The following is a 72089-nucleotide window of genomic DNA, read 5'->3' on the forward strand; positions in this document are numbered from 1 at the left end:
AGCTGTGGAACAGTTTCCTGCCATTTCACTAAGGCTACCAACCCAGAGCAGTGAGTCCCTGACTAGAGGGCAGGCCTCAAGGTCCCCGCCAGGGAAAGCGGGCCCCTGCTGCTGGGGCTGCAGTCTCTGCTGTGATCTGCTGGACCTGCTCTGCCTGCGCCCTACTTCCCTTAGTCCCTGGCTCATTGGGGCATCCAGGAGTTCCTGTGTAGGTGCCAAGAAGTTTCATCGGGACGGGTGAGTGTGTGCTATCCTGGGGCGGACTGTCCCAGTAGAGAGCACAAACACCCCTCCCCCAGCTCCTGCGGCAGGGCTTGCTCTCCTACACCCCCGCCCCCACCCCCACCCCCAAACCTGCCTTGTCTGCAAGGTCCTTAGCTGTGGAACAGTTTCCTGCCATTTCACTAAGGCTACCAACCCAGAGCAGTGAGTCCCTGACCAGAGGGCAGGCCTCAAGGTCCCCGCCAGGGAAAGCGCGCCCCTGCTGCTGGGGCTGCAGTCTCTGCTGTGATCTGCTGGACCTGCTCTGCCTGCGCCCTACTTCCCTTAGTCCCTAACTCATTGGGGCATCCAGGAGTTCCTGTGTAGGTGCCGAGAAGTTTCATCGGGACGGGTGAGTGTGTGCTATCCTGGGGCGGACTGTCCCGGTAGAGAGCACAAACACCCCTCCCCCAGCTCCTGCGGCAGGTCTTGCTCTCCTACACACCCGCCCCCACCCCCACCCCCAAACCTGCCTTGTCTGCAAGGTCCTTAGCTGTGGAACAGTTTCCTGCCATTTCACTAAGGCTACCAACCCAGAGCAGTGAGTCCCTGACCAGAGGGCAGGCCTCAAGGTCCCCGCCAGGGAAAGCGGGCCCTTGCTGCTGGGGCTGCAGTCTCTACTGTGATCTGCTGGACCTGCTCTGCTGGCGCCCTACTTCCCTTAGTCCCTGGCTCATTGGGGCATCCAGGAGTTCCTGTGTAGCTGCCAAGAAGTTTCATCGGGACGGGTGAGTGTCCAGGTAGAGAGCACAAACACCCCTCCCCCAGCTCCTGCTGCAGGGCTTGCTCTCCTACACACCCGCCCCCACCCCCACCCCCAAACCTGCCTTGTCTGCAAGGTCCTTAGCTGTGGAACAGTTTCCTGCCATTTCACTAAGGCTACCAACCCAGAGCAGTGAGTCCCTGACCAGAGGGCAGGCCTCAAGGTCCCCGCCAGGGAAAGCGGGCCCTTGCTGCTGGGGCTGTAGTCTCTGCTGTGATCTGCTGGACCTGCTCTGCCTCCGCCCTACTTCCCTTAGTCCCTGGCTCATTGGGGCATCCAGGAGTTCCTGTGTAGCTGCCGAGAAGTTTCATCGGGACGGGTGAGTGTCCAGGTAGAGAGCACAAACACCCCTCCCCCAGCTCCTGCTGCAGGGCTTGCTCTCCTACACACCCGCCCCCACCCCCACCCCCAAACCTGCCTTGTCTGCAAGGTCCTTAGCTGTGGAACAGTTTCCTGCCATTTCACTAAGGCTACCAACCCAGAGCAGTGAGTCCCTGACTAGAGGGCAGGCCTCAAGGTCCCCGCCAGGGAAAGCGGGCCCCTGCTGCTGGGGCTGCAGTCTCTGCTGTGATCTGCTGGACCTGCTCTGCCTGCGCCCTACTTCCATTAGTCCCTGGCTCATTGGGGCATCCAGGAGTTCCTGTGTAGGTGCCAAGAAGTTTCATCGGGACGGGTGAGTGTGTACTATCCTGGGGCGGACGGTCCAGGTAGAGAGCACAAACGCCCCTACACTAAGGCTACCCAACCAGAGCAGCGGGCAGGCCTCAGCAACCCCCCGAAAGGGAGTGCAGGCACCTCCAGCTTGTACTGCAGTGTCGCCTGTGTTCTACTGGACCCCGCCCGACCCCTTGCATTCGGCCTTCTTTACGCGGGTCATTGGAATACCACGCATCCATGTTTTGGTGTTGAGGAGTTCACCTGGAAGGGAACGGTTCCTGCCCCTACACTGAGGAGATACACCTAGAGAGTTAGTCACAGCAAAGACTGGTCCAAAACATCAGGCCTCTCCTGGCTCCATTTGAAGGAAAAGATGGGCAGGCGCCAATGCAAGAATTCCCCCAACAACTTGAAAGGCAACGTGACATCACCAGGATCCAGGAATCCCGAAATGAGAAGTCTAAACCCTAATACAGAAGAATTAGAAGAATTCGACTCAAAAGTGAATTTTATGAAAATAATAGAGGACCTTAAACAGGAGGTGAAAAACTGCCACAACCAATTAGAGATTACAAACAAAAAGGTAGAGGAAATGAATAAATATCTCAAAGATACCCAAGAAAACCAAGAGAAACAAGAAAAAGTAATCAAACAGGTAAGGGAAACGGTTCAAGACTTGAAGAACGAAGTGGAAGTAATAAAGAAAACACAAACCGAGGGAAGGATGGAGATGGAAAATTTGAATAAACGAACAGGAACTACAGAGACAAGTACCACCAACAGATTACAAGAGATAGAAGAAAGAATCTCAGACACTGAAGATACCATAGAGAAAATAAACACTCTCATCAAAGAAAACAGCATAACCAACAAATTCTCATCACAAAACATTCAGGAAATCTGGGACACAATAAAAAGACCAAACCTAAGAATAATAGGGATAGAAGAAGGAGAAGAAGTACAGCTCAATGGTCCAGAAAATATATTTAATAAAATTATAGAAGAAAACTTTCCCAACCTTAAGAAAGATATTCCTTTGAAGGTCCAAGAAGCATACAGAACACCAAATCGACTGGATCAAAAAAAAACATCTCCTCGTCATATAATAATCAAAACACAAAACATACAGAATAAAGAAAGAATATTAAGAGCTGCAAAGGAAAAAGGTCAAGTTACCTATAAAGGTAAACCTATCAGACTTACACCTGATTTCTCTATGGAAACCATGAAAGCCAGAAGGTCCTGGATAGATATACTGCAGAAACTACGAGACCATGGATGCAAGCCCAGACTACTATACCCAGCCAAGCTTTCGTTCACTATAAATGGAGAAAACAAAGTTTTCCAGGATAAAAACAAATTTAAACAATACGTAGCCACAAATCCAGCCCTTCAGAAAGTAATAGAAGGAAAATCACAAACCAAGGAGTCCAACAATGCCCACAATAACTCAGACATCTAAAGACCCTTCACCAGCACAACTTGAAGAAGGGAAACACACAAACTCTACTACCAAAGGAAAGAAAGAAAGAAAGGAAAAATGACCGGAGTTAACAACCACTGGTCATTAATATCACTTAATATCAATGGACTCAACTCACCTATAAAGAGGCACAGGCTAAGAGATTGGATACGAAAACAGGATCCAACATTCTGCTGCTTACAAGAAACACACCTCAACCACAAAGACAGACATCTACTCAGAGTAAAGGGCTGGGAAAAGGTTTATCAAGCAAACGGACCTAAGAAACAAGCAGGTGTGGCCATACTAATTTCTAAGAAAGTTGACTTCAAACTAAAATCAATCAAAAGAGATGGAGATGGACATTTTTTACTCATAACAGGAACAATTCACCAGGATGAAATCTCAATCCTGAATATATATGCCCCTAATATAAAAGCACCCACTTATGTAAAAGAAACGTTACTAAAACTCAAGGCAGTCATCAAACCACACACACTAATAGTAGGAGATTTCAACACTCCTCTCTCACCAATGGACAGGTCAATCAAACAGAAACCTAACAGAGAAATAAGAGGATTAAGGGAGGTAATGAATCAAATGGACTTAACAGACATCTATAGAACATTCCACCCAAATAGGAAAGAATATACCTTCTTCTCTGCAGCTCATGGAACCTTCTCGAAAATAGACCACATACTCGGTAACAAAGCAAACTTACACAGTTACAAAAAAATATCGGTAACCACCTGTGTCTTATCAGATCACCATGGATTAAAGTTAGAATTCAACAACAATGCTATCCCCAGAAAGCCTATGAACTCATGGAAACTGGACAGTCAACTACTGAACCTCACCTGGATCAAGGAAGAAATAAAGAAAGAAATTAAAGTCTTTCTTGAATTCAATGAAAACGAAGACTCAACATACTCAAACCTATGGGACACTATGAAAGCAGTGCTAAGAGGAAAATTCATAGCATTAAGTGCCCACTTAAAGAAAACGGAGAAAGCACACATTGGAGACTTAATAGCCCACCTGAAAGCTTTAGAAAAAAAAGAAGCAGACTCACCTAGGAGAAGTAGAAGACTGGAAATAATCAAATTGAGGGCTGAAATCAACAAAATAGAAACACAGAAAACAATCCAAAGAATCAATGAAACAAAAAGCTGGTTCATGGAGAAAATCAATAAGATTGATAAACCCCTATCCAAACTAATCAAACGGCGGAGAGAGAATACGCAAATTAACAAAATCAGAAACGAAAAGGGAGACATAACCACAGACTCAGAGGAAATTCAGAGAATCATTAGATCTTACTACAAAAATCTGTATGCCACAAAATTGGAAAATGTTATAGAAATGGACACTTTTTTAGATAAGTACCATATACCAAAGTTAAACCAGGACCAGGTGAACAATCTAAATAGACCTGTTAGTCGCGAAGAATTAGAAGTTGTTATAAAAAACCTCCCCACCAAAAAAAGCCCAGGTCCAGATGGCTTCAGTGCAGAATTCTACCAGAACTTCCAAGAAGACCTAATACCTATACTCCTTAATGTATTTCACAATATTGAAACAGAGAAGTCATTGCCAAATTCCTTTTATGAAGCTGAAGTTACTCTGATACCAAAACCACACAAAGACACAACCAAGAAAGAGAACTACAGGCCAATCTCACTCATGAACATCGACGCAAAAATACTCAATAAAATACTGGCAAACCGAATCCAAGAACACATCAGAAAAATTATCCATTATGATCAAGTAGGCTTCATCCCAGAGATGCAGGGCTGGTTCAACATACGAAAATCTATCAATGTAATCCATCATATAAATAAACTGAAAAAAAAAACCATATGATCATTTCATTAGATGCTGAAAAAGCATTTGACAGAATTCAACATCCCTTTATGATAAAGGTCTTAGAGAGATTAGGAATACAAGGGTCGTTCCTAACTATAATAAAAGCTATTTATAGCAAGCCGTCAGCTAACATCAAATTAAATGGAGAGAAACTCAAAGCTATTCCACTAAAATCAGGAACACGACAAGGTTGTCCACTCTCTCCATACCTCTTTAATATAGTGCTTGAAATTCTAGCAATAGCAATAAGACAACATAAGGGGATCAAAGGGATTCAAATCGGAAAGGAAGAAGTTAAACTTTCATTATTTGCAGACAATATGATAGTGTACATAAGCGACCCCAAAAACTCCAGCAAAGAACTCCTTCAGCTGATAAACACCTTTAGTAGCGTTGCAGGATACAAGATCAATTCCAAAAAATCAGTTGCCCTCCTATACACAAAGGATAAGGAAGCAGAGATGGAAATCAGAGAAGCATCACCCTTCACGATAGCCACAAATAGCATAAAATATCTTGGGGTAACCCTAACCAAGGAAGTAAAGGATCTATTTGACAAGAACTTTAAGTCAATGAAGAAAGAAATTGAGGAGGATACCAGAAAATGGAAGGATCTCCCTTGCTCTTGGATAGGGAGGATCAACATAGTAAAAATGGCAATTCTACCAAGGGCAATTTATAGATTCAATGCAATCCCCATTAAAATCCCATCAAAATTCTTCACAGATCTTGAGAGGACAATAATCAACTTTATATGGAGAAACAAAAAACCCAGGATAGCCAAAACAATCTTATATAATAAAGGATCGTCTGGAGGCATTACCATCCCTGACCTCAAACTCTATTACAGAGCCTCAGTATTGAAAACAGTTTGGTATTGGCATAAAAACAGAGAAGTCGACCAATGGAACCGAGTAGAAGACCCTGATTTTAACCCACAAACTTATGAACACCTAATTTTTGATAAAGGAGCTAAAAGTATTCAATGGAAAAAAGAGAGCATCTTCAACAAATGGTGCTGGCAGAACTGGTTGTCAACGTGTAGAAGAATGAAAATAGATCCATATCTATCACCATGCACAAAACTCAAGTCCAAATGGATTAAAGACCTCAATATTAGTCTGAACACACTGAACCTGATAGAAGAAAAAGTTGGAAGTACTCTACAACATATGGGTACAGGAGATCACTTCCTACGTTTATCCCCAGCAGCACAGACATTAAGGGCAACATTGAATAAATGGGACCTCCTGAAACTGAGTAGCTTCTGTAAAGCAAAGGACACTGTCACTAAGACAAAAAGGCAACCCACTGACTGGGAGAAGATCTTCACCAACCCTGCAACAGACAAAGGTCTGATCACCAAAATATATAAAGAACTCAAGAAACTAAACTTTAAAATGCTAATGAACCCAATAAAAAAATGGGGCACTGATCTGAACAGAGAATTCTCAACAGAAGAAATTCAAATGGCCAAAAGACACCTAAGGTCATGCTCAACCTCCTTAGCGATAAGGGAAATGCAAATTAAAACAACTTTGAGATACCATCTTACACCTGTCAGAATGGCTAAAATCAAGAACACCAATGATAGCCTTTGCTGGAGAGGTTGTGGAGAAAGAGGCACACTCATTCATTGCTGGTGGGAATGCAAACTTGTGCAACCACTTTGGAAATCAGTGTGGCGATTTCTCAGGAAATTTGGGATCAACCTACCCCAAGATCCAGTAATACCAATATTGGGAATATACCCAAGAGATGCCACATCAAATGACAAAAGTATCTGTTCAACTATGTTCATAGCAGCATTGTTTGTAATAGCCAAAACCTGGAAACAACCTAGATGCCCTTCAATGGAGGAATGGATGAAGAAAGTGTGGAATATATACATATTAGAGTACTACTCAGCAGTAAAAAACAATGACTTCTCGAATTTTGCGTGCAAATGGATGGAAATAGAAAACACTATCCTGAGTGAGGTATCCCAGACTCAAAAAGAGGAACATGGGATGTACTCACTCATAATCGGTTTCTAGCCATAAAATAAAAGACATTAAGCATATAATGTGTGATCCTATAGAAGCTAAATAAGAAAGTGAACCCAAAGAAAATCATATAGTCATCCGCATGGAGAGGGGGAAGTAGACAAGATTCCAGGGCAAAAACTGGGAACTTGCGGGTGAGGTGGCATGGGGCAAAGGGGAAATGGGATGAGAAATATGAGAAGGGGAGGATGGGAGGAGCTCGGAGGATTGGGATGGTTGGGATATAGGAAGGATGGATACGGGAGCAGCGAAGTATATATCCTATCTAAGGGAGCCATCTTAGGGTTGGCAAGAGACTTGACTCTTGAGGGGTTCGCAGGTGTCCAGGAATATGTCCCCAGCTGGTACCTTGGGCAACTAAGGAGAGGGAACCTGAAATGACCCTATCCTATACTGATGAATATCTTGCATATCACCTTAGAACCTTCATCTGGCGATGGATCGAGGTAGAGACAGAGTCTCAATTTGGAGCAACGGTCTGAGCTCTTAAGGTCCAAATGAGGAGCAGAAGGAGGGAGAACATGAGCAAAAAATCAGGACCACGAGGGATGCACCCACCCACTGTGACAGTGGAACTGATTTATTGGGAGCCCACCAAGGCCAGCTGGTCTGGGACTGAATAAGCATGGGTTGATTCCGGACTCTCTGAGCATGGCGGTCAATGAAGACTGATGAGAAGCCAAGGACAATGGCACTAGGTTTCGATCCTAATACATGAACTGGCTTTGTGGGAGCTTAGCCTGTTTGGACGCTCACCTTTCTGGACGTAGATAGAAGGACCTTGGTCTTCCCGCAGGGCAGGGAATTTGGACTGCTCTTCAGTAATGAGAGGGAGGGGGAATGGAGTGGGGGGATGAGAAGAGGAGTGGGGATAGGGGGAGGGAAGTGGGGGGAGGGCAATATTTGGGAGGAGGGGAGGGAAATGGGAAATGGGGAGCAGGTGGAAATTTTAATTAAAAAAGAATAAAAATAAATAAATAAGTAAAAAAAAAAAAGAAACACATGTGCATTTTTTACCAAATCATTCCTTGAAATTAAGAAACTTTCCAAATATCATGATTATCTTCCAAGTAAAGCATGTACAGAGAAACAAACACTTATTTCAGTTCTAACAATACATTGACACGTACCAAACTACTGCTTGTCTTGACAAAGGAACATATGAGCATTTCTTACTAAAACCTTCCTTGAAATTAATACAGTTTCAAAAGAACATGATTATCTTTCAAAGTAAAGCTCTTGGAGGGAAAAGGAACACTGATCTCAGTTCTAACAAGCATTAACATTTACCACAGAACTGCATTCCATTTCAGAGAAACAAATGTGCGTTTCTCACTGAGCTTTTCATGATATTAATAAATTTCTGAAGAACATGATTATCTTTCAAAGTAAAGGTTGTACAGAGAAAAAGAACACTGCTCTCTGTTCTAACAATACTTTGACACGTACCAAACTACTGCTTGTTTTTACAAAGAAACACATGTGCCTTTCTTAATAAGCTTTCCATGAAATTAATAAACTTTCAAAATAACGTAATTATATTTCAAATAAAGCATGTACAGAGAAAAGGAACACTCATTTCAGTTCTACCAATGCTTTCACATTTACCACAACTGCGTCTCTTTACAAAGAAACACATGTGCGTTTCTCACAAAAGCTTTTCATGAAACTAATACAGTTTCAAGAGAACGTGATTATCTTTCAAAGTAAAGTTTGTACAGAGAAAAGGAACACTGATCTCAGTTCTAACAATGCTTTCACATTTACCACAGAACTGCGTCTCTTCTGAGAGAAACAGATGTGCATTTCTCACTAAAGCTTTTAATGAAATATATAGAGTTTCAAAAGAATGTGATTATCTTTCAAAGAAAAGCTTGTACAGAGAAAAGGAACACAGATTTCAGTTCTAACAATACTTTGACACATAGCAAAACACTGCTTGCCTTTACAAAGAAACACATGTGTGTTTCTTACTAAAGCTTTCCTTGAAATTAAAAAACTTTCAAAAGAAACTTATTTTCTTTCAAATTAAAGCATGTAGAGAGAAAAGGAACACTTATTTCATTTCTAAAAATGCTTTCACATTTACTACAGAACTGCGTCGCTTTAAAAAGAAACACATGTGCGTTTCTCACAAAAGCTTTTCAGGAAATTCATACAGTTTCAAAAGAATGTGATTATCTTTCAAAGTGAAGCTTGTCCAGAGAAAGGAACATTCATCTAAATTCTGACAATACTTTGACACCTACCAAACTACTGCTTGTCTATACTAAGAAACACATGTGCATTTCTTACCAAAGCTTTCCTTTAAATGAATAAACTTTCAAAAGATCATGATCATCTTTCAAAGTAAAGTATGTACAGAGAAACAGAACACTTATTTCAGTTCTTACAATACTTTGACACTAACCAAAATACTGCTTGTCTTTACAAAGAAACACATGTGTGCCTCTTACAAAGCTTTCATTGAAATTAATAAACTTTCAAAAGAATCTGATTATCTTCCAAATTAAAGCACGTACAGAGAAAAGGAACACTTATTTCAGTTCTTAAAATACTTTGACACTTACCAAACTACTGCTTGTCTTTACAAAGAAACGCATGTGCGTTTCTTATGAAAGCTCTCCTTGAAATTAATAAACTTTCAAAAGAAAGTGATTATCTTTCAAAGTAAAGCTTGTACAGAGAAAAGGAACACTGATATCACTTCTAAAAATGCTTTTCCACGTACCACAGAACTGTGTCTCTTTACAAAGAAACACATGTGCATTTCTCACAAAAGATTTTCGTGAAATTAATACAGTTTCAAAACAACGTGATTATCATTCAAATTAAAGTTTGTACAGGGAAAAGGAAAACTGATCTCAGTTCTAACAAGCTTTCACATTTACCACAGAACTGCATCACTTTTCAGGTACACAAATGTGTGTTTCTCACTAGAACTTTTCATGATATTAATACAGTTTCTTAAGAAGGTGATTATCTTTCAAAGTAAAGGAAGTACAGAGATAAGGAACACCGATCTCTGTTCTAACAATACTTTGACACGTACCAAACTACTGCTTGTTTTTACAAAGTAACACATGTGCATTTCTTAATAAAGATTTCCTTGAAATTAATATACTTTCAAAAGAACTTCGTTATCGTTCATATAAAGCATGTACAGAGGAAAGGAACACTTATTTCATTTCTAACAATGCATTTACCACAAGGGCGTCTCTTTACAAAGAAACACATGTGCGTTTTTCACAAAAGCTTTTCATGAAATTAATACAGTTTCAAAAGAACGTGATTATTTTTCAAAGTAAAGTTTGTATAGAGAAAAGGAACATTGATCTCAGTTCTACCAATATTTTGACATGTCACAAACTACTGTTTGTTGTAGAAAAAAACACATACGCGTATTTTGCTAAAGCTTTCCTTGAAATTAATAAACTTTGAAAAGAAAATGATTGTCTCTCAAAGTAAAGCTTGTACATAGAAAAGGAACACTGATCTCACTTCTACAAATGCTTTCACACATACCATATAACTGTGTGTCTGTACAAAGAAACACATGTGCGTTTCTTGCAAAATCTTTTCATGAAATTAAAACAGTTTCAAAAGCACATGATTGTCTTTCAAAGTAAAGCTTGTGCAGATAAAAGGAACACTGATCTCAGTTCTAAATGTGCTTTCACATGTACCACAGAACTGCGTGTCTTTACAAAGAAACACATGTGCGTTTCTCCCAAAAGATTTTCATGAAATTAATACAGTTTCAAATGAACGTGATTATTTTTTAAAGGGAAGCTTTTTCAGAGAAAAGGAACACTGATCTCAGTTCTAACGGAGCTTTCAAATACAAAACAAAACTGCGTCTCTTTTAAGAGAAACACAGGTGCGTTTCTCACTAAAGCTTTTAATGAAATTAATACAGTTTCAAAAGAACGTGATTATCTTTCAAAGTAAAGCTTGTACAGAGAAAAGGAACACTGATGACATTTTTAACAATGCTTTCACATGTACCATAGAATTGCATCTCTTTATAAAGAAACACATGTGCGTTTCACACAAAAGCTTTTCATGAAATTAATACAGTTTCAAAAGAACATGATTATCTTTCAAAGGAAAGCTAGTATAGAGAAAAGGGACACTGATTTCAGTTCTAACAATGCTTTGACACGTACCAAACTACTGCTTGTCTTTACAAAGAAACACATGTGCGTTTCTTACTAAAGCTTTCCTTGAAATTAATAAACTTTCAAAAGAACATGATTATCTTTCAAAATAAAGCTTGAATAGAGAAAGGGAACACTGATATCACTTCTAACAATGCTTTCACACGTACCACAGAACTGCGTCTCTTTATAAAGAAACACATGTGCATTACGTACAAAAGCTTTTTGTGAAATTAATACAGTTTCAAAAGAACGTGATTATCTTTCAAAGTAAAGCTTGTACAGAAAAAAGGAACACTGATCTCAGTTCTAACAATATTTTGACATGTCACAAACTACTGCTTGTTGTAGAAAGAAACACATAAGTTTATTTTACTAAAGCTTTCCTTGAAATTAATAAACTTTCAAAGGAACATGATTGTCTTTCAAAGTAAAGCTTGTACATAGAAAAGGAACACTGATCTCACTTCTAACAATGAGTTCACACGTACCATATAACTGTGTGTCTTTACTAAGAAACACATGTGCGTTTCTTACAAAGGCTTTGCATGAAAATAATACAGTTTCAAAAGAACGTGATAATCTTTCAAAGTAAAGCTTGTACAGAGAAAAGGAACACTGATCTTAGTTCTAACAATATTTTGACACGTACCAAACTACTGCTTGTCTTTACAAAGAAACACATGTGCGTTTCTCACAAAAGATTTTCATGAAATTAATACAGTTTCAAAAGAACAAAATGATCTTTCAAAATAAAGCTTGTACCGAGAAAAGGAACCCTGATATCAGTTCTACCAATGCTTTCACATTTACCACAGAACTGCATGTCTATTCAGAGAAACACATGTGCATTCCTCAAAAAGCTTTTCATGAAATTAATACAGTTTCAAAAGAACGTGATTACTTTTTAAAGGATTGCTTTTACAGAGAAAAGAAACACTGATCTCAGTTCTAAGAATACTTTGACATATACCAAACTACTGCTTGTTTTACATAGAAACTCATGTGCATTTCTTACTAAAGCTTTCCTTGTAATTAATAAAGTTTCAAAAGAACGTGATTATCTTTCAAAGTAAAGCTTGTACAGAGAAAAGAAACACTGATATTAGTTCTAACAATGCTTTCACACATACTACAGAACTGTGTCTCCTTACAAAGAAACACATGTGCGTTTCTCCCAAAAGCTTTACATGAAATTAATATTGTTTTAAAGAACGTGATTGTCTTACAAAGTAAAGCTTGTACAGATAACAGGAACACTGATCTCAGTTCTAACAATGCTTTCACATGTACCACAGAACTGTGTGTCTTTACAAAGAAACACACGTGCGTTTCTCCCAAAAGCTTTTCATGAAATTAATACAGTTTCAAATGAACGTGATTATCTTGTAAAGGGAAGCTTTTTGAGAGAAAAGGAACACTGATCTCAGTTCTAACAGTGCTTTCACATATACAACAGAACTGCGTCTCTTTTCAGAGAAACACATGTGCGTTTCTTACTAAAACTTTCCTTGAAATTAATAAACTTTCAAAAGAACATGATTATCTTGCAAAATAAAGCTTGAACTGAGAAAAAGGAACACTGATCTCAGTACTAACAATGCTTTGACAGGTACCAAACAACTGCTTGTCTTTACAAAGAAACACAAGTGCGTTTCTTACTAAAGCTTTCGTTAAATTAATAAACTTTCAAAAGAACGTGATTACCTTTCAAAGTAAAGCTTGTACAGAGAAAAGGAACACTGATCTCACTTCCTTTTTTTAAATTATTTTTATTCTTCTTTAATTAAAATTTCCACCTGTCCCCGTTTCCCATTTCCCTCCCCCTCCTCCCAAATATTGCCCCTCACCCCACTCCCCTTTCCCTATCCTCACTCCTCTTCTCCTCCCCCCACACCATTCCCCCTCCCTCTCGATACTGAAAAGCAGTACAAACCCTTCCCTGCGGGAAGACCAAGGTCCTCCCACTTCCATCTAGGTCCAGGAAGATGATCGTCCAAACAGGCTAAGCTCCCACAAAGCCAGTTCATGTATTAGGATCGAAACCTAGTGCCATTGTCCTTGGCTTCTCATCAGCATTCATTGTCTGCCATGTTCAGAGAGTCCAGTTTCAACCCATGCTTATTCAGTCCCAGTCCCGCTGGCCTTGGTTGGCTCCCAAAAAATCAGTTCCAATGTCACAGTGGGTGGGTGCACCCCTCGTGGTCCTGACTTCCTTGCTCATGTTCTCCCACCTTCTGCTCCTCATTTGGACCTTAAGAGCTCAGACCGTTGCTCCAAATTGAGTCTCTGTCTCTATCTCAAAAAATGGCAATTCTACCAAGGGCAATTTATAGATTCAATGCAATCCCCACTAAAATCCCATCAAAATTCTTCACAGATCTTGAGAGGACATTAATCAACTTTATATGGAAAAACAAAAAACCCAGGATAGCCAAAACAATCTTATGTAATAAAGGATCATCTGGAGGCATTACCATCCCTGACTTCAAACTCTATTACAGAGCTTCAGTATTGAAAACATCTTGGTATTAGCATAAAAACAGAGAAGTCGATCAATGGAACTGAGTAGAAGACCCTGATTTAAACCCACAAACATATGAACACCTGATTTTTGATAAAGGAGCTAAAAGTATTAAATGGAAAAAAGAGAGCATCTTCAACAAATGGTGCTGGCAGAACTGGTTGTCAACATGTAGAAGAATGAAAATAGATCCATAACTATCACCATGCACAAAACTCAAGTCCAAATGGATTAAAGACCTCAATATCAGTCTGAACACACTGAACCTGATAGAAAAAAAGTTGGAAGTACTCTACAACATATGGGTACAGGAGATCACTTCCTACGTTTATGCCCAGCAGCACAGACATTAAGGACAACACTGAATAAATGGGACCTCCTGAAAATGAGTAGCTTCTGTAAAGCAAAGGACACTGTCACTAAGACAAAAAGGCAACCCACTGACTGGGAGAAGGTCTTCACCAACCCTGCAACAGACAAAGGTCTGATCTCCAAAATATATAAAGAACTCAAGAAACTAGACTTTAAAATGCTAATTAACCCAATTAAAAAATGGGGCACTGAACTGAACAGAGAATTCTCAACAAAAGAAATTCAAATGGCCAAAAGACACTTAAGGTCATGCTCACTTCTAACAATGCTTTCAAACGTACCACAGACCTTCGTCTCTTTACAAAGAAACACATGTGCGTTTCCCACAATAGCTTTTCATTAAATTAATACAGTTTCAAAAGAACGTGATTATCACTCAAAGTAAAGATTGTACAGGGAAAAGGAACAGTGATCTCAGTTCTAACAAGCTTTCACATTTACCAAATAACTGCGTCACTTTTCAGGCAAACAAATGTGCCTTTCTCATTAGAGCTTTTCATGATATTAAAACAGTTTCTGAAGAACGTGATTATCTTTCAAAATAGAGGTAGTCCAGAGAAAAGAAACACTGATCTATCTCTGTTCTAACAATACTTTGACACGACCAAACAACTGCTTGTCTTTACAAAGAAACACATCTGCGTTTCTTACTAAGGCATTCTTTGAAATGAATAAACTTTCAAAAAATGTGATTATCTTTCAAATTAAAGCATGTCCAGAGAAAATGAACATTTATTTCAGTTCTAACAATTCTTTCACATATACCACAATTGCGTCTCTTTACAAAGAAACACATGTTGGTTTCTCAGAAAAGCTTTTCATGAAATTAATGCAGTTCAAAGAACATGATTATCTTTCAAAATAAAGCTTCTACAGAGAAATAGAACACTTATTTTAGTTCTAACAATACTTTGACACGTACCAAAATACTGCTTGTCTTTACAAAGAAACACATGCGCGTTTCTTACTAAAGCTTTCCTTGAAATTAATAAACTTTCAAAAGAACATCTTTCAAAATAAAGCTTGAACAGAGAAAGGGAACACTGATCTCACTTCTAACAATGCTTTCACACACAAACCACAGAACTGCGTCTCCTTACGAAGAAACACATGTGCGTTTCTCACAAAAGCTTTTCATGAATTTAATACAGTTCAAAAGAACGTGATTATCTTTCAAAGTAAAGCTTGTACAGAGAAGGGAACACTGATCTCAGTTTTAGCAATGCTTTCACATTTACCAGACAACTGTGTCTCTTCTTAGAGAAACACATGTGCTTTTCTCACTAAAGCTTTTCATGAAATTAATACAGTTTCAAAAGAACATGATTATCTTTCAAAGTAAAGCTTGTACAGAGAAAAGGAACACTGATCCCAGTTCTAACAATACTTTGATACGTATCAAACTACTGCTTGTCATGACAAAGAAACACATGTATGTTTCTCAGAAAAGCTTATCATTAAATTAATACAGTTTCAAAAGAATGTGATTATCTTTCAAAGTAAAGCTTATACAGAGAAAAGGAACACTGATCTCAGTGCTAAAAATACATTGACACATACCAACCTACTGCTTGTCTTTAGAAAGAAACTGATGTGCGTTTCTTACTATACCTTCCCTTGAAATTAACAAACTTTCAAAAGAACCTGATTATCATTCAAAGTACAGCATGTGCAGAGAAGAGGAACAATTATTTGAGTTCTTACAATACTTTGACACGACCCAATCTACTGCTTGTCTTTACAAATATCACATATGTGTTCTTACTAAAGCTTTCCTTTAAATTAATAAACTTTCAAAAGAACATGATTATCTTTCAAAGTAAAGCTTCCACTGAGAAAAGAAACACTGATCTCAGTACAAACAATGATCTGAAACGTAGCACACAACTGCTTGTCTTTAAAAAGAAACACATGTGCATTTCATACTAAAGCTTTCATTAAATTAATAAACTTTAAAAGAACGTGATTATCTTTCAAAGTAAAGCTTGTACAGAAAAAGGAACACTGATCTCACTTCTAACAATGAGTTCACACATACCATATAACTGTGTGTCTTTACAAAGAAACACATGTGTGTTTCTCACAAAAGCTTTTCATCAAATTGACACAGTTTCAAAAGAGCGTAATGATCTTTCAAAGTAAAGCTTGTACAGAGAAAATGAACACTGATCCCAGTTCTAACAATGCTTTTACATTTACCAGACAACTGTGTCTCTTCTTAGAGAAACGCATGTGCGTTTCTCACTAAAGCTTTTCATGAAATTAATACAGTTTCAAAAGAACATGATTATCTTTCAAAGTAAAGCTTGTACAGAGAAAAGGAACACTGATCCCAGTTCTAACAATACTTTGACACGTACCAAACAACTGCTTGTCTTGACAAAGAAACACGTGTGTTTCTTACTGAAACTTTTCTTGAAATTAATACAGTTTCAAAAGAACGTGATTATCTTTCAATGTAAAGCTCTAAGAGGGAAAAGGAACACTGATCTCAGTTCTAACAATGCTTTCACATTTAAAACAGTACCGTGTCACTTTTCAGAGAAACACATGTGCGTTTCTCACTAAAGCTTTTCATGATATTAATACAGTTTCTGAAGAACGTGATTATCTTTCAAAGTAAAGGTTGTACAGACAAAAGGAACACTGATCTCAGTTATAACAATAGCAAAAAATCAGGACCACGAGGGATGCACCCACCCACTGTGACAGTGGAACTGATTTATTGGGAGCCCACCAAGGCCAGCTGGTCTGGGACTGAATAAGCATGGGTTGATTCCGGACTCTCTGAGCATGGCGGTCAATGAAGACTGATGAGAAGCCAAGGACAATGGCACTAGGTTTCGATCCTAATACATGAACTGGCTTTGTGGGAGCTTAGCCTGTTTGGACGCTCACCTTTCTGGACGTAGATAGAAGGACCTTGGTCTTCCCGCAGGGCAGGGAATTTGGACTGCTCTTCAGTATCGAGAGGGAGGGGGAATGGAGTGGGGGGAGGAGAAGAGGAGTGGGGATAGGGGGAGGCAAGTGGGGGGAGGGCAATATTTGGGAGGAGGGGAGGGAAATGGGAAATGGGGAGCAGGTGGAAATTTTAATTAAAAAAGAATAAAAATAAATAAATAAGTAAAAAAAAAAAGAAATGGAATCTCTACGAGTTTATGTAATTAATATTTGCTTGCTATTGAGTTTAAGTTTTAGTACATTGTCATCAGATAGTATGGAATGAGTTAATTAAAACTCTCTGAAGTTGTTAAGATTTGTTTTGCGTTTATTTGGTTTATTTAATCGGTACTATAGATGCTTCAGTGAACTTTTACGTACAATATATATTCTTTGGTCTTTGAGTAGAACATTCTGTAGCCATTTGAAACGTTTGACTTATTTGAAATATTATGTAATTCTGATGTTTCTCTTTACTTTTTTGTTAAAAGGTTTGTCTATTAGAGAAAATTTATATTTAGATTACCTACTATTATTAAATTGGGTTTATCCTTGTCTTTAAAAAAAAAAAAAAAAAACAATACTTTGAAATGTACCAATCTACTGCTTCTCTTTAAAAAGAAAAACATGTGTGTTACTTACTAAAGCTTTCATTGAAATTAATAAACTTTCAAAAGAACCTGATTATCTTTCAAATTGAAGCATGTACAGAGAAAAGGAACACCTATTTCTGTTCTAACAATACTTTGACACGTACCAAACTACGGCTTGTCTTTACTAAGAAACACATGTGCGTTTCTCACAAAAGCGTTTCATGAAATTAATACAGTTTCAAAAGAATGTAATTACTTTTCAAAATAAAGCATGTACAGAGAAAAGGAACACTGATCTCAGTTCTAAGAATACTTTGTACGTACCAAACTACTGCTTGTCTTCACAAAGAAGCACATGTGAGTTTCTTACTAAAGCTTAACTTGAAATTAATTAACTTTCAAAAGAACCTGATTATCTTTCAATTTAAAGCATGTACAGAGAAAAAAACACTTTTTTCAGTTCTAACAATACTTTGACAAATACCAAATTACTGCTTGTCTTTACAAAGAAACACATGTGCATTTCTTACCAGAGCTTTCCTTGAAATTAATAAACTTCAAAAAGTACGGGATTATCCTTCAAAGTAAAGCTTGTACAGAGAAAAGGAACACTGATCTCAGTTCTAACAATGCTTTCAAATGTACCAAGAACTACATCTCTTTACAAAAACACATGTGCGTTTCTCACAAAAGCTTTTCACGAAATTAATAAACTTTCAAAAGAACATGATTATCTTTCAAAGTAAAGCTTGTACAAGAAAAGGAACAATGACCTCAGTTCTAACAATGCTTTCTTTCTTTTTTTTTTTTTTTTTTGGTTTTTTCAAGACAGAGTTTCTCTGTGGCTTTGGAGCCTGTCCTGGAACTAGCTCTGCAGACCAGGCTGCGAACTCACAGAGATCCGCCTGCCTCTGCCTCCCGAGTGCTGGGATTAAAGGCGTGCAACACCATTGCCCGGCCTAACAATGCTTTCACACGTACCACAGAACTGCATCTCTTTACAAAAACACATGTGAGTTACCAACAAAAGATTTTCCTGAAATTTATACAGTTTCAAAAGAACGTGATTATCTTTCAAAGGAAAGCTTGTACAGAGAAAAGGGACACTGATCTCAGTTCTAAAAATGCTTTGACACGTAGCAAACAACTGCTCATCTTTACAAAAAAAATGTGCGTTTCTTACGAAAGCTTTCCTTGAAATTAATAAACATTCAAAAAAGTGATTATCTTTCAAAGTAAACTTGTACAGAGAAAAGGAACAATGATCTCAGTTCTAAAAATGCTTTCACACCTACCACAGAACTGTATCTCTTTACAAAAACACAGGTGCGATACTCTGAAAAGATTTTCATGAAATTAGTACAGTTTCAAAAGAACGTGATTATCTCCCAACGTAAACCCTGTACAGAGAAAAGGAACACTGATATCAGTTTTAACAATGCTTTCACCTTTACCACAGAACTGAGTGTCATTTCAGATAAAGGCATGTGCGTTTCTCACTAAAGATTTTCTTGAAATTAATACAGTTTCAAAAGAACGTGGTTATCTTTCAAAGTAAAGATTGTACAGAGAAAAGGAACACTATTTCAGTTCTAACAATACTTTGACACGTATCAATCTGCAGCTTCTCTTTACTAAGAAACATGTGCGTTTCTTACCAAAGCTTTCCTTGATTAATAAACTTTCAAAAGAACGTCATTATCTTTCAAAGTAAAGCTTGTACAGAGAAAAGGAACAATGAACTCGGTTCTAACAATGCTTTCACATGAACCACATAACTGCATCTCATTACATAAACACATGTGAATATCCAACAAAAGATTTTCAAGAAATTAATACAGTTTCAAAAGAACATGATTATCTTTCAAAGTAAAGCTTGTACAGAGAAAAGGAACACTGATCTCAGTTCTAACAATGCTTTCACATTTACCAGAGAACTGCGTCTCTTTACAAGGAAACACATGATCATTTCTTACTAAAACTTTTCATGAAATTAATACAGTTTCAAAAGGTGCTGATTCTCTTTCAAAGTAAAGCATGTACAGAGAAAAGGAACACTTATTTCAGTTCTAACAATACTTTGACATGTACCAAACTACTGCTTGTCTTTACTAAGAAACGTGTGTTTCTTACCAAAGCTTTCCTTGAAATTAAAAGACTTTCAAAAGAACGTGATTATCTTTCAAAGTAAAGTCTGTACAGAGAAAAGGAACACTGATCTCAGTTCTAACAATGCTTTCACACGTACCACAGAACTGTATCTCTTTACAAAAACACATGTGCGTTACTCAGAAAAGATTTTCATGAAATTAATACAGTTTCAAAAAATGTGATTATCTCCCAATGTAAACCCTGTACAGAGAAAAGGAACACTGATAGCAGTTTTAACAATGTTTTCACCTTTACCACAGAAATGCGTCTCTTTTCAGAGAAAGACATGTGCATTTCTCACTAAACATTTCTTGAAATTAATACAGTTTCAAAAGAACGTGATTATCTTTCAAAGTAAAGCTTGTACAGAGAAACAGAACACTGATCTCAGTTCTAACAATGCTTTCAAATGAACCACAGAACTGTGTCTCTTTACAAAGAAACACATGTGCGTTTCTCACAAAAGCTTTTAATGAAATTAATACAGTTTCAAAAGAACATGATTATATTTCAATGTAAAGCTTGTACAGAGTAAAGGAAAACCGATATCAGTTCTAAAAATATTTTCACATTTATTACAGCACGGCGTCTCTTTTCAGAGAAACACATGTGCGTTTCTCATTAAAGCTTTTCATGAAATTAATATGTTTCAAAAGTACGTGATTATCTTTAAAAGTAAAGTTTGTACAGAAAAAAGGAACACTGATTTCTGTTCTAACAATACTTTGACACGTACCAAACAACTGCTTGTCTTTACAAAGAAACAGATGTACGTTTCTTATTAAAGCTTTCCTTGAAATTAATAAACTTTCAAAAGACCCTTATTATCTTTCAAATAAAGCTTCTACAAAGAAAAGGAACACAGATCTCATTTCTAACAATGCTTTCACATTTACCACAAACTGCATCTCTTTTTAGAGAAACACATGTGCGTTTCTCACTAAAGCTTTTCATGAAATTAATACAGTTTCAAAAGGACCTGATTATCTTTCAAAGTAAAGCTTGTACAGAGAAAAGGAACACTCATCTCAGTTCTCAGAATACTTTGACACGTACCAAACTACTGCTTGTCTTTACTAAGAAACACATGTGAGTTTCTTACCAAAGCTTTCCTTGAAATTAATAAACTTTCAAAAGATCAAGATTATCTTTCAAATACAGCATGTACAGAGAAAAGTAACACTTATTTCAGTTCTAACAATACTTTGACACGTACTAAACTACTGCTTTTCTTACTAAGAAACACATGTGTGTTTCTTATCAAACCTTTCCTTGAAATTAATAAACTTTAAAAAGAACCTGATTATCTTTCAAAGTAAAGCTTCTACAAAGAAAAGGAACACTGTTCTCACTTCTGAAAATACTTTGACATGTCTCAAAAAACTGCTTCTCATTACAGAGAAACACATGTGCGGTTTTTACTAAAGCTTTTCATGAATGAATACACTTTCTAAAGACTGTGATTATCTTTCAAGAAAAGCTTGAACAAAGGAATACTGATCTCACTTCTAACAATACTTAGACATGTTGCAAATATCTGCTTCTCTTTACAGAGAAACACTTGTGTGTTTCTTACTAAAGCTTTTTATGAAATGAACACTCTTTCAAAGCAACATGATTATCTTTCAAAGTAAAGCTTGTACAGAGAAAAGGAACACTGATCTCTAATAACACTTTGATATATCGCAAACAACTGCTTCTCTTTACAGAGAAACACATGTGCGTTTCTAACTAAAGCTTTTCAAGAAATGAATACACTTTCTAAACACCATGATTATCTTTCAAAGTAAAGCTTGTATGGAGAAGAGGAATACTGATCTCACTTCTAACAATACTTTGACATGTCGTGAACAACTGCTTCTTTTTACCAAGAAACAAATGTACGTTTCTAACTAAAGATTTTCAAGAAATGAATACAGTTTCAAAAGAACGTGATTATCATTCAAACTAAAGCTTGTACATAGAAAAGGAACACTGATCTCACTTCAAACAGTACTTTGACAAGTCGCAAACAATGGCTTCTCTTTACCAGAAACACATGTGTGTTCTAACTAAAGCTTTTCAAGAAATGAATACATGTTCTAAACACCATGATTATCTTTCAAAATAAAGCTTGTACAGAGAAAAGGAATACTGATCTCACTTCTAACAATACTTTGACATGTCGCGAACAAATGCTTCTCTTTACAAAGAAAACATCTGCGTTTCTTACCAAGCTTTTCATAAAATGAATACACTTTCAAAAGCACGTGGTTGTCTTTCAAATTAAAGCTTGTACAGAAAAAAGGAACACTGATCTCACTTCTAACAATGCTTTGACATGTCGCAAACAACTGCTACTCTTTACAGAGAAACACATGTGTGTTTCTAACTAAAGCTTTTCTAGAAATGAGTACACTTTCAAAAGACTGTGATTATCTTTCAACGTAAAGCCTGTACAGGTAAAAGGAACACTGATCTCACTTCTAACAATACTTTGACATGTCACAAACAACTACTTTTCTTTACAAGAAAAACATGTTTGTTTCTAACTAAATCTTTTCATGAAATGTTTACACTTTCAAAAGAACATGATTATCTTTCAACTTAAGGTTTGTACAGAGAAAAGGAACACTGATCTCACTTCTCACAATGCTTTGACATGTTGCAAACAACTGCTTCTCTTTACAGAGAAACACATGTGTGTTTCTTACTAAAGATTTTCATGAACTGAAACGCTTTCAAAAGAACGTGATTATCTTTCAAAGTAAAGCTTCTACAGAGAAAAGGAACACTGATCTCACTTCTAACAATACTTTGACATGTTGGAAACAACTTCTTCTCTTTACCAAGAAACACATGTGCATTTGTAACTAAAGCTTTTCAAGAAATGAATACACTTTCTAAACACCATGATCATCTTTCAAAGTAAAGCTTGTACAGAGAAGAGGAATAATGATCTCACTTCTAACAATACTTTGACATGTCGTGAACAACTGTTTCTCTTTACCAAGAAACACATGTGCCTTTCTAAACAAAGGTTTCAAGAAATGAATACACTTTCAAAAGAACGTGATTATCTTTTAAAGTAAAACTTGTACAGAAAAAAAGGAACACTGATCTCACTTCTGAAAATACTTTGACATGTCTCAAAAAATTGCTTCTCTTTACAAAGAAACACATGTGCGTTTTTTACTAAAGCTTTTCATGAATGAATACACTTTCTAAAGACCGTGATTATCTTTCAAGAAAAGCTTGTACAAAGGAACACTGATCTCACTTCTAATAACACTTTGACATATCGCAAATAACTGCTTCTCTTTACCAAGAAACACATGTGTGTTTCTAACTAAAACTTTTCAAGAAATGAATACACTTTCAAAAGAAAGTGATTATCTTTCAAAGTAAAGCTTTTACAGATAGAAGGAACACTGTTCTCACTTACAACAATACTTTGACATTTCGCAAACAACTGCTTCTCTTAACCAAAAAACACATGTGCGTTTCTAACTAAAGCTTTTCAAGAAATGAATACACTTTCTAAACACCATGATTATCTTTCAAAATAAAGGTTGTACAGAGAAAAGGAATACTGATCTCACTTCTAACAATACTTTGACATGTCGCGAACAAATGCTTCTTTTTACAAAGAAAACATCTGCATTTCTTACCAAAGCTTTTCATAAAATGAATACACTTTCAAAAGCACGTGGTTGTCTTTCAAATTAAAGCTTGTACAGAAAAAAGGAACACTGATCTCACTTCTAATAATGCTTTGACTTGTCACAAACAACTGCTACTCTTTACAGAGAAACACATGTGCGTTTCTAACTAAAGCTTTTCAAGATATGAGTACACTTTCAAAAGACCATGATTATCTTTCAACGTAAAGCTTGAACAGATAAAAGGAACACTGATCTCACTTCTAACAATACTTTGACATGTCGTGAACAACTGCTTCTTTTTACCAAGAAACACATGTATGTTTCTAACTAAAGATTTTCAAGAAATGAATACAGTTTCAAAAGAACGTGATTATCATTCAAACTAAAGCTTGTACAGAGAAAAGGAATACTGATCTCACTTCAAACAGTACTTTGACAAGTCGCAAACAACGGCTTCTCTTTACCAGAAACACATGAATGTTCTAACTAAAGCTTTTCAAGAAATGAATACATGTTCTAAACACCATGATTATCTTTCAAAATAAAGCTTGTACAGAGAAAAGGAATACTGATCTCACTTCTAACAATACTTTGACATGTCGCGAACAAATGCTTCTCTTTACAAAGAAAACATCTGCGTTTCTTACCAAGCTTCTCATAAAATGAATACACTTTCAAAAGCACGTGGTTGTCTTTCAAATTAAAGCTTGTACAGAAAAAAGGAACACTGATCTCACTTCTAACAATGCTTTGACTTGTCACAAACAACTGCTACTCTTTACAGAGAAACACATGTGTGTTTCTAACTAAAGCTTTTCAAGAAATGAGTACACTTTCAAAAGACCGTGATTATCTTTCAACGTAAAGCTTGTACAGATAAAAGGAACAATGATCTCACTTCTAACAATACTTTGCTTGTCGCAAACAACTATTTCTCTTTACCAAGAAACACATGTGCTTTTCTAAATAAAGGTTTCAAGAAATGAATACACTTTCAAAAGAACGTGATTATCTTTCAAAGTAAAACTTGCACAGTAAAAAGGAACGCTGTTCTCACTTCTGAAAGTACCTTAACATGTCTCAAACAACTGCTTCTCTTTACAAAGAAAGACATGTGCGTTTCTTACTAAAGCTTTTCAAGAAATGGATACACTTTCTAAACACCATGATTATCTTTCAAAATAAAGCTTGTACATAGAAAAGAAATACTGATGTCACTACTAACAATACTTTGACATGTCACAAACAACTGCTGGCATTACAGAGAAACACATGTGTGTTTCTAACTAAAGCTTTTCAAGAAATGAATACACTTTAAAAGACCGTGATTATCATTCAAAGTAAAGCTTGTACAGATAAAAGGATCACTGATCTCACTTCTAACAATACTTTGACATGTCACAAACAACTACTTTTCTTTACAAGAAAAACATGTTTGTTTCTAACTAAATCTTTTCATGAAATGTTTACACTTTCAAAAGAACATGATTATCTTTCAACTTAAGGTTTGTACAGAGAAAAGGAACACTGATCTCACTTCTAACAATACTTTGACATGTTGTAAACAACTGCTTCTCTTTACAGAGAAACACATGTGTGTTTCTTACTAAAGATTTTCATGAAATGAAACACTTTCAAAATAACGTAATTATCTTTCAAAGTAAAGCTTCTACAGAGAAAAGGAACACTGATCTCACTTCTAACAATACTTTGACATGTTGCAAACAACTTCTTCTCTTTACCAAGAAACACATGTGCATTTGTAACTAAAGCTTTTCAAGAAATGAATACATTTTCTAAACACCATGATTATCTTTCAAAGTAAAGCTTGTACAGAGAAGAGGAATAATGATCTCACTTCTAACAATGCTTTGACATGTCGTGAACAACTGATTCTCTTTACCAAGAAACACATGTGCGTTTCTAAATAAAGGTTTCAAGAAATGAATACACTTTCAAAAGAACGTGATTATCTTTTAAAGTAAAACTTGTACAGAAAAAAGGAACACTGATCTCACTTCTGAAAATACTTTGACATGTCTCAAAAAACGGCTTCTCTTTACAGAGAAACACATGTGCATTTTTACTAAAGCTTTTCATGAATGAATACACTTTCTAAAGACCGTGATTATCTTTCAAGAAAAGCTTGTACAGAGGAATACTGATCTCACTTCTAACAATACTTAGACATGTTGCAAACATCTGCTTCTCTTTACAGAGAAACACTTGTGTGTTTCTTACTAAAGCTTTTTATGAAATGAACACTCTTTCAAATCAAGATGATTATCTTTGAAAGTAAAGCTTGTACAGAGAAAAGGAACACTGTTCTCACTTATAACAATACTTTGACATTTCGCAAACAACTGCTTCTCTTTACCAAGAAACACATGTGTGCTTCTAACTAAAGCTTTTCAAGAAATGAATACACTTTCTAAACACCATGATTATCTTTCATAATAAAGCTTGTACATAGAATAGTAATACTGATATCACTTCTAACAATACTTTGACATGTCGCGAACAAATGCTTCTTTTTACAAAGAAAACATCTACGTTTCTTACCAAAGCTATTCATAAAATGACTACACTTTCAAAAGCACGTGATTGTCTTTAAATTAAAGCTTGTACAGAAAAAAGGAACACTGATCTCACTTCTAACAATGCTTTGACATGTCACAAACAACTGCTGCTCATTACAGAGAAATACATGTGTGTTTCTAACTAAAGCTTTTCAAGAAATGAATACACTTTAAAAAGACCATGATTATCATTCAAAGTAAAGCTTGTACAGATAAAAGGAACACTGATCTCACTTCTAACAATACTTTGACATGTCACAAACAACTACTTTTCTTTACAAGAAAAACATGTTTGTTTCTAACTAAATCTTTTCATGAAATGAATACACTTTCAAAAGAACATGATTATCTTTCAACTTAAGGTTTGTACAGAGAAAAGGAACACTGATCTCACTTCTAACAATACTTTGACATGTTGCAAACAACTGCTTCTCTTTACAGAGAAACACATGTGTTTCTTACTAAAGATTTTCATGAAATGAAACGCTTTCAAAAGAACGTGATTATCTTTCAAATTATAGCTTCTACAGAGAAAAGGAACACTGATCTCACTTCTAACAATACTTTGACATGTTGCAAACAACTTCTTCTCTTTACCAAGAAACACATGTGCATTTCTAACTAAAGCTTTTCAAGAAATGAATACACTTTCTAAACACCATGATTATCTTTCAAAATAAAGCTTGTACAGAGAAGAGGAATGATGATCTCACTTCTAACAATACTTTGTCATGTCGTGAACAACTGTTTCTCTTTACCAAGAAACACATGTGCATTTCTAAATAAAGGTTTCAAGAAATGAATACACTTTCAAAAAAACGTGATTATCTTTTAAAGTAAAACTTGTACAGAAAAAAGGAACACTGATCTCACTTCTGAAAATACTTTGACATGTCTCAAAAAACTGCTTCTCTTTATAGAGAAACACATGTGTGTTTTTTACTAAAGCTTTTCATGAATGAATACACTTTCTATAGACTGTGATTATCTTTCAAGGAAAGCTTGTACGAAGGAATACTGATCTCACTTCTAACAATACTTAGACATGTTGCAAACATCTGCTTCTCTTTACAGAGAAACACTTGTGTGTTTCTTACTAAAGCTTTTTATGAAATGAACACTCTGTCAAATCAACATGATTAATTTTCAAAGTAAAGCTTGTACAGAGAAAAGCAACACTGATCTCACTTCTAATAACACTTTGACATATCGCAAATAACTGCTTCTCTTTACCAAGAAACACATGAGTGTTTCTAACTAAAACTTTTCAAGAAATGAATACACTTTTAAAAGAACGTGATTATCTTTCAAAGTAAAGCTTGTACAAATAGAAGGAACACTGTTCTCACTTATAACAATACTTTGACATTTCGCAAAAAACTGCTTCTCTTTACAGAGAAACACATGTGAGTTTCTCTCTACAGCATTACATGAAATGAATACGTTTTCAAAAGACCATGATTATCTTTCAAATAAAGCTTCTACAGAAAAATGGAACATGGATCTCTCTTCTCACAAGACTTTGACATGTTGCAAACAGCTGCTTCTCTTTACAGAGAAACACATGTGTGTTTCTTACTAAAGCATTTCAGGAAATAAGTACACTTTCAAAAGATTGTGATTATCTTTCAAAGTAAAGCTTGTACAGAGAAAAAGATCACTGATCACACTTCTAAAAATACTTTTTTATGTCTCAAACAACTGCTTCTCTTTACCAAGAAAAACATGTACATTTCTAACTAAAGCTTTTCAAGAAATGAATACACTTTCAAAAGAATGTGAATATCTATCAAAGTAAACCCTCTACAGAGAAAAGGAACACTTATCTCACTTCTAACAAGACTTTGACATGTCGCAAACAACTGTGTCTTTTTACAGAGAAACACAAGTGTGTTTCTTACTAAAGCATTTCATTAAATAAATACACTTTCAAAAGAACGTGATTATCTTTCAAAATAAAGCTTGGACAGAGAAAAGAGGCACTGATGTCACTTCTAACAAGATTTTGACATGTTGCAAACAACTGCTTCTCCCTACAAAGAAACACATGTGCCTGTCTTACTAAAGCATTTTAAGAAATAAATACACTTTCAAAGAACGTGAATAATTTTCAAATTAAAGCTTGTACAGAGACAAGGAACACTGATCCCACTTCTAACAATATTTTGACATGACGCAAACAACTGCCTCTCTTTACCAAGAAACACATGTGCATTTCTAACGAAAGCTTTTCAAAAAATGAGTACACTTTCAAAAGAACTTGATTATTTTGCAAAGTAAATCTTCTACAGAAAAAAGGAATATCTCACTTATAACAAGACTTCCTCATATCGCAAACAACTGCATCTCTTTACAGAGAAAAACATGTGCGTTTCTTACTTCTAAAAATACTTTGACATGACGCAAAAAACTTTACAGAGAAACACATGTGCGTATCTTACTAAAGATTTTCAGGAAATGAATACACTTTCAAAAGAACATGATTATCTTTAAGTAAAGCTTGTATAGAGAAAAGAAACACTGATCTCATTTATAACAAGACTTGACATGTTGCAAAAGAGTGCTTCTCTTTACAGAGAAACACATGTGCATTTCTTACTATGGCTTTTCATGAAATGAATGCACTTTCAAAAGACCATGATTATCTTTCAAATTAAAGCTTGTACAGAGAAAAGGAACACTGATCTCACTTCTAACAAGACTTTGACATATAGCAAACAACTGCTTATCTTTTCAGAGAAACACATGTGCATTTCTTACTAAACCTTTATAAGAAATGAATACATTTTCAAAAGAATGTGATTATCTTTGAAAGTAAAGCTTGTACAGAAAAAAGGAACACTGATCTCACTTCTAACAATACTTTGACATGTTGCAAACAACTGCCTCTAATTGCAGAGAAACACATGTGCATTTCTTACTAAAGATTTTTATGAAATGAATACACTTTCAAAGAACATGATTATCTTTCAAAGTAAAGCTTCTACAGAGAAAAGGAACACTGATCTCACTTCTAACAATACTTTGACATGTCGCAAACAACTGTTTCTCTTTACCAAGAAATACATGTGTGTTTCTAACTAAAGCTTTTCAAGAAATGAATACACTTACAAAAGACCATGATTATCTTTCAAATAAAGCTTTTACAGGGAAAAGGAACACTGATCTCACTTCTAACAAGACTTTAGCATGTCGCAAACAACTGCTTGTCTTTACCAAGTAACACATGTGTGTTTCTAACTAAAGCTTTTCAAGAAAAGAATACACTTTCATAGGAAAGTGATTACCGTTCAAAGTAAAGCTTATACAAAGGTACACTGATCTCACTTCTCAAAATACTTAGACATGTGGCAAACAACTGCTTCTCTTTACAGAGAAACACTTGTGTGTTTCTTACTAAAGTTTTTATGAAAAGAATACTCTTTCAAAACAATGTGATTATCTTTCAAAGTAAAGCTTGTACAGTCAACAGGAACAGTGATCTCATTTCTAACAAGACTTTGACATTTCGCAAAAAACTGTTTGTATTTACGAAGGAACACATGTGTGTTTCTTTCTAAATCTATTCAAGAAATAAATAAAGTTCCAAAACAATATGATTATCTTTCAAAGTAATACTTATACAGAGAAAAGGAACACGGTTCTCACTTATAACAATACTTTAACATGTCGCAAACAACTGCTTCTCTTTACAGAGAAACACTTGGGCGTTTCCTACTAAAGCATTTCTTGAAATGAATACAGTTTCTAAAGACCGTGATTATCTTTCAAAATAAAGCTTATACAGAGAAAAGGAGTACTGATCTCACTTCTAACAATACTTTGACATGTCGCAAACAACTGTTTCTCTTTACCAAGAAACACATGTGCGTTTCTAACTAAAGCTTTTCAAGAAATGAATACACCTCTAAAAGATTGTGATTATCTTTCAAATAAAGCTTTTACAGAGAAAAAGAACACTGATCTCACTTCTAACAAGACTTTGACATGTTGCAAACAACTGCTTTTCTTTACTAAGAAACACATGTGCATTTCTAACTAAAGCATTTCAAGCAATGAATACACTTTCAAATGAACGTGATTATCTTTAAATTAAACCTTCTACAGAGAAAAGAAACACTGATCTTTTTTTTTAATTGAAAAAAAAAATTTTCTGCCTCCTCCCCGCCTCCCATTTCCCTCCCCCTCCTCCTGCCCCTCTCCGCCTCCCCGCACTCCTCTTCTCCTCCCTTTCCAGTCCCAGGAGCAGTCAGGGTTCCCTGCCCTGTGGAAAGTCCAAGGTCCTCCCCCCTCCATCAAGATCTAGGAAGTTGAACATCCAAACTGTCTAGGCTCGCACAAAGCCAGAACCTGAAATAGGATCAACACCCCATGCCATTGTCCTTGGCCTCTTCTCAGCTCTCATTGTCGCCATGTTCAGAGAGTCCGGTTTTATCCCATGCTTTTTCAGTCACAGTCCAGCTGGCCTTGGTGAGCTCCCAATAGATCGGCCCCACTGTCTCAGTGGGTGGGTGCACCCCTCGTGGTCCTGACTTCGTTGTACATGTTCTCCCTCTTTCTGTTCCTCATTAGGACCTTGGGAGCTCAGTCCGGTGCTCCAGTGTGGGTCTCTGTCTCTATCTCAATCCATCGCTAGATGAAGGTTCTATGGTGATATGCAAGATATTCATTAGTATGGCTGTAGGATAGGTTCATTTCAGGTTCCCTATCCTCAGGTGCCCAAGGAACTAACTGGGGACATTGCCCTGGGCATCTGGTAGCCACCCCAAGTTCAAGTCTCTTGCCAACCCTTAGGTGGTTCCCTTAACTAAGATATGAGTTTCCCTGCTCTCCTATTCAACCTTGCTATATCCCCAAACATCCCGTTTCCCCAAGTTCCCTTCATCCTCTCCTTCACACTTTTCTTTCTCCATCTCCCCTTACTCCCATCCCACCCTACCCCCAAGATTCCAATTTTTTGCCCGGCACTCTTGTCTACTTCCCATAGCCAGGAGGATAACTATATGTTTTTCCTTGGGTTTGCCCTCTTGTTTAGCTTCTTTAAGGCCACATATTATAGACTCAGAGGCCCCCTATCCATAGCTAGAAACCAATTATGAGTGAGTACATTCCATGATCTTCTTTTTGGGTCTGGGTTACCTCACTCAGGATAGTATTTTCTATTTCCATTAATTTGCATGCAAAATTCGAGAAGTCATTGTTTTTTACTGCAGAGTAGTACTCTAATGTGTATATATTCCACACTTTCTTCATCCATTCTTCCATTGAAGAACACCTAGGATGCTTCCAGGTTCTGGCTATTACAAATAATGCTGCTATGAACATAGTTGAACAAATGCTTTTGTCATATGATAAGGAATCTCTTGGGTATATTCCCAGGAGTGGTATTGCTGGGTACAGGGGTAGGTTGATCCCAATTTTTCTGAGAAACCGCCACACTGATTTCCAAAGTGGTTGTACAAGTTTGCAGTCCCACCAGCAATGGATGAGGGTACCCCTTTCTCCACAACCTCTCCAGCAAAGGCTATCTTTGGTGTTTTTTATTTTAGCCATTCTGACAGGTGTAAGATGGTATCTCAAAGTTGTAGTCATGCTCAACCTCCTTAGCGATCAGAGAAATGCAAATCAAGAAACACTGATCTTACTTCTAACAATACATTGACATTTCACAAACAACTGCTTCTCTTTACCAAGAAACACATGTTCGTTTCTTACTAAAGCTTTTCCAGAAATGAATACACTTTCAAATGACCATGATTATCTTTCAAAGTAAAGTTTGTACAGAGAAAAGGAACACTAATCTCACTTCTAACAGTAATTTGACATGTTGCAATCAACTGATTCCTTTTAAGGAGGAACACATGTGCGTATCTCACTAAAGCATTTCATGAAATTATACACTTTCAAAAGAACATGATTTTCTTTCAAAGTAAAGTTTGTACAGAGAAAAGGAACTCTGTTCTCACTTCTAATAATAATTTGTAATGTCACAAATCACTGATTGCTTTTTCAGAGGAACACATGTACGTTTCTCAAAACAGCATATCATGAAGTTATACACTTTCAATAGAATGTGATTTTCATTCAAACTAAAGATTGTACAGAGAAATGGAACACTTCGTACTTCTAAAAATACTTTGTCATGTCACAAACAATTGCCCCTATCTTCAGAGAAACACATGTGATTTTCTCACTAAAGGATTTCATGCAATTATACACTTTCAAAAGAACGTGATTATCTTTCAAAATAAAATTTGTACAGAGAAAACGATCACTGTTCTCACATGTAACATTACGTTTAAGTGTCACAAACAACTGCTCCTCTTTTCAGAGAAACTCAAGGGTTTTTCTTACTAAAGCATTCCATGAAATTATACACTTTCAAAAGGACGTGATTTTCTTTCAAACTAAAGCTTGCACAAAGAAAAGCAAAACAGAACTCACTTCTAATTCTTCTTTGACATGTCCCATAGTTGACATGTTCCAAACACTTGCTTCTCTTTTCAGAGAAAAACATGTGCGTTTCTCAGTAAAGCATTTCATGAAATTATACACTTTCAAAAGATTGTGACTATCTTTCAAATAAAGATTGTACAGAGAAATGGGACACAGTTCATACTTCTAACAATACATTGTATGTCATAAACAGGTGCCCCTCTTTCCAGAGAAAAACATGTGTGTTTCTAATTAAGCATTTCATGAAATTTTACACTTTCAAAAGAACATGGTTATCTTTCAAAGTGAAGTTTGTACAGAGAAAAGTAACCCTGTTCTAACTACTAACAATTACTTTTACATGTCCCAAACAACTGCTCCTCTTTTCAGAAAAACACATGTGCATTTCTCACTAAAGCATTTTATGAATTTATTACACTTTCCAAAGAATGTGATTATCTTTCAGAGTAAAGTTGAAAAAAGAAAAGGAACACTGTTCTCACTTCTTAACAATACTTTGACATGTTCCAAACAACTGCTTCTCTTTTCTTAGAAACACATGTGCGTTTCTCACTAAAGCATTTCATGAAATTATACAGTTTCAAAAAACGTGATTTTCTTTCAAAGTAATGCTTCCACAAAGAAAAACAAAAGAGAATTCACTTCTAACTCTTCTTTGAAATGTTCCAAACTTGACTTGTTCCAAACAACTGCTTTTCTTTTCAGAGAAACACATGTGTGTTTCTCACTAAAGCATTTCATTAAATTATACACTTTCAAAAGAACTTAATTATCTTTCAAAGTAAAGTTCGTACAGGAAAGGTAGAGTTTCACTTCTAAAAATACTTTGCCATATCACAAACATGCTTCTCTTCTCAAGGATACACATTTGCGTTTCTCACTAAAGCATTTCATGAAATTATAGACTTTCAAAAGAATGTGATTATCTTTCAAATTAAAGTTTGCACAGAGATTAGGAATATTGTTCTCACTTCTAACAATACTTTGTCATGTCAAAACCACTGTTCTATTTTCAGAGAAATACATGCATGTTTTTCACTAAAGTATTTCATGAAATTATACACTTTCAATTGAACGTGATTATCTTTCCATGTAATTTTTTTTTTTTTTTTTTTTTTTTTTTTTTAGGTTTTTCAAGACAGGGTTTCTCTGTGGTTTTGGAGCCTGTCCTGGATCTAGCTCTTTTAGACCAGGCTGGTCTCGAACTCACAGAGATCCGCCTGCCTCTGCCTCCCAAGAGCTGGGATTAAAGGCATGCGTGACGAACGCCTGGCCACTGTAAAGTTTGTACAGAGAAAAGGAACACTGTTCTCACGTCTAACAATATTTTATATGTCAAAAACAACTGCTCCCCTTTTCAGAGAAACATGTGTGCATTTCTCACTAAAGCATTTCATGAAATTATACACTTTCAAAAGAATGTAATTTTCTTTCAACGTAAAGATAGTACAGAGAAATGGCACACTGTTCATACTTCTAAAAATACTTTGTCATGTCACACACAACTGCCCCTCTTTTCAGAGAAACACAGGGAGTTTCTCACAAAAGCATTTCATGAAATTATACACTTTCAGAAGAACGTGATTATCTTTCAAAGTAAAGTTGTACAGAGAAAAAGAACACTGTTCTCACTTCTTAACAATACTTTGACATGTTCCAAACAACTGCTTCTCTTTTCAGAGATACACATATGCGTTTCTCACTAATCCTATTCATGAAATTGTACACTTTCAAAACACAATGATTTTCTCTCAAATAAAGTTTGTACAGAGAAATGGAACACTGGTTTCACTTCTGACAATACTTTGTTATGTCAAAAACAACTGCTTCTCTTTTCAGAGAAATACATGTGTGTTTCTCACTTAAGCATTTCATGAAATTATACACTTTCAAAAGAACGTGATTTTCTTTCAAAGTGAAGTTTGAACAGAGAAAAGAAACACTGTTCTCGCTTCTAAAAATACTTTTAAATGTCGTAACATCTCCATTTTCAGAGAAACACATGTTAGTTTCTCACTACAGCATTTCATGAAATTATGAACTTTCAAAAGAACTTGATTTTCTTTCAAAGTAAAGCTTGCACAAAAAAAGCAAAACAGAACTCACTTCTAACTCTCTTTTGAGATGTTCGAAATTTGACATCTTCCAAACAACTGCTTCACTTTTCAGAAAAACACATATGCATTTCTCAGTAAAGCATTTCATGAAATTATACACTTTAAAGAGAACGGGATTATCTTTCAAAGTTTGAAAAGAGTGAAGGAACAATGTTCTTACTTCTAACAACACTTTGTCATGTCGAAAACTACTTCTTCTCTTTTCAAAGAACAACATTTGCATTTCTGACTAAAGCATTTCATGAGATTATACAATTTCAAAAGAACATGATTATCTTTCAAAGCAAAGTTTTACAGAGAAAAGGTACAGTGTTCTCACTTCTAACTATACTTTTACATGTCCCAAACATCTGCTCCTCTTTTCAGAGAAACACATGTGCGTTTCTCACTAAAGCATTTCATGAAATTATACACTTTAAAGAGAACGGGATTATCTTTCAAAGTAAAGTTTGTACAGAATTAAGGAACACTTTTCTTACTTCTAACAATACTTTGTCATGTTGAAAACTACTTCTTCTCTTTTCAAAGAACAACATGTGCATTTCTGACTAAAGCATTTAATGAGATTATAGACTTTCAAAAGAACATGATTATCTTTCAAAGCAAAGTTTTACAGAGAAAAGGAACACTGTTCTCACTTCTAACTATAGTTTTACATGTCCCAGGCATCTGCTCCTCTTTTCAGAGAAACACATGTGCGTTTTACACTAAAACATTTTATGGATTTATTACACTTTCCAAAGAATGTGATTATCTATCAGAGTAAAGTTTGTACAGAGAAAAGGGACACTGTTCCCACTTCTTAACAATACTTTGACATTTTCCAAACGACTGCTTCTCTTTTCATAGATACTAATGTGCGTTTCTCACTAAAATATTTCATGAAATTATACAGTTTCAAAAGAACGTGATTTGCTTTCAAAGTAAAGATTGTACAGAGAAAAGGAACACTGTTCTCACTTCTAACAATACTTTTTCCGGTCGCAAAGAACGGCACCTCTTTTCAGAGAAACACATGTCCGTTTCTCAATAAGGCATTTCATGATATAATACTCTTTCAAAAGAATGTGATTATCTTTCAAATAAAGTTTGTTCAGAGAAAAGAAACATTGTTGTCACTTCAAGCAATACTTATACATGTCCCAAAAACTGCTACTCTTTTCGGAAAAACACATGTGCATTTCTCACTAAAGCATTTCATGAAATGAATACACTTTCAAAATAGGTTGATTTTCTTCCAAAGTAAAGATTGTACAGAGAAATGGAACACTGTTCACAATTCTCATTATACTTTGTCATGTTGCAATCAACTGCCCCACTTTTCAGAGAAACACATGTGCAATTCTCAATTAAGCATTTCATGAAATTATATACTTTAAAGAGAACAGGATTATCTTTCAAAGTAAAGTTTGTACAGAATAAAGGAACACTGTTCTCACATTTAACAATCCTTTGTCATGTCGAAAACTACTTCTTCTCTTTTCAAAGAACAACATGTGCATTTCTGACTTAAAGCATTTCATGAGATTATACACTTTCAAAAGAACGTGATTATCTTTCAAATAAAGTTTGTACAGAGATATGGAACACAGTTCTCACTTCGAAAAATACTATCTCATGTCCAAAACTATTTCTGCTCTTTTCAGAGAAACACATGTGTGTGTCTAGCTAAAGCATTTGATGAAATTATACACTTTTCAAAGAACGTGATTATCTTTCAAAGTAAAGTTTTACAGAGAAAAGGAACACTGTTCTCACTTCTAACAATACTTTTACATCCCAAACATCTGTTCCTTTTTTCAGAAAAATACATGTGCTTTTCTGGCTAAAGCATTTCATGAATTATACACTGTCAAAAGAATGTGATTTTCTTTCAAAGTAAAGATTGTACAGAGAAATGGTACACTGTTCATACTTCTAAGAATAGAGTGTCATGTCCCAAACAACTGCCCCTCTTTTCAGAGAAACACATGTGCGTTTTACACTAAATCATTTCATGAATTTATTACACTTTCCAAAGAATGTGATTATCTTTCAGAGTAAAGGTTGTACAGAGAAAAGGAGCACTGTTCTCACTTCTTAACAATACTTTGACATTTTCCAAACAACTGCCCCTCTTTTCAGAGAAAAACATGTGTGTTTCTCACTAAAGCATTTCATGAATTTTTACACTTTCAAGAGAACGTGATTATCTCTCTAAGTAAGGTTTGTACAGAGAAGAGTAACACTCTTCTCACTTCTTGAAAATACTTTGACATGTTCCGAAAAACTGCTTCTCTTTTCAGAGATACACATGTGTGTTTCTCACTAAAGCATTTCATGAAAGTATACACATTCAAAAGAACGTGATTTGCTTTCAAAGTAAAGATTGTACAGAGAAAAGGAACACTGTTCTCACTTCTAACAATACTTTTTCCTGTCACAAAGAACTGCACCTCTTTTCAGAGAAACACATGTCCATTTCTCAATAAAGCATTTCATGATATTATACACTTTCAAAAGAACGTGATTATCTTTCAAAGTAAAGTTTGTACAGAGAAAAGTAACACTGTTGTCACTTCAAGCAATACTTTTACATGTCCCAAAAAACTGCTACTCTTTTCAGAGAAACACATGTGTGTTTCTCACTAAAGCATTTTATGAAATTATACATTTTTAAAATAATGTGATTTTCTTTCAAAGTAAAGATTGTACAGAGAAATGGAACATTGTTCTCACCTCTACCAATACTTTATCATGTCGAAAACAACTGCTTCTCTTTTTAGAGAAACACATGTCCATTTCTCAATAAAGCATTTCATAAAATTATACACTTTCAAAAGAACGTGATTATCTTTCAATATAAAGTTTGTACAGAGAAAAGAAACAGTCTTCTCACTTCTAACAATAGTTTTACATGTCCCACACAAATGCTCCTCTTTTCAGAGAAACACATGTGCATTTCTCACTAAAGCATTTCATGAAATTATACACTTTCAAAAGAAGGTGATTTTCTTTTAAAGTAAAGATTGTACAGATAAATTGAACACTGTTAATACTTGTAACACTACTTTGTCATGTTGCAAACAACTGCCCATCTTTTCAGAGAAACACATGTGTGTTTCTCACTAAAACATTTCATGAAATGATACACTTTCAAAAGAACGTCATTAGCTTTCAAAGTAATGTTTGTACAGAGAAAAGGAACACTGTTCTCACTTCTAACAATACATTGACATGTTCCAAACAACTGCTTCTCTTTTTAGAGATACACATATGCGTTTCTCACTAAACCACTTCATGAAATTATTCACTTTCAAAAGAATGTGATTTTTATTCAAAGTAAAGATTGTACAGAGAAAAGGAACACTGTACTCACTTCTAACAATACTTTGTCATGTTGCAAACAACTGCCCTTCTTTTCAGAGGAAAACATTTTCTTTTCTCACCAAAGCATTTCATGAAATTAGACACTTTCAAAAGAATGTGATTATCTTTCAAAGTAAAGTTTGAATAAAAAAAATCAAACACTGGTCTGACTTCTAAAAATACTTTTAAATGTCCTAAACAACTGCTCCCCTTTTCAGAGAAACACATCTGCATTTCTCACTAAAGCATTTCATGAAAATATACACTTTCAATGAACGTGATTTTCTTTCAAAGTAAAGCTTGCACAAAGCAAGGCAAAACAGAACTGTCTTCTAACTCTCCTTTGACATGTTCCAAACAACTGATTCTCTTTTCAGAGAAGCATATGTGTGTTGTGCATTTCTCATTAAACCCTTTCGTGAAATTATTCACTTTCAAAGAATGTGATTTTCTTTCAAAGTAAAGATTGTACAGAGAAAAGGAACACTGTACTCACTTCTAACAATACTTTGTCATGTTGCAAACAACTGCCCCTCTTTTCAGAGAAAAACTTTTCCCACCAAAGTATTTCATAAATTATACACTTTCAAAAGAATGTGATTTTATTTAAAATAAGCTCGCAGAAAGAACAGAAAAACAGAACTCACTTATTACTCTTCTTTGAAATGTGCTAAACTAGACATGTTCCAAACATTTTCTTCTGTTTCAAAAGAAACACATGTGCATTTCTCACTAAAGCATCTCATGAAATTATACACTTTCAAAGAACATGAATATCTTTCAAAATATAGTTTGTACAGAGAAAAGTAACACTGCTGTCACTTTAAACAATACTTTTACATGTCCCAAAAACTGCTACTCTTTTCAGAAAAACACATGTGCCTTTCTCACTAAACCATTTCATGAAATGAATACACTTTCAAAATAAGGTGATTTTCTTTCAAAGTAAAGATTGTACAGAGAAATGGAACACTGTTCATACTTCTCATTATACTTTGTCATGTTGCAATCAACTGCCCCACTTTTCAGAGAAACACATGTGCGTTTCTCACTAAAGCATTCCATGAAATTGTACACTTCAACAACAACGTGATTTTCTTTTTAACAAAGTTTTTACAGAGAAATGGAACCCTGTTCTCACTTCTAACAATACTTTTCCGGTCACATAGTACTGCACCTCTTTTCAGAGAAACACATGTCCATTTCTCAATAAAGCGTTTCATGATATTATACACTTTCAAAAGAACGTGATTATCTTTCAAAGTAAAGTTTGTACAGAGAAAAGTAACACTGTTGTCACTTCAAGCAATACTTTTACATGTCCCCAAAAAACTGCTACTCTTTTCAGAGAAACACATGTGCATTTCTCACTAAAGCATTTAATGAAATTATACACTTTCAAAATAAGGTGATTTTCTTTCAAAGTAAAGATTGTACAGAGAAATGGAACATTGTTCTCACCTCTACCAATACTTTGTCATGTCGAAAACAACTGCTTCTCTTTGCAGAGATACACATGTGCGTTTCTTACTAAACCATTTCATGAAATTATTCACTTTCAAAAGAATGTGATTTTCTTTTAGTAAAGATTGTAAAGAGAAGTTTCACTGGCCTGCCTGCACCAATCAAGGTAGGCGCTTTGTTTACAAACAACCCAACCTGCACGTAGATATGATCTCGGCACCAGGAGAGCCATCAGTGGAGTGAGTTTGGGACCCACAGCAGCAGCCCGGGACAGGGAACTCTGAAGTACCTCATCTCTCTATACTTCCTGGGCTCCCTTAAGGGACTATACTCCCCACATACTGCCTCTCTCTTCCTATCCCACCCAGCTTGCATACAGAACCCTTCTTCCTTCTGCCCCCTTCCCTCTTTGGGCACATAACACCATCCAGCTCAGCCTGTCTGGGTGCTGGGGGCGAATCCTCAGGGCAAGTAGGCAGGCGGGAGTTCCTTTCTTTGACTGGCCTGCCTGCACCAAGCAAGGTAGGGGCTTTGTTTATGAACTACCCAACCAGCATGGAGATCTGATCTCAGCACCAGTAGAGCCATCAGTGGGGTGAGTTTGTGACCCATGGCAGCAGCCTGGGACAGGGAACTCTGAAGTTCCTCATCCCCCCTATACTTCCTGGGCCCCCTACAGGGACTCTAATCCCCCCATACTGCCTCCCTCTTCCTATCCCACCCAGTTTGCATCCAGAACCCTTCTTCCTTCTGTCCTCTTCTCTCTTTGGGCACTTAACACCACCCTGCTCAGCCTGTCTGGGCACTGGGGGCGAATCCTCAGGGCAAGCAGGCAGGCAGGAGTCCCTTTGTTACTCTAGCCTGCCTGCACCAAGCAAGGCAGGCACTTTGTTTATGAACTACCCAACTAGCACGGAGAGCTAATCTTGGCACCAGGAGAGCCATCATTGGGCACGGAGATCTGATATTGTCACCAGGAGAGATATAACTGGAACACCAGGAGAGCCATCACTGGGGAGTGCCATCACTGGGAAGGTACATCAGTAGGCAAGGAGACCTGATCCTGTAAAAGAAGATCCATAGGGGAGCATTCGGAGGAAGAGATAGGCAGGAGCCAATTCAAGAATTAACCCAACAATCTGAAAAACAATATGAAACCACCAGAACTTAGCGACCTCACAACAGGAGGACATGAACACCTTAATCATGAAGAAGTAGAAATAATTGACTTTATGAAAGTGACACCCTGAAACAGCATGTAAAAATTACCCTTATAGAAATGGATGAGAAGTATAACAGAAAGTTTGAAGAATTGAGTAAATCAGTGAATGATACCCTAGGAAACCAAGGAAAAACAATCTAACAGATAATGGAAACAGTTCAAGACTTGAAAACTGAAATGGAGGCAAAGAAGAAAACACAAACAGAAGGCCGGCTGTACAGGGAAAATCTAGGTAAACGAATAGATACTACAGAATCAAGCATAACCAACAGAATACAAGAGATAGAAGAAAGAATATCAGATTCTGAAGATACCATAGAGAAAATAAACACGCTGATCAAAGAAAACAGCAAGGCCAACAAATTCTCATCATAAAACATTCAGGAAATATGGGACACAATAAAAAGACCAAACCTTAGAATAATAGAAGTAGAAGAAGGAGAAGAAGTGCAGTTCAACGGTCCAGAAAATATATTTAATAAAATTATAGAAGAAAACTTTCCCAACCTAAAGAAATATATACCTATGAAGGTTCAAGAAGCATACAGATCACCGGATAGGCTGGATCAAAAAAAAAATCCCTCGCCATATAATAAACAAAACACAAAGCATACAGAATAAAGAAAGAATATTAAGAGCAGCAAAGGAAAAAGGCCAAGTAACTTAAAAAGGTAAACCTATCAGACTTACACCTGACTTCTCTATGAAAACCATGAAAGCCAGAAGGTCCTGGATAGATGTACTGCGGAAACTAACAGACCATGGATGCAAGCCCAGACTACTATACCCAGCCAAGCTTTCGTTCACTATAAATGGAGAAAACAAAATGTTCCAGGATAAAAACAAATTTAAACAAAACGTAGCCACAAATCCAGCCTTACAGAAAGTAATAAAAGGAAAATCACTAACCAAGGAGTCCAACAATGACCACAATAACTCAGACATCTAAAGACCCTTCACCAGCGCAACTCAAAGAAGGGAAACACACAAAATCTACTACTAAAAAAGTGACCTGAATTAACAACCACTGGTCATTAATATCACTTAATGTCAATGGACTCAACTCACCTATAAAAAGGCACAGACTAACAGATTGGATACGAAAACAGGATCCAACATTCTGCTGTTTACAAGAAAAAAACCTCAACAACAAAGACAGGCACCTACTCAGAGTAAAGGGTTGGGATAAGGTTTATCAAGTAAATGGACCTAAGAAACAAGCAGGTGTGGCCATACTAATTTCTAACAAAGTTGACTTCAAACTTAAATCAATCAAAAGAGATGGAGAGGGACATTTTCTACTCATAACAGGAACAATTAACTAGGATGAAGTCTCAATCCTGAATATCTATGCCCCTAACATAAAAGCACCCACGTACGTAAAAGAAACATTGTTAAAACTCAAGGCAGCCATCAAACCGCACACATTAATAGGAGGAGAATTTAACACTCCTCTCTCACCAATGGACAGGTCAATTAGACAGAAACCTAACAGAGAAATAAGAGAATTAATGGAGATAATGAATCAAATGGACTTAACAGACATCTATAGAATATTCCACCCAAATAGGAAAGAATATACCTTCTTCTCTGCAGCTCATGGAACCTTCTCGAAAATTGACCACATACTTGGTAACAAAGCAAACATCCACAGTTACAAAAAATTATTAGTAACCACCTGTATCTTATCAGATCACCATGGATTAAAGCTAGAATTCAACAACAATGCTACCCCCAGAAAGCCTACAAACTCATGGAAACTGAACAGTCAACTCCTGAACCATACCTGGATTAAGGAAGAAATAAAGAAAGAAATTAAAGTCTTCCTTGAATTCAATGAAAATAAAGAAACAACATACTCAAACCTATGGGACACTATGAAAGCAGTCCTGAGAGGAAAGTACATAGCACTAAGTGCCCACTTAAAGAAAACAGAGAAAGCACACATTGGAGACTTAACAGCCCACCTGAAAGCTCTAGAAAAAAGGAGTAGAAGACTGGAAATAATCAAACTGAGGGCTGAAATCAACAAAATAGAAACACAGAAAACAAAAGAATCAATGAAAAAATAAGCTGGTTCCTGGAGAAAATCAACAAGATTGATAAACCCCTATCCAAACTAATCAAAAGGCAGAGAGAGAATTTGCAAATTAATAAGATCAGAAATGAAAAGGGGGACATAACCACAGACACAGAGTAAATTCAGAGAATCATTAGATCTTACTACAAAAGCCTGTATTCCACAACTGGAAAATATAAAAGAAAGGAACACTTTTTTAGATAAATACCATATACCAAAATTAAACCAGGAACAGGTGAACAACCTAAATAGACCTGTTAGTCACAAAGAATTAGAAGCTGTTATCAAAAACCTCCCTTCCAAAAAAAGTACAGGACCAGATGGTTTCAATGCGGAATTCTACCAGAACTTCCAAGAAGACCTAATACCTATACTCCTTAATGTATTTCACAATATAGAAACAGAGAAGTTATTGCCAAATTCCTTTTATGAAGCTACAGTAACTCTGATACCAAAACCACACAAAGACTCAACCAAGAAAGAGAATTACAGGCCAATCTTACTCATGAACATTGACACAAAAATCCTCAACAAAATACTGGCAACCCGAATCCAAGAACACATTAGAAAAATTATCCATTATGATCAAGTAGGCTTCATCCCAGAGATGCAGGGCTGGTTTAACATACACAAATCTATCAATGTAATCCATCATATAAATAAACTATAAGGAAAAAAACCATATGATCGTTTCATTAGATGCTGAATCCCCATCAAGGTCCCATCAAAATTCTTCACAGATCTGGAGAGGACAATAATCAACTTTATATGGAAAAACAAAAAAAAACCCAGGATAGCCAAAACAATCTTATACAATAAAGGAACTTCTGGAGGCATTACCATCCCTGACTTCAAAGTCTATTACAGAGCTACAGTAAAGAAAACAGCATGGTACTGGCATAAAAACAGAGAAGTCGACCAATGGAATCATATAGAAGACCCGGATTTTAACCCACAAACCTATGAACACCTAATTTTCTATAAAGGAGCTAAAAGTATACGATGGAAGAAAGAAAGCATCTTCAACAAACGTTGCTGGCACAACTGGATGTCAACCTGTACAAGAATGAAAATAGACCCATATCTATCACCATGCACAAAACTTAAGTCCAAATGAATCAAAGACCTCAATATCAATCTGAACACACTGAACCTGATAGAAGAGAAAAGGGGAAGTACCCTACAACATATGGGCACAGGAGATCGCTTCCTATGTATAACCCCAGCAGCACAGACATTAAGGGCAACATTGAATAAATGGGACCTCCTGAAACTGAGAAGCTTCTGTAAAGCAAAGGACACTATCAATAAGACAAAAAGGCAGCCTACTGACTGGGAGAAGATCTTCACCAACCCCGCAACAGACAAAGGTCTGATCTCCAAAATATATAAAGAACTCAAGAAACTAGACGTTAAAATGCTAATTAACCCAATTATATAATGGGGCACTGAACTGAACAGAGAATTCTCAACAGAAGAAGTTCAAATGGCCAAAAGATACTTAAGGTCATGCTCAACCTCCTTAGTGATCAGAGAAATGCAAATCAAAACAACTTTGACATCCCATCTTACACCTGTCAGAATGGCTAAAATCAAAAACATCAATGATAGCCTTTGCTGGAGAGGTTGTGGAGAAAGGGGTACCCTCATCCATTGCTGGTGGGACTGCAAACTTGTGCAACCACTTTGGAAATCAGTATGGCGGTTTCTCAAAAAAATTGGGATCAACCTACCCCTGGACCCAGCAATACCACTCTTGGGAATATACCCAAGAGATGCCCTATCATATGACAAAAGCATTTGTTCAACTATGTTCATAGCAGCATTATTTGTAATAGCCAGAACCTGGAAGCAACCTAGATGTCCTTTAATGGAAGAATGAATTAAGAAAGTGTGAAATATATACACATTAGAGCACTACTCTGCAGTAAAAAACAATGACTTCTCGAATTTTGCATGCAAATGGATGGAAATAGAAAATACTATCCTGAGTGAGGTAACCCAGACTCAAAAAGAAGATTATGGGATGTACTCACTCATAATTGGTTTCTAGCCATGGATAGGGGCCACTGAGTCTGTAATTTGTGATCCTAAAGAAGCTAAACAAGAGGGTAAACCCAAGGAAAAACATATAGTTATTCTCCTGGCTATGGCAAATAGTCAAGATTGCTGGGCAAAAAATTGAAATCTTGGGGGTGGGGTGTGATGGGGGTAAGGGGAGATTGGGAGAGAAAAGTGTGAAGGAGAGGATGAGGGGAACTTGGGGAAACGGGATGATTGGTGATAAAGGAAGGTTGGATAGGGGAGCAGGGAAACTCATATCTTAGTTAAGGGAGCCACCTAAGGGTTGGCAAGAGACTTGAACTTGGAATGGCTACCAGGTGCCCAGGGCAATGTCCCCAGTTAGTTCCTTGGGCACCTGAGGATAGGGAACCTGAAATGAACCTATCCTATAGCCATACTAATGAATATCTTGCATATTACCATAGAACCTTCATCTAGCGATGGATTGAGATAGAGACAGAGACCCACACTGGAGCACCAGACTGAGCTCCCAAGGTCTTAATGAGGAGCAGAAGGAGGGAGAACATGTACAACGAAGTCAGGACCACGAGGGGTGCACCCCCCCCACTGAGTCAGTGGGGCTGATCTATTGGGAGCTCACCAAGGCCAGCTGGACTGTGACTGAAAAAGCATGGGATAAAACCGGACTCTCTGAACATGGCGGACAATGAGAGCTGACAAGAGGCCAAGTCAATGGCACGGGGTGTTGATCCTACTTCAGGTTCTGGCTTTGTGGGAGCCTAGACAGTTTGGATGTTCAACTTCCTAGATCTTGATGGAGGGGGGAGGACCTTGGACTTTCCACAGGGCAGGGAACCCTGACTGCTCCTGGGATTGGAGAGGGAGGAGAAGAGGAGTGGGGGGAGGGGGAGAGGGGCAGGAGGAGGGGGAGGGAAATGGGAGGCAGGGAGGAGGCAAAAAAATTTTTTTTCAATAAAAAAGAACGTTAGTATCTTTCAAATTAAAATTTGTTCACAGAAGGAACACTGTTCTCATTTCTAACAATATTTTTATTTATCCCAAACAACTTCTACTCTTTTCAGAGAAACACATGTGCGTTTTTCGCTAAAGCATTTCATGAAATAATACACTTTCAAATGAACATGATTACATTTCAAAGTAAAGTTTGTACAAAGAAAAGGAACACTGTGCTCACTTCTAACAGTACTTTTACATGTCCCAAACAACTGCTCCTCTTTTCAGAGAAACACATGTACATTTCTCCATAAAGCATTTCATGAAATTATACACTTTCAAGAATATGATTTTCTTTCAAAGTAAAGTTTGTATAGAGAAAAGGAACACTGTTCTCACTTCTAACTATACTTTGAAATGTTCCAAACAACTTCTTTTCTTTTCAGAGATACACATGTGCATTTCTCACTAAAGCATTTCATGAAATCATACACTTTCAAATGAACATGTTTTCAGTCAAAGTAAAGTTCGTACACACAAAAGGATCACTTCATCATAAACGGATGTTGAATTTTGTCAAATGCTTTTTCTGCATCTAATAAAATGATCATAATGCTATTTCTTTCAGTTTATTTATATGATGGATTACATTGATAGATTTTTGTATGTGAAACCAGCCCTGCATCTCTGGGATGAAGCCTACTTGATCATAATGGATAATTTTTCTAATGTGTTCTTGGATTAGGTTTCCCAGTATTTTATTAAGGATTTTTGCATCGATGTTCATGAGTGAGATTGTCCTGTAGTTCTCTTTCTTGGTTGTGTCTTTGTGTGGTTTTGGTATCAGAGTAACTGCAGCTTCATAAAAGGAATTTGGCAATGACTTCTCTGTTTTTATATTGTGAAATACATTAAGGAGTATAGGTATTAGGTCTTCTTGGAAGTTCTGGTAGAATTCTGCATTGAAGCCATTTGGACCTGGGCTTTTTTGGGTAGGGAGGTTTTTTATAACAACTTCTAATTCTTCACAACTAACAGGTCTGTTTAGATTGTTCACCTGATCCTGGTTCAATTTTGGTATATGGTACTTATCTAAAAACGTGTCCATTTCTTTTACATTTTCCAATTTTGTGGCATAGAGGCTTTTGTAGTAAGATCTAATGATTCTCTGAATTTGCTCTGTGTCTGTGGTTGTGTCTCCCTTTTTGTTTCTGATCTTGTTAATTTGCATATTCTCTCTCTGCCATTTGATTAGTTTGGATAGGGGTTTATCAATCTTGTTTATTTTCTCCAAGAACCAGCTTTTTGTTTCATTGATACACATGTGCATTTCTCACTAAAGCTTCTCATGAAATTAGTAGACTTTCCAAAGAACATGATTATCATTCAAAGGAAAGGTTCTAAAGAGAAAAGTAACAACACTCTCACTTCTATCAATCCCTTGCAATGTCCCAAACAACTGCTTCTCTTTTCAGAGAAACACATGTGCGTTTCTCACGAAAGCTTCTCATGAAATTAATAGACTTTCAAAAGAACGTGATTTTCTTTCAAAGTAAAGCTTGTACAGAGAAAAGCCCACTGGTCTCACTTCTAACAATTCTTTGACTTGGGCCAAACAACTGATTCTCTTTTCAGATGAACACATGTGAGTTTCTCACCAAAGCTTCTCAGAAAATTAGTAGACTTTCAAAGGAACGTGATTATCTTTCAAAGAAAGCTTCTACAGAGAAAACTAACAATGTTCTTATTTCTAACAAACCTTTGACATGTCCCAAACAACTGGTTCTTTTTTCAGAGAAATGCATGTGGGTTTCTCAATAAAGCATTTTGTGAAATTAATACACTTTATAAAGAACGTCATTATCTTTCTAAGAAAAGCTTCTACAGAGAAAAGTAACAACACTCTCACTTCTATCATTCCTTTGATATGTCCCTAACAGTTGCTTCTCTGTTCACAGAAACACTTTCAAAGAAACTGATCATCATTCAAAGTAAAGAATGTACAAAGAAAAGTATAAATTCTCTCACTTTTAACAATCCTTTGACATGTGCTAAACAACCGGTTCTCTTTTCAGAGGAACGCATCTACGTTTCTGACTACGTTTCACATGAAATTAGTACATTTTCAAAAGAACGTGATTACCTTTAAAAGTAAAGCTTCTACAGAGAAAAGTAAAAATGCTCTCACATCTAACCAACCTTTGACATGTCCCAAACAACTGCTTCTTTTACAGAGAAACACATGTGGGTTTCTCAATAAAGCATTTTGTAAAATTAATACACTTTAGAAAGAACGTCATTATCTTTCAAAGTAAAGCTTGTACAGAGAAAAAGAACACAGCTCACATTTCTGACAGTCCTTTCACATGTCCCACACAACTGCTTCTCTTTTCAGAGAATCAAATGTGCATTTTACACTAAAGCATTTCATGAAATTAATACACTTTCAAAAGAACGTCATTATCTTTCAAGGGAAAGCTTTTACAGAGAAAAGTAACAATGCTGTCACTTATAAATCCTTTGAAATGTCTCAAAAAACTGCTTCCCTTTTCAGAGAAACACATGTGCATTTCGCATTAAAGCCTTTCATAAAATTAGTACACTTTCAAAGAACATGATTATCTCTTAAAGGAAACCTTCTACAGAGAAGAATAACCATGCTCTCTCTTCTAACAATGCTTTCACATTGCCAAAAAAACTGCTTCTCTTTTCAGAGAAACACATGTGTATTTATCACGAAAGCTTTCCATGAAATTAATATAATTTCAAAACAATATGATTTTCTTTCAAATTAAAACTTGTACAAAGAAAAGCAAACGGCTAATACTTCTAACACTGCTTTGACTTGACCGAAACAACTGCTTCTCTTTTCAGAATAACACATGTGATTTTCTCACTAAAGCTTCTTATGAAATTCATAGACTTTCAAAGCAACTGATTATCTTCCATGTAAAGCTTGTACAGAGAAAAGCATACCTTCTCTCACTTCTAACAATCTTTTGACATGTGCCAAACAACTGCTTCTGTCGTCAGAGAAAGAAATGTGCATTTTTCACTAATACTTCTCATGAAACTAGTATACTTTCTACGAACGTGATTATCTTTCAGATTAAAGCTACAACAGAGAAAAGTAACAATCGTCTCACTTCTATCAATCCTTTGACATGTCCCAAACAACTGCTTCTCTTTTCAGAGAAACACATATGTGTTACTCACTATAACTTCCCATGAAATTAGTACATTTTCAAAAGAACGTGATTATCTATTGAAGGAAAGCCTCTAAGGAGAAAAGTAACAATGCTCTCACCTCTAGCAATGCTTTCCCTTTGCCCAAACAACTGCTTCTCTTTTCAGAGAAACACATGTGCGTTTCTCACTACAGCTTCTCATAAAATAGTACACTTTCAAAAGATCGTGATTATCTCTCAAAGGAAATCTTCTACAGAGAAAAGTAACAATGCTCTCACTTCTATCAATCCTTTGACATGTCCCAAACAATTGCTCCTCTTATCAGTGAAACAAATGTGTATATCTCATGAAAACTTTCCAGGAAATTAATACAATTTTAAAATACTGTGATTAGCTTTCAAAGTAAAACTTGTACAAAGAAAAGCTAAAGGCTCTCACTTCTAACAATGCATGGACATGGCCGTAACAACTGCTTCTCATGAAATTAGTACAGAGAAAAGGAAAACTGCTCTCACTTCGAACAATCCTTTGGCATGTCCCAAAAAAATTCTTCTCTTTTCGGAGAAATACATGTGCTTTTATCACCAAAGCATTTCATTAAATTAATACACTTTCAAAAGAACATGATTATTGTTCACATTCAAGCTTGTACAGAGAAAGAGAACACTGCTTTCACTTCTAATAATCCATTGACATGTCCCAAATGATTCTTCTCTTTACAAAGAAACACATGTGTGTTCCTTACTAAAGTTTTCATGAAATTGATACACTTTCAAAAGAACATGATTATCTTTCAAAGTAAAGCTTCTACAGAGAAAAGGAACAATGATATCGTTTTTAACAATCCTTTGCCATGTCACAAACTGCGTTTTTTTTAGAGAAACACATGTGCATTTCTCACCATGTCCCAAACAACTGCTTCTCTTCTCAGAGAAACAAATGAGTGCTTCTCACGAAAGCTTTTCATTAATTACACAATTTCAAAAGAACGTGATTATCTTTCAAAGTAAAGCTTGTACAGAGAAAAGCAGCTCTACACTCAATTCTAACAATACTTTTACATTTCCTGAACAACTACTTCTCCTTTCCGAGAAACACGTGTGAGTTTCTCATTAGAGATTTTCAGGAAATTAGTACACTTTCAAAGAACGTGATCATCTTTCAAAGGAAAGATTCTACAGAGAAAAGTAACAATGCTCTCACTTCTAACAATGCTTTCACATTGCCCAAAAAACTGCTTCTCTTTTCAGAGAAACACATGTGTATTTATCACGAAAGCTTTCCATGAAAGTAACACAATTTCAAAACAACATGATTATCTTTCAAAGTAAAACTTTACAAATAAAAGCTAATGGTTCTCACTTCTAACAATGCTTTGACATGGCCAAAACAACTGCTCCTCTTTTCAGAATAACACATGTGCTTTTCTCACTAAAGCTTCTTATGAAATTCATAGATTTCAAAGCAACTGATTATCTTTCATGTAAAGCTTGTACAGAGAAAAGCATACCTTCTCTCACTTCTAACAATCCTTTGACTTGTACCAAACAACTGCTTCTTTCGTCAGAGAAAGACATGTACGTTTCTCACTAAAACTTCTCATGAAACTAGTATACTTTCTAAAGAACATGATTATCTTTCAAATTAAAGCTACTACAGAGAAAAGTAACAATGCTCTCACTTCTATCAATCCTTTGCCTTATCCCAAACAACTGCTTCTCTTTTCAGAGAAACACGTGTATGTTACTCACAATAGCATCTCATGAAATTAGTACACTTTCAAAGAATGTGATTATCTTTCGAAGGAAAGCTTCTATAGAGAAAAGTAACAATGCTCTCTCTTATATCAATCCTTTGTCATGTCCCAAACAACTGCTACCCTTCTCAGAGAAACACATGTTCATTTCTCAATAAAGAATTTCATGAAATTAATACACTTTAAAAAGAATGTGATTATCATTCACATTCCAGCTTTTACCGAGAAAAGGAACAGTGCTCTCCCTTCTCATAATCCTTTGACATGTTCCAAAAAACTGCTTATCTATTCATAGAAACACATGCGCGTTTCTCAAGAAAGGTTCTCATGATGTTGGACACTTTCAAAAGAACGTGAGTATCTTTCAAAGTAAAGCTTGTACAGAAAAAAGGATCTTGGCTCTCATTTCTAACTATCATTTGACATGTCCCAAAGAGCTGCTTCTCTTCTCAGAAAAACACATGTGGGTTTCCCACTAAACTATTTCATGAAACTAATATAATTTCAAAAATATGTGATTATCTTTCAAAGTAATGCTTGATTTCTCGAATTTTGCGTGCAAATGGATGGAAATAGAAAACACTATCCTAAGTGAGGTATCCCAAACCCAAAAAGAGGAACATGGGATGTACTCACTCATAATCGGTTTCTAGCCATAAATAAAGGACATTGAGCATATAATTTGTGATCCTGGAGAAGCTAAATAAGAAAGTGAACCCAAAGAAAATCGTATAGTCAGCCGCCTGGATAGGGGAAGTAGACAAGATTGCAGGGCAAAAACTGGGAACTTGCGGATGAGGTGGCATGGGGCAAAGGGGAAATGGGATGAGAAACATGAGAAGGGGAGGATGGGAGGAGCTCGGGGTACTGGGATGGTTGGGATATAGGAAGGGTGGATACGGGAGCAGCGAAATAGATATCCTAACTAAGGGAGCCATCTTAGGGTTGGCAAGAGACTTGACTCTAGAGGGGTTCGCAGGTGTCCAGGGAGATGTCCCCAGCTGGTACCTTGGGCAACTGAGGAGAGGGAACCTGAAATGACCCTATCCTATACTGATGAATATCTTACATATCACCTTAGAACCTTCATCTGGCGATGGATCGAGTTAGAGACAGAGACTCAATTTGGAGCAACGGTCTGAGCTCTTAAGGTCCAAATGAGGAGCAGAAGGAGGGAGAACATGAGCAAGGAAATCAGGACCACGAGGGATGCACCCACCCACTGTGACAGTGGAACTGATTTATTGGGAGCCCACCAAGGCCAGCTGGTCTGGGACTGAATAAGCATGGGTTGAAACTGGACTCTCTGAGCATGGCGGACAATGAAGGCTGATGAGAAGCCAAGGACAATGGCACTAGGTTTTGATCCTAATACATGAACTGGCTTTGTGGGAGCTTAGCCTGTTTAGACGCTCACCTTCCTGGACGTAGATAGAAGGACCTTGGTCTTCCCGCAGGGCAGGGAATTTGGACTGCTCTTCAGTATCGAGAGGGAGGGGGAATGGAGTGGGGGGAGGAGAAGAGGAGTGGGGATAGGGGGAGGGAAGTGGGGGGAGGGCAATATTTGGGAGGAGGGGAGGGAAATGGGAAATGGGGAGCAGGTGGAAATTTTAATTAAAAAAAATAAAAATAAATAAATAAGTAAAAAAAACAAAAAAAAATAAATAAACTGAAAGAAAAAAACCATATGATCATTTCATTAGATGCTGAAAAAGCATTTGACAAAATTCAACATCCCTTTATGATAAAGGTCTTAGAGAGATTAGGAATACAAGGGTCGTACCTAAGTATAATAAAAGCCATTTATAGCAAGCCGTCAGCTAACATCAAATTAAATGGAGAGAAACTCAAAGCTATTCCACTAAAATCAGGAACACGATAAGGTTGTCCACTCTCTCCATACCTCTTTAATATAGTGCTTGAAATTCTAGCAATAGCAATAAGACAACATAAAGGGATCAAAGGGATTCAAATTGGAAAGGAAGAAGTTAAACTTTCATTATTTGCAGATGATATGATAGTGTACATAAGCGACCCCAAAAACTCCAGCAAAGAACTCCTTCAGCTGATAAACACCTTTAGTAGCGTTGCAGGATACAAGATCAATACCAAAAAATCAGTTGCCCTCCTATACACAAAGGATAAGGAAGCAGAGATGGAAATCAGAGAAGCATCACCCTTCACGATAGCTACAAATAGCATAAAATATCTTGAAGTAACTCTAACCAAGGAAGTGAAGGATCTATTTGACAAGAACTTTAAGTCTATGAAGAAAGAAATTGAGGAGGATACAAGGAAATGGAAGGATGTCCCTTGCTCTTGGATTGGGAGGATCAACATAGTAAAAATGGTAATTCTACCAAGGGCAATTTATAGATTCAATGCAATCCCCATTAAAATCCCATCAAAATTCATCACAGATCTTTTTTTTTTTTTCTGGTTTTTCGAGACAGGGTTTCTCTGTGGTTTTGGAGCCTGTCCTGGAACTAGCTCTGTAGACCAGGCTGGTCTCGAACTCACAGAGATCCGCCTGTCTCTGCCTCCCAAGTACTGGAATTAAAGGCGTGCGCCACCACCGCCCGGCCTCTTCACAGATCTTGAGAGGACAATAATCAACTTTATATGGAGAAACAAAAAACCCAGGATAGCCAAAACATTCTTATATAATAAAGGATCGTCTGGAGGCATTACCACCCCTGACCTCAAACTCTATTACAGAGCCTCAGTATTGAAAACAGCTTGATATTGGCATAAAAACAGAGAAGTCGATCAATGGAACCAAGTAGAAGACCCTGATTTTAACCCACAAACATATGAACACCTGATTTTTGATAAAGGAGCTAAAAGTATTCAATGGAAAAAAGAGAGCATCTTCAAGAAATGGTGCTGGCAGAACTGGTTGTCAACGTGTAGAAGAATGAAAATAGATCCATATCTATCACCATGCACAAAACTCAAGTCCAAATGGATTAAAGACCTCAATATTAGTCTGAACACACTGAACCTGATAGAAGAAAAAGTGGGAAGTACTCTACAACATATGGGTACAGGAGATCACTTCCTACGTTTATCCCCAGCAGCACAGACATTAAGGACAACATTGAATAAATGGTACCTCCTGAAACTGAGTAGCTTCTGTAAAGCAAAGGACACTGTCACTAAGACAAAAAGGCAACCCACTGACTGGGAGAAGATCTTCACCAACCCTGCAACAGACAAAGGTCTGATCTCCAAAATATATAAAGAACTCAAGAAACTAGACTTTAAAATGCTAATTAACCCAATAAAAAAATGGGGCACTGAACTGAACAGAGAATTCTCAACAGAAGAAATTCAAATGGCCAAAAGACACTTAAGGTCATGCGCAACCTCCTTAGCGATAAGGGAAATGCAAATTAAAACAACTTTGAGATCCCATCTTACACCTGTCAGAATGGCTAAAATCAAAAACACCAATGATAGCCTTTGCTGGAGAGGTTGTGGAGAAAGGGGCACACTCATTCATTGCTGGTGGGAATGCAAACTTGTGCAACCACTTTGGACATCAGTGTGGCGATTTCTCAGGAAATTTGAGATCAACCTACCCCAAGATCCAGTAATACCAATATTGGGAATATACCCAAGAGATGCCCCATCAAATGACAAAAGTATCTGTTCAACTATGTTCATAGCAGCATTGTTTGTAATAGCCAAAACCTGGAAACAACCTAGATGCCCTTCAGTGGAGGAATGGATGAAGAAAGTGTGGAATATATACATATTAGAGTACTACTCAGCAGTCAAAAACAATGACTTCTCGAATTTTGCGTGCAAATGGATGGAAATAGAAAACACTATCCTGAGTGAGGTATCCCAGACCCAAAAAGAGGAACATGGGATGTACTCACTCATAATCGGTTTCTAGCCATAAATAAAGGACATTGAGCATATAATTTGTGATCCTGGAGAAGCTAAATAAGAAAGTGAACCCAAAGAAAATCGTATAGTCAGCCGCCTGGATAGGGGAAGTAGACAAGATTGCAGGGCAAAAACTGGGAACTTGCGGGTGAGGTGGCATGGGGCAAAGGGGAAATGGGATGAGAAACATGAGAAGGGGAGGATGGGAGGAGCTCGGGGTATTGGGATGGTTGGGATATAGGAAGGGTGGATATGGGAGCAGTGAAGTATATATCCTAACTAAGGGAGCCATCTTAGGGTTGGCAAGAGACTTGACTCTAGAGGGGTTCGCAGGTGTCCAGGGAGATGTCCCCAGCTGGTACCTTGGGCAACTGAGGAGAGGGAACCTGAAATGACCCTATCCTTTACTGATGAATATCTTACATATCACCTTAGAACCTTCATCTGGCGATGGATCGAGTTAGAGACAGAGACTCAATTTGGAGCAACGGTCTGAGCTCTTAAGGTCCAAATGAGGAGCAGAAGGAGGGAGAACATGAGCAAGGAAATCAGGACCACGAGGGATGCACCCACCCACTGTGACAGTGGAACTGATTTATTGGGAGCCCACCAAGGCCAGCTGGTCTGGGACTGAATAAGCATGGGTTGATTCCGGACTCTCTGAGCATGGCGGTCAATGAAGACTGATGAGAAGCCAAGGACAATGGCACTAGGTTTCGATCCTAATACATGAACTGGCTTTGTGGGAGCTTAGCCTGTTTGGACGCTCACCTTCCTGGACGTAGATAGAAGACCTTCGTCTTTCCACAGGGCAGGGAATTTGGACTGCTCTTCAGTATCCAGAGGGAGGGAGAATGGTGTGGGGGGAGGAGAAGAGGAGTGGGGAAAGGGGGAGGGGAGTGGGGGGAGGGGGCAATATTTGGGAGGAGGGGAGGGAAATGGGAAACGGGGAGCAGGTGGAAATTTTAATTAAAAAAGAATAAATAAAAAGAACGTCATTATCTTTCAAAGGAAAGCTTGTACAGAGAAAAGGAACACGGCTCACATTTCTAACAATCTTTTCACATGTCACAAACAACTGCTTCCCTTTTCAGAGAAACACATGTTCATTTCTCACTAAAGCAATTTATGAAATTAATACACTTTGAAAAGTCGTGATTATCTTTCAAAGTAAAGCTTGTACAGAGAAAAGCCCACTGTCTCACTTCTAACAATGCTTTGACATGTCCAAAAAAATACTGCTTTTCTTTTCAGAGATATACATGCATGTTTCTCACTAAATCATTTCATGAAATTAATACACTTTAAAAAGAACGTGATTATCTTTCAAAGTAAAGCTTATACAGAGAAAAGCAATTCTACACTCAATTCTAACATTACTTTTACATGGCCCAAACAACTGATTCTCTTTTCAGAGAAACATGTGTGCGTTCCTCACTAGAGATTTTCGTGAAATTAATACACTTTCAAAAGAACGTGATTATCCTTCAAATTCAAGCTTTTACAGAGAAAAGAAACACTGCTCTTACCTCTAAAAATCCTTTGACATGTCCCCAAAACTGCTTATCTTCTCAGAGAAACACATGTGCATTTCTCACTAAAGCTTCTCACGGAATTAGTACACTTTCAAAAGAGCGTGATTATCTTTCAAAGGAAAGCTTCTACAGAGAAAATTAACAATGCTCTCACTTGTACCAATCCATTGACATGTCCTAAACACTGCTTCTCTTTTCAGAGAAACACATGTTCATTTCTCACTAAAGCATTTCTTGAAATTAATACACTTTAAAAAGAACGTCATTATCACTCAAAGTTAAGCTAGTAAAGAGAAAAGTAACTCTATACTCAATTCTAACATTACTTTTAGATATCTTAAACAACTTATTCTCTTTGCAGAGAAACACGTGTGTGTTTCTCACTAGAGATTTTTATAAAATTAATACACTTTCAAAAGAACGTAATTATCCTTCAAAATCAAGCTTGTACAGAGAAAAGGAACACTGCTCTCACTTAAGCAATCCTTTGACATGTCCCAAACAACTGCTTCTATTTTCAGAGAAACACATGTGGATTTCTCACTAAAGCTTCTCATAAAATAGTACACTTTCAAAAGATCGTGATTATCTCTCAAAGGAAATCTTCTACAGAGAAAAGTAACAACGCTTTCACTTCTACAAATCCTTTGACATGTCCCAAACAATTGCTTCTCTTTTCAGAGAAACACAAGTGCATTTCTCTCGGAAGATTTCCAGGAAATTAATACAATTTTAAAACAACATGATTAGCTTTCAAAGTAAAACTTGTACAAAGAAAAGCTAATGGCTCTCACTTCTAACAATGCTTGAACATGGCCATAACAACTGCTTCTCTTTTCGAGGAAGACATCTGCATTTCTCACTAAAGCTTCTTATGAAATTCATAGACTTTCAAAGAAACTGATTATCTTACAAGTAAAACTTGTACAGAGAATAGCATAACTTCTCTCACTTCTAACAATCCTTTGACACGTGCCAAACAACTGTGTCTCTTTTCACTAAAGCTTCTCATGAAAGTAGTACACTTTCAAAAAACATGTTTATCTTTCAAATTAAAGCTTGTACACAGAAAAGCCCACTGCTCTCACTTCTAACATTGTTTTGACAAGGCCAAAACAACTGCTTCTCTGTTCAGAGAAACACATGCATATTTTTTACTAAAGCTTCATATGAAATTCATACACTTTCAAAGAAACTGATTATCTTTCAATGTAAAGCTTGTACAAAAAAAAGCCCACTGGTATCACTTCTAACAATGCTTTGACATGTGCCAAACAACTGATTGTCTTTTCAGACGATCACATGTGCTTTTCTCACTAAAGCTTCTCATAAAATAGTACACTTTCAAAAGATCATGATTATCTCTCAAAGGAAATCTTCTACAGAGAAAAGTAACAACGCTCTCACTTCTATCAATCATTTGACATGTCCCAAACAATTGCTTCTCTTTTCAGAGAAACAAATGTGCATTTCTCATGAAAACTTTCCAGGAAATTAATACAATTTTAAAGCTACATGATTAGCTTTCAAAGTAAAATTTGTACAAAGAAAAGCTAAAGTCTCTCACTTCTAACAATGCATGGACATGGCCGTAACAACTGCTTCTCATGAAATTAGTACACAGAAAAGGAAAACTGCTCTCACTTCGAACAATCCTTTGGCATGTCCCAAAAAAATTCTTCTCTTTTCGGAGAAATACATGTGCTTTTATCACCAAAGCATTTCATTAAATTAATACACTTTCAAAAGAACATGATTATTGTTCACATTCAAGCTTGTACAGAGAAAGAGAACACTGCTTTCACTTCTAATAATCCATTGACATGTCCCAAATGATTCTTCTCTTTACAAAGAAACACATGTGTGTTCCTTACTAAAGTTTTCATGAAATTGATACACTTTCAAAAGAACATGATTATCTTTCAAAGTAAAGCTTCTACAGAGAAAAGGAACAATGATATCGTTTTTAACAATCCTTTGCCATGTCACAAACTGCGTTTTTTTTAGAGAAACACATGTGCATTTCTCACCATGTCCCAAACAACTGCTTCTCTTCTCAGAGAAACAAATGAGTGCTTCTCACGAAAGCTTTTCATTAATTACACAATTTCAAAACAACGTGATTATCTTTCAAAGTAAAGCTTGTACAGAGAAAAGCAACTCTACATTCAATTCTAATAATACATTTACATTTCCCAAACAACTACTTCTCCTTTCATAGAAACATATGTGAGTTTCTCACTAGAGATTTTCAGGAAATTAGTACACTTTCAAAGAACGTGATCATCTTTCAAAGGAAAGCTTCTACAGAGAAAATTAACAATGCTCTCACTTCTAACAATGCTTTCACATTGCCCAAAAAACTGCTTCTCTTTTCAGAGAAACACATGTGTATTTATCACGAAATCTTTCCATGAAAGTAACACAATTTCAAAACGCCATGATTATCTTTCAAAGTAAAACTTTTACAAATAAAAGCTAATGGTTCTCACTTCTAACAATGCTTTGACATGGCCAAAACAACTGCTTCTCTTTTCAGAGAAACACATGTGCTTTTCTCACTAAAGCTTCTTATGAAATTCATAGATTTCAAAGCAACTAATTATCTTTCATGTAAAGCTTGTACAGAGAAAAGCATACCTTCTCTCACTTCTAACAATCCTTTGACTTGTACCAAACAACTGCTTCTTTCGTCAGAGAAAGACATGTACGTTTCTCACTAAAACTTCTCATGAAACTAGTATACTTTCTAAAGAACATGATTATCTTTCAAATTAAAGCTACTACAGAGAAAAGTAACAACTCTCTCACTTCTATCAATCCTTTGACATTTCCAAACAACTGAATCTCTTTTCAGAGAAACACATGTGTGTTATTCACAATAGCTTTTCATGAAGTTAGTACACTTTCAAAAGAACGTGATTATTTTTCAAAGGAAAGCTTCTACAGAGAAAAGTAACAATGCTCTCTCTTATAACAATCCTTTGTCTTGTCCCAAACAACTGTTTCTCTTTTTAGAGAAACACATGTGCATTTCTCACTAAAGCTTCTCATGAAATTAGTACACTTTAAAAAGAAAAATATTATCTTTAAGTAAAGCTTGTATAGAGAAAAGCAAAACTACACTCAATTTTAACATTACTTTTACATGTCGCAAACAACTGATTCTCTGTTCAGTGAAACTCATGTGCTCTTCTCACTAGAGATATTCATGAAATTAATACACTTTCAAAAGAACATGATTATACTTCAAATTTAAGCATGTACAGAGAAAAGGAACAGTGCTCTCACGTAACAATCCTTTGACATGTCCCAAACAACTGCTTCTCTTTTCAGAGGAACACATGTGCGTTTCTCACTAAATATTCTCATGAAATTAGTACACTTTCAAAAGAATGTGATTATCTTTCAAACGAAAGCTTCTACAGAGAAAAAGAACAATGCTCTCACCTCTAACAATGCTTTCCCATTGCCAAAAAAACTACTCTTTTAAGAGAAACACAAGTGCGTTTCTCACTAAAGCATTTCGTGAAATTAATACACTTTAAAAAGAACATCATTATCTTTCAAAGGAAAGCTTCTACAAAGAAAAGTAACAGTGCTCTCACTTCAAAAAATCCTTTGATATGTCCCAAAAAACTCCTTCTCTTTTCAGAGAAACACATGTGCGTTTCTCCTTCAAGCTGCTCATGAAATTAGTACACTTTCAAAAGAACGAAATTAACTTTCAAAGTAAAGCTAGTACAGAGAAAAGCCCACTGCTCTGACGTCTAACAATGCTTTGACAATGCCCAAAAAACTGCTTCTCTTTTCAGATAAACAGATGTGTGAGTCTCATGAAAGCTTTCCATGAAATTAATACAATTTCAAAACAACATGATTATCTTTCAAAGTAAAACTTGTACAAAGAAAAGCTAATGGCTCTCACTTCTCACAATGCTTTTACATGGCAAAAACAACTGCTTCTCTTTTCAGAATAACACATGTGTTTTTTTCACTAAAGCTTCTTATGAAATTCACAGACTTTCATAGCAACTGATTATTTTTCTTGTAAAGCTTGTACAGAGAAGAGAATACTTTCTCTCACTTCTAACAATCCTTTGACATGTACCAAACAACTGCTTCTTTTATCAGAGAAAGACATGTGTGTTTCTCACAAAAACTTCTCATGAAACTAGAATAATTGCTAAAGAATGTGATTATCTTTCAAATTAATGCTTCTATAAAGAAAAGTAACAACGCACTCACTTCTATCAACCCTTTGACATGTCACAAACAACTGCTTCTCTTTGCAGAGTAACACATGTGTGTTACTCACTATGGCATCTCATGAAATTAGTACACTTTCAAAGAATGTGATTATCTTTCGAAGGAAACCTCCTACAGAGAAAAGTAACAATGCTCTCTCTTATATCAATCCTTTGTCATGTCCCAAACAACTGCTTCCCTTTTCAGAGAAGCACATGTTCATTTCTCAATAAAGAATTTCATAAAATTAATACACTTTAAAAAGAATGTGATTATACTTCAAATTTAAGCTTGTAAAGAGAAAAGGAACAGTGCTCTCACTTCTAACAATCCTTTGACATATCCCAAATGATTGCTTCTCTTTTCAGAGAAACGCATGTGAGTTTCTCACTAAAGATTCTCATGAAATTAGTACACTTTCAAAAGAATGTGATTATATTTCAAAGGAAAGCTTCTACAGAAAAAAGTAACAATGCTCTCACCTCTAACAATGCTTTCCCTTTGCCCAAACAACTGCTTCTCTTTTGAGAGAAACACATGAGCGTTTCTCACTAAAGCATTTCGTGAAATTAAAACACTTTAAAAAGAACGTCATTATCTTTCAAAGGAAAGCTTCTACAGAGAAAAGTAACAATGCTCTCACTTATCAATCCTTTGACATGTCCCAAACAACTGCTTCTCTTTTCAGAGATAGACATGTACGTTTCTCACTAAAACTTCTCATGAAAATAGTATACTTCCTAAAGAACGTGATTATCTTTCAAAATAATGCTTCTACAGAGAAAAGTAACAACACACTCTATTCTATCAATCCTTTGACCTGTCCCAAACAACTGCTTCTCTTTTCAGAGAAACACATGTGTGTTACTCACTATAGCTTCTCATGAAATTAGTTCACTCTCAAAAGAACGTGATTATCATTTGAAGGAAAGTTTCTACAGAGACAAGTAACAATGCTCTCTCTTATAACAATCCTTTGTCATGTCCCAAACAACTGCTTCTCTTTTCAGAGAAACACATGTGCGTTTCTCACTAAAGCTTCTCATGCAATTAGTACACTTTCAAATAAATGTGATCGTCTTTCAAAGAAAAGCTTCTACAGAGAAAAGTAACAATGCTCTCACCTGTAACAATGGTTTCCCAATGCCCAAAGTACTGCTTATCTTTTCAGAGAAACAAAAGTGCGTTTCTCACTAAAGCATTTCATGAAATTAATGTACTTTAAAAAGAAGGTCATTATCTTTCAAAGTAAAGCTTATACAGAGAAAAGGATCTTGACTCTCACTTCAAACTATCCTTTGACATGTCCCAAACAACTGCTTCTCTTCTCAGAAAAACACTTGTGTGTTTCTCACTAAAGCTTTTCATGAAATTAATACACTTTCAAAAGAATGTGATTATCTTTCAAAGTAAAGCTTGTACAGAGAAAAGCCCACTGCTCTCACTTCTAACAATGCTTTGCCATGTCCCAAACAACTGCTTCATTTTTCCGAGAAATACATGTGCGTTCCTCACTAACGGTTTTCATGAAATATATACAATGTCAAAAGAATGTGATTATGTTTCAAAGGATAGCTTGTACAGAGACAAGCCCAATGCTGTCATTTCTAACAATGCTTTCACATGGCCAAAACACCTGCTTTTTTGTCAGAGAAACACATGTGCATTTCTCACTAGAGCTTTTTATGAAATTAGTACACTTTCAAAAGAACGTGATTATCTTTCAAAGTAAAGCTTGTACAGAGAAAAGCAATTCTACACTCACTTATAACTATACTTTTACATGTCCCAAACAATTGGTTCTCATTTCAGAGAAACACGTGTGCGTTTCTCACTAGAGATGTTCATGAAATTAATAAACTTTCAAAAGAACATGATTATCCTTCAAATTCAAGCTTGTATAGAGAAAAGGAACACTGCTCTCACTTCTAAAAATCCTTTGACATGGCACAAACAACTGCTTCTCTTTTAAGAAAAACACATGTGCATTTCTCATTAAAGCTTCTCATGAAATTAGTGCACTTTCAAAAGAATGCAATTATCTTTCAAAATACAGCTTGCACAAAGAAAAGGAAAACAGCTCTCACTTCTAATAATCCTTTGACATGTCCCAAACAACTGCCTCTCTTTTCAGAGAAACATATGAGCATTTCTCAGTAAAGCATTTCATGAAATTAATGTACTTTCAAAAGAACGAGATTACTTTTCAAAGTAAAGCTTGTACAGAGAAAAGGATCTCGGCTCTCACTTCTAACAATACTTTAACATGTCCCAAACAAATGCTTCCCTTTTCAGGGTAACACATGTCCATTTCACATGAGAGCATTTCATGAAATTAATACACTTTCAAATGAACGTGATTGTCTTTCAAAGTAAAGCTTCTAGAGAAAAGCAACTCTACACTCAATTCTATCAATACTTTTGGATGCCCCAAACAACTGCTTCCATTTTCAAGAAACACGTGTGCGTTTCTCACTAGAAATTTTCATGAAATTAATTCCCTTTCAAATAACATGATTATCCTTTAAATTCAAGCTTGTACACAAAAATCTAACGGCTCTCACTTCTAACAATCCTGTGACATGTTTCAAACAACTGCTTCTCTTTTCAGAGAAACAGTTGTGCGTTTCTCAATAAAGCTTCTCATAGAATTCGTATACTCTCAAAAGAACGTGATTATCTTTCAAAGTAAAGGTTCTACAGAAAAAATAACAATGCTCTCCTTTCTAACAAACCTTTGACATGACCCAAACAACTACTTCGCTTTTCAGAGAAACACATGTGCATTTCTCACTAAAGCATCTTATAAAATTAGTACACTTTCAAAAGAATGAGATTATCTTTCAAATTAAAGCTTCTATAGACAAAACTAACAACGTTCTCGCATCTAACAATGTTTTGACATATCACAAACTACTGCTTCTATTTCAGAGAAACACATGTACATTTCTCACTAAAGCATTTCGTGAAATTAATACACTTTAAAACGAAAGTCATTATCTTTCCAAGTAAAGTTTGAACTGAGAAAAGGAACTCTACACTCAATTCTAACAATCCTTTGACATGTCCCACACAACTGCTTCACTTTTCAGAAAAACACATGTGGGTTTCTGACTAGAGCGTCTCATTAAATTAAAACACTTTCAAAGAACGTGATTATCTTTCAAAGTAAATCTTGCACAGAGGAAAAGAATAAGGCTCTCACTTCTAACAACCCTTTGACATGTCCCAAAAATTGATTCTCCTTTCAGAGAACCACATGCACGTTTCTCACTAAAGCTACTCATGGAATTAGTACACTTTTTAAAAGAACAAGATTATCTTTCAACCTAAAGCTTGTTCAGAGAAAATGATCTCTTCTTTTACTTCTAACTATCCTTTGAAATGTCCCAAAAAACTGCTGTTCTTTTCAGAAAAACACTTGTGATTCTCAATAAAGCATTTCATGAAATTTATACACTTTCAAAAGAACGTGATATCTTTCAAAGTAAAGCTTGTACAGAGAAAAGCCCACTGTTCTCACTTTTAACAATGTTTTGCCATTTCTCAAACAATTGCTTCTCTTTTCAGAGAAACACATGTGCATTTCTAACTTAAGCTGTTCATGAAATTCATGCACTATCTAAGAAACTGATTATCTTTCAAAGTTAAGCTTGTACAGAGAAAAAGAACATTGATCTCACGTCTAACAATCCTTTGACATAACCTAAACAACTGCTTCTTTTTTCAGAGAAACACATGTGCATTTCTCAGAAAAGATTTTCAGGAAATTAATGCATATCCAAAGAAGATGATTATCCTTAAATTCAAGCTTGTACACAGAAAAGGTACTGGCTCTCACTTCTCACAATGATTTGAAATTTCCCGAAACAACTACTTCTCTTTACAGGGACAAACATGTGCGTTTCTCATTAAAACTTCTCTTGAAATTCATACACTTTCAAAGAAAGTGATTATCCTTCAAATTCAAGCTGGACCATAAAAAAACTAATGGCTCTTACTTCTAACAATCCTTTGACATTTCCCAAACAAGTGTTTCTCTTTCAGAGAAATACATGTGTGTTTCTTACTAGAGCTTTTCATGAAATTAATACACTTTCAAAAGAGCATGTTTATCTTTCAAAGCATAGCTTATACAGAAAAAAGCAACTCTACACTCAATTCTATCAATATTTTAAATGTCTCAAATAACTGATTTTCTTTTCAGAGAAACACTTGTGCATTTCTCACTAGAGATTTTCATGAAATTAATACACTTTCAAAAGTACCTGATTATCCTTCAAATTCAAGCTTGTACACAGAAAAGGTAAAACTCTCACTTCTCCCAATGCTTTGATATTTCACAATACAACTGCTGCCCTTTTCAGAGAAACACATGTGCATTTCTCACTAAAGCTTCTCATGAAATTCATACAATTTCCAAGAAACTGATTATGCTTCAAATTCAAGCTTGTACAAAGAAATGCTAATGGCTCTCACTTCTAACAATCCTTTGACGTGACCCAAAGAAATGCTTCTCTTTTCTGAAAAACACATGTGCATTTCTCACTAAAGATTTTCATGAAATTAATACACTTTCAAAAGAATGTATTATCTTTCAAAGTAAAGCTTGTACAGAAAAAAGCACACTGCTCTCACATCAAACAATGTTTTGACATTTCCCAAACAACTGCTTCTCTTTTCAGAGAAACACATGTGCGTTTCTCATTAAAGCTTCTCATGAAATTAGTACACTTTCAAAGAACATGATTATCTTTCAAAGTAAAGCTTCTACAGAGAAAAGAAACAACGCTCTCAATTCTAACAGTCCTTTGACATGTCCCAAACAATTGCTTCTCTTTTCAAAGAAACACATGTGCATTTCTCACTAAAGCTTCTCATGAAATTAATACACTTTCAAAAGAATGAGATTATCTTTCAAAGCAAAGCTGTATAGAGAATAGCCCACTGTTCTCACTTTTAACAATGCTTTGACATGACTCAAACAACTGCTTCTCTTTCCAGAGAAACACATGTGCGTTTCTCACTAAAGCATTTCATTAAATTAACACACTTTAAACAGATCGTCATTATCTTTCAAAGTAGAGCTTGTATAGAGTAAAGGATCTCGGCTCTCACTTTGAACTCTCCTAAGACATGTCCCAAACAACTGCTTCTCTTCTCAGAAAAACTCTTGTGTTTTTCTCACTAAAGCTTTTCATGAAATTAATACACTTTCAAATGAACGTGATTATCTTTCAAAGTAAAGCTTGTACAGAGAAAAGCCCACTGCTCTCACCTCTAACAATGCTTTGCCATGTCGCAAACAATGGCTTCTCTTTTCAGAGAAATACATGTGCGTTCCTCACTAAAGCTTTTCATGAAATATATGCAATTTCAAAACAATGTGATTATGTTTCAAAGGAAAGCTTATACAGAGTAAAGCCCACTGCTCTCATTTCTAACAATGCTTTCACGTGGCCGAAACAACTGCTTTTCTTGTCAGAAAAACACATGTGCATTATTCACTAGAGCTTTTCATGAAATTAATACACTTTGAAAAGAACATGGTTATCTTTCAAAGTAAAGCTTGTACAGAGAAAAGAAACTCTAGACTCGATTCTAACAATACTTTTACATGTCCCAAACAACTGATTCTATTTTCAGAGAAATGCGTGTGCGTTCCTCAATAGAGATTTTCATGAAATTAATACACTTTCAAAAGTACCTGATTATCCTTCAAATTCAAGCTTGTAAAGAGAAAAGGAACACTGCTCACGCTTCTAACAATCCTTTGACATGTCCCAAACACCTGCTTCTCTTTTCAGAGAAACACATGTGCATTTCTCAGTAAAGCTTCTCATGAAATTAGTATACTTTCAAAAGAATGTGATTATCTATCAAAATAAAGCTTTTAAATAGAAAACCAAAACTTCTCTCACTTCTAACAATCCTTTGACATGTCCCAAACAAATCCTTCTCTTTTCAGAGAAACACATGTGCGTTTCTCACTAAATCATTTCGTGTAATTAATATACTTTCAAAAGAACGTGATTATCTTTCAAAGTAAAGCTTCTACAGAAAAAAAGTAACAATGCTCTCACTGCTAACAATCCTTTGACATGTCCCTGAAAACTGCTTCTTTTCAGAGATACACATGTGCATTTCTCACTAAAACATTTTATGAAAGTAATTTACTTTCAAAAGAATGCACTATATTTAAAATTAAAGCATGTACAATGAAAAACAAATCTCTCTCTTTTAAAATCCCTTGTAATGCCCAAAACAACTGAGTCTCTATTCAGAGAAACACATTTGTGTTTCTCACTAAAGCTTCTCGTGAAATTAATACACTTTCAAAAGAACATGATTATCTTTCAAAGTAAATCTTTTACAGAGAAAAGGAACATGGCTCTCACTTCTAACAATTCTTTGACATGTCCCAAACAACTCCTTCCCTTTTCAGAGTAACACATGTGCGTTTCTCACTAAAGTTTCTCTGAAATTCATACACTTTCAAAGAAACTAATTATCTTTCAAAGTAAAGCTTGTACAGAGAAAAAAGAAGACTTCTCTCATTTCTAACAATCCTTTGACAGGTTCCGAACAACTGCTTCTCTTTTCAGAGAAACACATGCGCATTTTTTACTAAAGCTTCTCATGAAATTAAAACTCTTTCAAATGAACGTGATTATCTTTGAAAGTAATGCTTGTGCAGACTAAAAGTACACTGCTATCATTTCTATCGATGATTTTGACATGTCCGCAACAACTGCTTCTCTTTTCAGAGAAACATGTGTATGTTTTTTCAGTAAAGCTTTTCATGATATTAATACAATTTCCAAACAACGTGATTATCTTTCAAAGCTTGTACAGAGAAAAGCCCACTGCTCTCACATCTAACAATCTTTTGACATGTCCCAAACAGCTGCTTCTCTTTTCAGAGAAACACATGTGCCTTTCTCAATAAAGTTTCTCATAAAGTTAATATGCTTTCAAAAGAACGTGATTATCTTTCAAAGTAAAGCTTGTAGAGAGAAAAGGAACACCACTCTCAATTCTAATGATCCTTTAACATGTCCCAAACAACTGCTTTTCTTTTCAGAGAAATACATTTATGTTTCTCACAAAAGCATTTCATGAAAATAATACACTTTCAAAGACCGTTATTATGTTTCAAAGTAAAGCTCATACAGAGAAAAGGAACACTGCTCTAACTTCAGCATGATTATGTTTCAAAGAAAAGCTTTTACAGAGAAAAAGAACAATGCTCTCACTTATAATCCTAGTACTTGAGACGCTGAGATAAGTGTACCGTCAAACGGGTTTGCTCAGTTAGACTGTTCAAAACTAAAAATGTCATGTACTGAGAATGCTGGAAGTACAGTGGGCTGGGAAGGTCTCCACATCTCTTGAATTTGTAAAAATTGCCTAATCTGGAAAATGGTCCTCACGCAAGTGATTGGGAATGCTGACATGAGAGAACCCTCGATTATGCAGGTGTGCCTTAAACATCACCATAGGTACCACTGTAAGATAGAGGTAAATGGAGAATTCATGCAGATAGGAAGATGATGACTTAGGCACCAGAGAGATGCACAACATTTGAAGAACATAGTACTCTTCCATAGGGCTCAGGTTTAGTTCCCAGAGCCTACATGGGTAGCTTACAACCATCTCTAACTCCAGTTCCAGCAGATCTGACACCCTCTTCTGACCTGAGGGTATCAGGTACACATGTGGTACACATAAACTTAACATACACATAAAACTTAAAAAAAAAGCTGGGCAGTGATGGCACACACCTTTAATCCCAGCACTCGGGAGGCAGATCTCTGTGAGTTCAAGGCCAGCCTAGTCTACAAAGAGAGTTCCAGGGTAGCCAACACTACAAAGGGAAACTCTATCTTGGAAGAAAAAACACAAACCAACAAACCAAAAGGAAAAAAAGAAAAAAGAAAAGACAGAGAGAGGAGAGAAAAGAGAAAGATGTGGTGGCAATTTATAATTCTAATTTTTGGAGGCAATATTTTGACTTTGAGGTGAGCTTAGGTTATGTATTATTATGGGCCCTGGATGCTGGGGCCAGAGGATCTTCAATTCAAAACCAGCATGGGATACAAATATAGCCTTAAAAAGGAAGAAAAAAAAGAGGATGCAGAGAAAAGACAGTAAGAAGATGGAGGTAGAGATTAGAGTGATGTGGACATAAACCCACATATGCTATCAGCCATAAAAGCTGGAAAAAAAACAGATTCTTCCTGAGTCCTTTGGCAAGCACATATTTATTGACTCTTAGATTACATTTGGAGGTATGAGAGAAAAAAATAACTATTATTTGTTGTTGGACAATTGTATATATTCGGTCAATCATGTTTTTTTTCTCATGTTGTCATTTGTTTATTATATTCATAATCATCTCTGGATACACAAAACAGGTAAGGGGTTAGAGGTGGGAAGATTCATGGTCTTTGGGGGGAGGTTTTGTAGCAGTGTTCATAGACGAATAGGACTCCATTGCATCTGCCTGCAGAAGCAAGCTACGGAATTTCATCATCCCACAAGGCCATCTTCCTTTTTCATCCTAACAATTTAGTACTTGTTTTTATGGAAGCATTGACTATGTCTTCCTCTAACTATAAGAGACTATTGAATCACAGATAATTTAAAATTAGCACATAAAGAGAGGCTACCTGCCCCCTATGTGCTTAAATCAAGGTATATATTTACAAAGACAAGCATAACCTCTGCAGACAACTCTTGCACGGGGTTTTGATCCTACTTCATGTTCTGGTTTTGTGGGAGCCTAGACAGTTTGGATGTTCACCTTCCTAGACCTGGATGGAGGGGGGAGGACCTTGGACTTTCCACAGGGCAGGGAACCCTGACTGTTCTTGGGACTGGAGAGGGAGGAGAAGAGGAGTGGGTGAGGGGGGAGAGCTGGGAGGAGAGGGAGGGAAATGGGAGGCGGGGAGGAGGCAGAAAATTTTTTTTCAATTAAAAAAAAGAAATGACAAGTAGATACAAATATATGAACACACACATTTGCACACACGCACATGCACACACACATGCACACATACACACACACCAGCGGGCACACTGGAGCAACTTAGAAGAAAAAAAATTCTCAGAGGGTTGCTTAGAATTTCAACTGATACAACATCTTCAGCAAATAACGTAAGTGTCTTAGGGAAATGGCAAAACAAAAGAAAATGTATTTGAATGGATGGAAAATAGTCTGTGGGGAGGCAGATGAAGATTCCTTAGTAAGGCTGTAGAGTTCTTCAATCATGTTTTAAATAAACGTTGATTGGCCAGTATCCAGTCAGGAAGTAGAGGTGGGTAAAACAGAAAAGAAGAATTCATTCCTCCCCAGTCCTGTCCCAACCACAGAAGAAGGAAGATGTGATTGCTCAGCTGAACTGAGCCATGTGGCCAACATAGATAAAAATAATGTGTTAATATAAGTTATAAGAGTTAATAAGAAGCCTGAGTTGATGGGCCAATCAGTTTGTCATTACTATAGACCTCTGTGTGATTTCTTTGGGGATAAATGTCTGTGGGACCTGGTGGGAGGACAGAAACCAGGCAGGATGAAAATGCAGACAATTATTAGTTTAGTTTTTTTTGAAACAGGGTCTCATGATACAACTCTGGAACTCATTTTGTAGACCAGGCTGACTTCAGGCTCACAGAGATCAACCTGCCTCTGCTTCCCACATGCTAGGATTAAAGGTGTGTGCTCCTATGCCTGGTTGAAAGAACTAATACTGAAAACTTCATAACTACTACAGAAAGTTATCAAAGAAGGAAAAGATCACATAGCTATTTACAGAGGCCCATAGGACAATCTAAATGATCCCTTAGCTTTGCTTACCTAATCTACTAATTTCCTCATCGAGGCCACTCAGTTTCTTATCTGGGATGGACAAATGTGACTCCAAACTGCTCATGTATGCTTTACACTTTTCAACATCTGACTACAAGGAAGCGTTCAATTTCTTTAATGATAGTAGATGATTCTTGAAGAAAATAAGTACAAAATTAGTTATTTTTACCAAGAAGCATTCTGTATTTTTAAGAAAGCAATATTATTTACACTTACCTTAGAACCAGTCAAAAGAACTAAAAAAGAAAAACTTTGGTATTACTACTGTAACGTAATAATTTAATGAAAGACTTCAGTTCCAGATAGGGAAAAACCAAGTATAAAGTAGTAACACAAATACTTAATATCTGATTACTTTTCAGAACAATCTAGGTGCTCCACTCATAAAACCAAGATAAAGTTAGATTCTGTTATCAGGGTTACAAGCAATGCCCGCTTTCACAGGACCTGAATTCAATTTAACAACTCTCTGTATCTTGAGTTCAGATTTGACATCTTCTTCTCTTCTCCACTGGCACAGTGTGAATGTGGTACACAGATATACATGTAGGCAAAATACCCTTACATATTTAAATAAACACCCACATTATCATCTTGCTTTTATAAAATCATGCATATTACAGTATACTCTATATGTATACACTATACCACTGTGTTTTCACTACCTAAACTCAGAACCTCTTGAAAACAATGCTCCTTGCAAGTAAATACCCCAGGGATCCTGTCCAAAGGGTAGTTTGGGCCTTATATAAACAGGCAGGAGTCTTTCATCATATTCTGAGCACCATTAGTCCACGACTGATAGAGCACAAGGGAAAACAAAGTACCGCAGATACCACACATGGCTTCACTGAAGGTCTATACTATTTTACCTCTAAGAAGCTTATTTGTTAACCCATTTAAAAACACCTTCCATAAGAAGGTCTTCTCAAACAGGCTCAAAAGTCTAAAGAGTTGTCAAGTAAGTTCAAAAACACGGTTTCTAACTTGTTCTTTTTCTCTTTCTTTCTCCAATCTTGCAATCTCTTCATGGAGTGCTTTGTTTTCTGCCTCTAATGACTCCAGCTTGGAGTCATTATATAAATCCTCTGGAAAAGAGCCCAAACACTTCATCAGAATCAACCTACAGCATCCTTCAGGTTTTCAGTACCTTATCCTTTCCCTTCCCCCAATTCAGTAGATACTACCTTCTAAAATAGCAAGTGTTATTTTTACTCCATGGAATAGCTTATGGCCCTCAACCTGCTTCAGCTTTCTTTCATAGCACCTGTTGTTATTTGCCTAATGGTTCCTCATTTAATTATCATTACTTTCTTTCTAACAGAATAAAGTCAAAATTTTCTGTTCTTTATTACTGCATTTTTGGTGCCTGGCACACAGTAGGTATGTAAAAAATATCTGAGTAGATTAATTTATATATTTAATTATATAGAGAAATATTAAATAACTCACTAAATGTTTTCCATATTAGATCACAATGAATTTTCCCTTGTGTGTGTTATGTGTGTTTATGTGGTCATGAATATGCATGTGTGCATACAGAAGTCAGAGGTTACATTGTGAGCCTTACTCAGCTGCTTTCATCTAATGTCTTAGATAAGATCTCTCCCTGGTTTGGTCAGTTTGGCTGGTTGACACGCTCTAGGGATCTCAAGTCTCGACCTTTCCACCTGCTACACTTGACATTTTTATGTCCATGTGCTCCCTGGACAGATGGAGGATAGTTACAACAGCTGAACTGTTCTCTACTCTTACATCCCTAGTGCATCTTGAGGAATGTTGGTTTTCCCTACTGATCTTTTGTGCCATAGGTGTCAAAGTGATATTCCCCCATCACTACATAACACTGAGAGAAAAATAATTTACATGAAAATATAATGACTTGTTAACTTCCTCTAGCCTCCCCTCCC

Source organism: Chionomys nivalis, chromosome 9 (assembly GCF_950005125.1).
Source record: "Chionomys nivalis chromosome 9, mChiNiv1.1, whole genome shotgun sequence".
Lineage (NCBI taxonomy): Eukaryota > Metazoa > Chordata > Mammalia > Rodentia > Cricetidae > Chionomys > Chionomys nivalis.